This window comes from Vicia villosa, linkage group LG2 (genome assembly GCF_029867415.1).
Source record: "Vicia villosa cultivar HV-30 ecotype Madison, WI linkage group LG2, Vvil1.0, whole genome shotgun sequence".
Classification (NCBI taxonomy): domain Eukaryota; kingdom Viridiplantae; phylum Streptophyta; class Magnoliopsida; order Fabales; family Fabaceae; genus Vicia; species Vicia villosa.
Window position 1 is genome coordinate 214,640,980 of NC_081181.1, and position 72,089 is coordinate 214,713,068.

The window sequence follows — 72,089 nt, forward strand, 5'->3', positions numbered from 1 at the left end:
TTTTTTGGACTTTTATAGGGAATGCAGGAAAGTAGAAGCTTTTTATCATGTACAATTTCATAAATTCTTAACTGGTATATTAATGAATATACTGCAGGAAAGTTTAACCAATTGGTTTTCAATGATCCCATTCAAATCCTAGAAAGGTTAACCAAAACAAGATATGGATGGATGTTTTTTATTTAGAAAGCACAAAAACCTCCACTCGAGGACTGATGTCTATGACCAACTTTCATTAAACCTTGAAGAGCAAGAAAGAGAACTTAGACAAACCATTGAGAGGCATCCCAAAAATTACCCTTCTAATGTTCCTTTGTAGATATAATTATTACAAACTCAAATAATTATCTTTGTTGTGAATTTGAATATCATAATGTAAAATAAAGTTGGATGTTGCATTGCAAATTCTTTTGATATTATTTTATTTAGAAATACTAGAAAGAGAAATAAGTTCACAAATTAATAAAAAATACAGTTGGGTATAACAATGATGTTTCAAATCATATTAGACAACCAGTTGACAGAAAATACATTGAATTGATTTTACAAAAAAATTATAGTTTTTTTGTTCAATCTCTTTCTTTCTTCTCTTTTTAAATGTTAGTGATTTAACAATGGACTGGTACATATATATTTAACAGTGTAGAAATATAAGCATTTGGGCTATCAATTTTCAATGTTCATAACCATAATCTAAACACACGCATAAAAAATTCATGATGATTTTTATAATAAATCAATAATAATAGTTTTAAACAGCCATTAATCATTTAGTTCATGATCTAAATATCCCACTTAAACAACATAAAGATTAATAGTGAAATTTGTCTTCTCCTCAGAGTCATTATCAATATAATATGTTTTTTATTTTAATTATCAAATGTTTTTATTTTTGATGTAAATTTTTTAATTTTCAGATGTTAAAATTTAACTTTTTTTTTTCCTAATCCCACCAATTCTTTTACTTTTTTGTATGTTTTATTATAATTATTTATTACAATTGAGTTTATATGATCGTTGTTTATTTTTTAATTAAATGTTTTATATCAAATTTACATTTAAACTTAAATACAATTTTTATGGTAATAAATTTGTATGAGAGTGATATTTGTAAATTTTAACAACTCCTGTGAATTTTTAGACTCGAATTCACTATTTTTACGGGTCAGTATCACTACAATATCTTTTTTATTTTAATCAACAAAATGTTTATAGTTTTTAATTATATTTATAAATGTTTATATTGACTAGATTTTATATTTAAATATTTGCAATTATTAGTGATTTTAAAATAACAATTATATATCAGTAACAACCAAGTCGATTTAAGATACTGAATATCATTACTGAAATTCACTATTTTTACAGGTCACTATCACCATAATATCTTTTCTTATGTGAATTTTATCACTGAAACTCACTATTTTTACGGGTCACTATCACCATAATACATTTTTTATGTGAATTTTATCATTGAAATTCACTACTTTCACGGGTCGCTACCACCATAATACCCTTTTGTCTATTGCATTTCCAACTTCTTTTTTTAAAATAACTACTATATATAGCTCCGTTACATCTATATTCAAATTTTTAAAATTTTTTTAATGCGTTTGTAATACATTATTCATATTAAGAATTGAATTACTCGTGCGGACGCACGGATCTTCTATTAATTTTATATGAGATAAATGGACTATCACTTTCTATATCAGATCAAATCAAATACTATAATTTAAGTAGTTGGCTTATTTGATGTAAGTCATAAGTCAGCTTCTAAGATATAAAATTATTCGCTATAAATTACTATTAGATTAGTATATGCTACTTTTTGTCTAACATAATTACAATAAAAAATGATATTAATGATTGATTGATATTAAAAACTTATTTATAATTCGATATAATTTAAAAGAAGGAAGTGTATATCTTTTCAAATGCCCGACGCATATATTGGAATATAAACTACTCCCTCCGATTTTTATTATAAGTCGTTTTGGAAAAATATTTTGTATTTTAATATAAGTCGTTTTACAATTCCAATGAATAATTAATGTTATTTTTCCTATTATATCCTTAAATATTTATTATTCTCTCTCATTTCAATTATATAAATTTATTTTCCACATGTCATTAATGAAGGATAATTTTGTAAAAAACTTCATAATTTCTCATTTTCATACAACAATTATTATTTTTCTTAATCTGTGTGGAAAGTCTAAAACGACTTATAATAAAAAACGGAGGATATTTCATCTAACACGAAATTAATTTGTCCAACACACTCAATTAAACTCAGATATAAATATTTTTACAGAGGGATTTTAGGGGTTTTAAGGTACGCAATTTATAATCTCAACTTTTCCTAAAATTATCTTAAATTCAAAATTAATTTAGAATGAATGTTTGCAGATAATTATTTGAAATTAATTGAATTGCAACGACAATGTAAAAAAGTTTTATACTATTAATCAATTACAATCGTTGATAAATTAATAATAATTAATTTTTATTTTAATTCTTTTTTAAAGTAAAATTGAATGGTCATAATATAATAATAGTGTAAAACTTTTTATATTGTAAGTGCTTAACAATTAAACTCTATATGATAATAATTATAATAAAATGTTCTTGTAAAATATTTTATACGGTCAATAAATTACAATTATTTATAAGTAATAATTAAAAAAAATTACAAAAATTAACTGATTTACTATATTTTAATTAAATTCTTAATAGATATTTAAAATCAAATATATATATGTTATTCTATGAATATAAAAAAATAGAAAACTATTCATTTGCTTGTGAGACCTGATGAAGTAGTATTTGAGAGTTTGAAACAAGTGGTGGAAGTTATTGACATGTCGCAAATCAGAGTAGAAATGAATGATAGTATTATCCAGTTAGAAGCCAACTGGCAGAAAATAGAAAGCGATGTTCGCACTTGATCCGAGTGAAGGGGTCTACTTTCTTCACGTGCCGTTACGCCTTTCCTCACCTTTCTCACGAAACCTCCTCTTCACACACATGTCATCATCCTTGAACCTCTCTACATCTATACATTGGGACCACTTTTCTCAAACCCCCAATCTCCTCGTAACAAATACCCATATTCCTCCCTTTCCATATTTACCCTCCTTTATCTATATTACTAGACCTTCTCTTCCCCCACGCAATGAACAAAAGAAATGCACTTTGTTGGAGATGTAAAAATGGAGTATAGGGTTAGATCATATAATAGACTTCGACACTACATATATCGGAAGACACATACTCTTATATTTACATGAGAGAAGGAATATTACAATACATTTATCGACATCATATCGAGTTATAGTAATTTCATTTTTAAAAAATTGTATATTCGGTTTGATACCTTTTTGCAATAATTAAATTCATTGCAATTCTACTATAATGACAAATATAAACTTAGCTTTTATACATTCACGATGGATTAACGGAAATTCTATAATAATAACTACAGTGATGCCGATTTGTTGATGGAATTGAAAGCGTTTGAAGGTTAGTTTAATTTTGATTGTACTTTACTTTAATTAAATCATGTAAAATAGAAATAAAATTGATAAAATTATCATTTTTCCCAAAAAAAATCTAAAAAGTTAGTGTCCTAAAATAAACGATCGATTTGATTATCTTATACAAATATAAGGTATTGTAGGAAAATAGGAATAATAGATACTTTTTGAATTGAGAATAATGCTTTCACAAAGGTATTTTTATTATACATTATATTTGTTGTGAATTAAATATTATTTTAATAATTCCATACAAATTAAGAAATATTATTAATATTATATAATAAAAAATTATGAAATGTTATTCATATTATATAAAAATTATGAATTTTAACATATAAATATATAATTTATTAAATGAATGAAGAAAATAAATTAAAAGAATTGAAAAAGCATGTAATAATAAATAGTAAAGTGTATAATAAAATAAACATTACTACTATATTTTATTGATATTATAAAATATCATATACATTAAGATAACTATTAAATATAAGAGATAAATATAATATAATATAATATAACAAATATTAAAATTAAATTATTTTAAATAATTTTAGTTAAAATAAAATAATAATTTTGGGACACATAAAACAATATAAATATTATAAATATTGTTCATTTGTTTTACGTGAGTTAGAAACGTGGTTAGATTATTTTATTAAATTTATCGGCTAGCATAATATGACATTGTTTATAAGAATTTATTTATTTCTTTTATAATATTTTTACAAGTTTTTTAAATTTATTTATATTTTTTAAATATCTTAATATGCATAAAAAAATAATTTAATATTATTTTACTCTCTATTATAAAAATTCTATAAACTATAGATATATAAGTATTTATATTATACTAAGTTGTTTATTCAATCGGATCTAGGTATTTTATAACATAAAGAGAAAGCATACTGTTTATTTATTACTATTCAATTCAACCATAATAACTAAATTAATTGAACTTTGACTAAAAAGTTTAACCAATTCAATCCAAACTCCTTTTGATAACTTCAAATACAAGGCCATATCCGTAACTTACACCACTTTCGCTCTTATCCACTCCAAAATGCACAACTCTCCAAATCCTAAAGAATACAAAACCCAACCCTTTTATTTTTTCAAAAACCACATAAACTAAAGTAACTACTACTAGTACTACTAACCTTTATAAAAAGCACATCAAATGAAAATTTGATGCTACAAAAACCAAACCAAAACAAACCAAACACACACAAAATTATCATGGCAACAAAAACTAAGAACCACAGCAACATTAGAAGACAAAACTTCAACCACTTTCTTCAATCCACAGACACTAACTCTGTCAACGAGTCGTCACTCTTCGAGTTCGACGAGTCAGAACTCTACAACTCAGCTCGCTCCATTTCTACCTCTAACTCACCTGAATTTCGCAAATCAGTTATTGCTTCGCGTTTCCAAACCACTTCATCTTCCACCGGTGTTCTTGTCGGAGATCCGATGTCGCTGCCGGTTAACGTTCCGGACTGGTCCAAGATCCTTGGAGAAGAGAACCGACAGAATCGGAGGAGGAACTACGATGTTGACAGCGATGAAGACGGGGATGAAGATAAAGTTCCGCCGCATGAGTTTCTTGCTAGAACAAGAATCGCTTCGTTTTCGGTTCACGAAGGAGTTGGTAGAACTCTCAAAGGACGCGATCTTAGTAGGGTTCGAAACGCGATTTGGGCCAAAACCGGTTTTCAGGATTGAATTTAAACCCGGTCCGATCGGAAATTGGAACATTATATTGGAATTGGACTCCATGAAATCATCGAAACATGTTTTTTTTTTTTTTTTTGTGGAGTCCTTAATTTTGGTTTTATTTATATTTTTATTATTAATTTCATCTAATATCTGAGGCTTTTGTTATTTGTGGGAGTTATTATTAATTTCATTATGATTATGATTATTATTCTTCATTGACGTTGTTGTCAACTGCGTTTGTTTTTGGTAAGTTGGTTCAGTTTCTGCGATTGGATCGTGTATGGTGGACCCGTTGTTGTAGATGTACAAGTATAGTTCAATGATTGGTGAGGTTTTGGTTTTACTTTTACATATTCTTTGGATGAGGATAAATAATGGTGATTGTTCTTTTATTTTGGAATTTGGAAAGAGTTTTACTTTCACATTAGAGTTAAACCGAACCAGATTACATAACATACAATTTTTATTTTATTTTATTAAATGATTTACTAGTATGTATTTAGTCTATATTTAAGATCAAATACATTATTTATTTAATAATATAAAAATTTATTAATTTATTTTTTTGATAATATTGACCAAGATATAGACTTCTAAATCTTTTTTACCATGACCTTACCAAGACTATGTGGAATTGAATGATCCATGACGAGTAATTTCATCTTGATTGGGGTATGGTTGGGAAACAAGGATGAAGGAGAAATAATTGAAAGTTATGGGTTTGAGAATTTGGAGGAGAGAAAACTGAATGACTTTAGAAAGAAAAAAAATTGAACTAGAAATAAATGAAGGACTTAGATTTTAGAATTTGAAGAGATAGAAATGGATGTCTATGAAAAAGAGGGAAATGGTGAAGACGAAATAATTGGAGAGAAGATTTCATTAATTTGGGAAGTTTAAAAATTGAAACGTAGTTATAATATTTATAAAGGTCTTGCTAATAATATTTTCTATAAAATATTTATAATAATTAAAATTGAAATATTAAATTTTTTATAAAATATTTTTTTTAGAAATATGTTAATATTAAAAAAATATGTTAATATTAAAAATATGTTAATAATAAATATATATTTATTATTTTATAAAAAACACTTTTAAGAAAAATGTGTCTATTATTTATACATATATCTCTTTTCAAAGTTTTCTCTTCCTTTCCAAAATCACAAATATATCTATTATATCTGTTTTTTTTTTTATTATAATTAGTTTTGGACTTTTCATATATATTAAAAATTACCCAACTAAAAAAGTTGGGTAGTGTACCTTCAACCAATCATATGACACCAGTTAATTTTATTATCTTTAATTATTTATTAAATGATACACTTTTTTGGTTGTTTTTAATGCATTTTATACTAAAGGTAACTCTACCCAATTTTTTAAGTTGGGTAGATAAGAATTCACATAAAAAAAATTATATATGAAAATAAAAAATTATAAAAGTTTTTATAAAATTATTTTTCATTAATTAAATGTAGAAGATAAATTTACATAATTGAAATTGAAAGGAGAGAATAATAAATATTTAAGAATATAATAGAAAAATATCATCAATTATTTATTAAAATTTATTTATTAAAATTATAAAACAATTTATATTTAAAAACAATTTTTAAATACAACCTATAATAAAAAACGGAAAGAGTATTATTTTTTATCCATACATCTTTTTTCAAAGTTCTTTCTTCCTTTCCAAAATCACAAATAAAGTCTAAGACTTGTTTAAAAGATTAAGAGAAAAAAAAGAGAGAGAAGGGAAGGAGAAAGATTAAGAGATAATATATAAGTTTTTTTTTTCGGAAAAAGATTTTTTTTTGTAAAGAATGATAATTGAATAATAATTATTAATATATTTTTAAGATTTAGAATATTATAATAATATAAATTGAATTTGAAGAATTTATTTATGCTTTACAAAGTTTTTCAAAAATTCTACTCCCATGTAATTTTTAAGATTCCTCAAATTAAAAGTATTTTGTATTATTGATAAAGAAGAAGATACTAAAGATCAATTTATTTATGAGAAAGTACATGTCGTGGAAGATGAAAAGAAGATGAAAAATTTAACAAATCCAATTATATAGACATAGATAATGAAAAGGTTCATGAAAACAATGGAAATGGATAAAGAAAAAGAAAAAGAGAAAGTTGCTTCCATTGTGACAAACTGAGACATTTTAAAAGTGAATATCTTGTTGCATATAAGAGCATCTTTAGTGAAAGTAAATTAAGTGGGTAATTTAAGATATTTTTTGTGGGTTCAAAGTGATTTCTAGGATTTAAAAATCTTATAGTTTATTTGAGTAGTTCTTACTTTAATGATGATTGTTTATAAAGAATTAGAACTTGATCTCACATTTTATATTTTTAATTTTTAATTAGCTTTTATTCAAGTTAATAGTAATTAAATTATTTTAATTAAAAAGCATAAAAATATTAATTATTTTTTGACAAAAAATATATTAATATTTAAAACTGAAAAAAAGTATTTTAATAAATTTTACCTAAACAAGTTGTAAATAATAGTAAATATATATTATTTTAAAATTAAAAATGATACAAAATGCAAACCAATAATACATAAAAATAATTACATCGGGTAAAAATGATACAAAATGCAATAGTGCAGAAACTACTTTTTACATTGGGTCTGGACCCGATGTAAAGGCAGGCGATGTAATAAGTCTAAGACATTTTACATCGGGCCAAAGTCCGATGTGAAACATAAGCATACCACATCGGTTGAATTCAGATGCCTGATGTGAAAGATAATGCAATTTTTTACTAAACAAAAATATGCGCCATATTTTACATCGGGTACTCATTTTGCCCGATGTAATAGACGACATTTTACATCGGTTTTTAAACAAGCCCGATGTGAAAAATCATGCCATTTTTTATGCGCCATATTTTACATTTGGGTTTCCATTCTACCCGATGTAATAGAGTACATTTTACATCGGTTTTTAGTACGGCCCAATGTAATATCTTTTCTGATTTTTAACATAATTTGATTGTTATTCCAATTTTCCCTATTTTAACGTGTAATTTTTTTTACCTAATTTTCAATATAATACACAAATACTACACAGCCAATGTAAGGTCGCTACTTTGCACATTTTTCCCACAACACACAGACCACATTTAATTGCACCAAATAACTAAGATATATGCATATATATATTCGTCAAACTATTCAAAAGTATTAATTTAGGATACACAAGTGTACAAAATGATAAGAAAAGTTTACACACATTTTCTACTTTAAAATAAAAACACTAAACATAAAGTTATCCTTTATATAACTCAAAGAAACATTTTGCCCAACGGAGTCGCAAATCATACAAATCTTCTTGTGTTAATTCTGTAGGATCATCAAATACCTACAATACGTAAATGTATAATACAGAGTTATTCTTTGAAAATTATCATTAAGTTGCAAAACGCGAAGTAAATAACAAATTAAAGTTATTTTTTTACCTGCATCCAAGATCCAGTTATATTTGCAGAGACAATGTCCAACATATTTTTCATCACATAGTATCCACAATCATTAGAGTTATGTTGTTTCCTTGTCTACAAATGAAAAACATAATTATTGAATAATTATCATAAAATTAAATATAGAATTATAATTTACATCACACTTACATTGGGTCTATGCCATGTAGCCTTTTTTCTATTGCCATAATTTGCAAATTGATGAACCTCAAAAGCACTAATTAAAAAAAAACCATTTAAAGCCACATAAAATATGAAATTACTTATCAATATCAATATCAATATAAAAGATAAAGTTTCTTTGAAAGATAAACTTACGTCGAAACAATTTTCTTCGTGTCTTTATCAATACCATGGTGAAGTGAACAAAAGACAACCACAATATTGTCTTTTGGACACGTGACTATTAATTGCCAATGATCTCTGTACATGTGTATGGAAATACAAAAGTCACATAAAATATCTATGTTATATATCAAAATTAAAAAATAAGAAACAGAATTTCATAAAAACTTACCCATGAATAAGTGGTAGGAGGTGGCAAACTCTTTCTTCCTTCATTAACTTGTCTTGTATGTAATTTCTAACCTTTGTTGCAGAACCCGGGACATCATCATAATGTATACACATAGCAGGGTCCATAAATCCATACACTTCTGATGATGAATTATCAATACATAAACGAAGAATATACCTAAATAATTTTAAAATAAACATTAGATTCGAAGTGATTATATATATATATATATATATATATATATATATATATATATCCTATTAATAGATATTGAAAGTAATAAAAAAAGAAAATGTACTTACGTGCACCAAACTTGCAGAATAGACACGTCAAGCCAATGAAAACCCACCAAAAGCTCTCTGATACACTTAGCTGATATATAAAAATTAATGGCAGATTTACAATGACTTAATTCGATTTCCAAGTGTCTGTCAGCCATTTTCACAACCATGAGTAGCAATCTCTGAACATCGTCAACTTCCACACCTTTTGTGCTTCCTTTTGCAGCTGAACAACTTCCTTTTCCGCTTCCTTCGACAACTTCCATTTTTTCAATGCATTTATTACCAGCTGTGCTTTGCGATAAACCCATAGACTTAAGTGTCTCCATAAAATATTGTTGCATTGCCTTACGCTCTTCAGCCAACTTTTGATCAAAATCAGCTCTAAGTTATTCAAGTTGTTGAGTTACATCTATATGTTGTCCTTGACGTGAAGACGACCTTCCAAAGTAAGTGCTTTGTTTATGGTGCTTTCCAACACCACGAACACGACCGCCTTTCTCAGATGTTCCAATGGCCGCTGTTAAGATATCGTTACGTCCATGTGGAACAAAGACACCTTTTTCAGCTTCTTCAACTAGAGAGTCCTACAAAATTCCAAAACCACAACTAATTTCAATATTTTTTATCAATAACAAATATAATGATACTTGAAATAATTTCCAAAATTTACTGACAATTTTCTCTACAACAGTTTGTGTAGACTTTGATGTGTATTCTCCCCCTTTCTTTTGTCGTGCTCTCTTCCATAACTCATGGCGTGACGGTGGAGATGGACTACCATTATCATCTAATGTAGAATCATCTCTCGATGATTTCTTTTCATTTTTAATTGTCTCCTCAAGCATGCGATACCCTCCACGAGATAATACATGAGGGTATACATTCTTAGCCACATTTTCCCTACCCTTTCGAATTTTTTCCTATTAATTATAAAATCATAAAGTTATTACTAAACATAATTAAAAAAAATTAAAAAATCAAATATAACTCCTACTAACCTTAAATTCGGAGGTATCTTGAGACTTCAGAAACTCTTCCCATACTTCTTTTTTAATATATGGATACCTAACATGTGCAGGAGCGAGATCGTTTTTGGGATTATTAACATATTCGTCAGAGAGTTGTGTCTTAAAACCTCTCCATCTCTCTCCTGTATATTTAATCCATTCCTTCTTCAACGGATCCTTGATTTTACCATCCTTGTCTTTAACACACCAATCTGGAATAGTGAAATGAGCCTACACATGCAATATATGGCATATGTTGTTAGTATATACGTGGTTATAAAATATAATAAAGTGTTGAATTTAAAATACCTGAACATCAAACCATATAGCGTCTTTTATCCCATTATCTATGTCTTTCCACTCATCTTTCAAAATACAATATCTCTGTCGAGTAAGAGATGCTATATAACTCTTAAAAGTTGCATCATTTTTACCAACACCAGTACATTCATAGGTTCTTTGATCAAACTCGACCTGTAGCTTTTCACCCGATTGATGAACTTTGTCAATTTTTTTCATCAAAGTTGGACCTCTAACTCCTTTTTTATTAGGATTACCAGTTGAAGAGGACTTGTCGGTTGAATCAGCCATGTATTTGTTTAAACAAAATAAAAATAATTAGAAATCAAATTAAACACAAGATAAAAACAATTAGACATAAAATTAAGCACAAGATAAAAATGATGACACATAAAATTAGGCACAAAATAACTTATAAAACACCTTACTAGTTCTCCCATATCCCTTCTTCATGATCTATGCGAATAGCATGCACATCATCCTCTACATCTTCTTCAATGAAGGTAGGCACATTTGTTGAGAAAGGAGGAGTTTCTGAAATATCAAGATTCGCATCTTGATTTTCATCACTATCATGCACCTTTCCTTGTAGAACAACTGACCACCTTTTATTAGAAGGACCCGTGACATAAAAAACTTGTTTTGCTTGAGATGCCATGATGAAAGGTCGTCCGCATAAGCTAAATTGTTAAGATCAACCAGTGTAACTCCAAATTCATCAATTCTTACACCACTATTAATATCAACCCATTTGCATTTAAATATAGGAACTTTAAACACAACATAATCAACTTCCCAAATATCTTCAATCACCCCAAAGTAGGGCGTAGATGCCATAACCGGGTTTTTATCTTTAGCACTAGAGAAGTGCATGGACTCGGCCACAATCATAACCCCACTATTTTGCGTGGTACTACGGTCATCCTTTGCCTTTGTATAAAAGGAAGATGTATTAATATCGTATCCACTCCAAGTTAATATGTTACATTTAGGCTCATAGGACAACCACTTAATTGTTTTTGAAGCACTATCATCACCAACAATTTTTTCTTTAAACCACTCAGAGAAACTCTTATTATGCTATTTTAACAACCCTCTTTCACTCATCTTGGGGTACTTTTTCTTTATGATGCTTTTGTGAGCAGATAAGTAAGGTTGAACTTCATCCGTGTTATTCAATATATACAGATGCGCTTGAACAACCACATCAATACTTAAGCTCTTGATCTTTAAACCTTGTGTACCCACACCCTCACATCTTCCATCATGACGAGACTTGGGAACCCCTACAGCATTCACTTCCGACAAATAATTAGAACAAAACTCAATTGCTTCTTCTGCAATGTACCTCTCAATAATCGATGCTTCCGGACGACGTGGTTTCTTGGTATAACCTTTTAGGATCTTCATGTATCGCTCTATTGGATACATCCACCGTAAAAAAATTGGACCATATAATCTAATTTCCCTTACTAGATGAACAATCAAGTGAACCATAATGTCAAAAAATGAAGGAGGAAAAAACATCTCTAATTGGCACAAGATAACTGCAGCCTCATTTTCCAAATCTTCTAACTTTAATGGATCAATAGATTTGCAACAAATTGCATTGAAAAACAGGCACAACCTAGTTATAGTCTTCCTAACATTTTTAGGCAATATCCCACGAATAGCCACTGGTAGTAGTTGTTGCATTAAGACATGACAGTCATGAGATTTTAAGCCAACTAATTTGAGATCTTTAACTGATACAAGCCTCTTGACATTTGATGAGTAACCATGCGGCACTTTGATACTTTCTAAACACTCACAAAAACTTGTTTTCTCTTTTTTCGATAAAGTGTAGCAGGCAGGAGGCAGATACGTCTTGTTACCTACATAATGTTATCATCAAGAATTTCAACAAGTAAAGTTATGAACATGTTATTTTAATATCAAAAGGTAAGGATAGCTTCATTTGAAAAAAATAGTTGGTACCTATATATTGTGGAGTTAGCTCTTCTCGTATACCCATCACGCCCAAATCTAGACGAGTATTAATACCATCCATTGTCTTGCCTTGAATGTTGAGAAGTGTTCCGATTACACTATCACATACATTTTTCTCCACGTGCATCACATCAATACAATGTCTTACCTCAAGACTAGACCAATATGGAAGATCGAAGAAAACCGACCTCTTTTCCATATATTTTTCACAATGGGCCGCTTTTGGTACTTTCCAAAGACAGCAGTAATGTCCTGTTGTCGTTGATAAACTTCCTCTCCAGTTAAGGGCTTTGGAGCAACACCATGCTCTTGTTCCCCATTGAAAGTGGTCCGGTAATCTACGATATGGATGATAACGATTTAGAAATTTTCGATGCCCGAGATAAACAGTCTTCTTTCCTTTTTCAAGCTGATGGTAACATGTGTCTTTTTCACATATAGGACACGCTTTATGCCCTTTAACTTTATACCCAGACAAATTGCCATATGCCAGAAAATCGTTGATGGTGCAAAACAACATGGCACACATATTGAACTGTTCACCAGAATGCGCATCGAAAACATCCACCCCTTCCTCCCACAACACTTTTAAATCATCGATCAGTGGACTTAGATAAACATCTATGTCATTTTCTGGTTGTTTTGGGCCCGAAATCATCATGGATAACATAATATATTTACGCTTCATGGACAACCTAGGAGATAGGTTGTAAATCATTAGAAGAACAGGCCAAGAAGAATGGTTAGTATTTAGATTACCAAACGGATTCATTCCATCAGTAGCAAGTCCAAGTCTAAGGTTTCTCGACTCTTTGCCAAAATTTGGAAACAAATAATCAATTTTCTTCCATTGCAAAGAATCAGCTGCATGGCGGATTTGTCCATCACATTTTCTTTCTTCTGCATGCCATCTAAGATTCTTTGCATCGTTTGCATTAGCGAATAATCTCTTAAACCTTGAAATTATTGGTAGGTACCATACCACTTTCGCAGGAGGAACCTTTTTGACCTCCTAATCATCACTAGATTCACCATGTCTCTTTTTGTAGCGTGACGCCTTGCACTTTGGACAATGGTTATAGTTTACATACTCTTTTCTGTATAATATGCAATCATTAGGACATGCATGTATCTTTTCATACTCCAAACCCATCGGACACAATATTTTCTTAGCCTCGTAATAACGACTTGGCAGTATGTTACCTTCTGGAAGCATTTGTGTCAACAGTTGAAGTAATTCGGCAAAACTTTTGTCAGTCCACCCGTTAATTGCCTTCCGATTAAATAATTTTAACACGGCTGACAAACGTGTAAAATTTGTGCATCCCGGGTACAAAGGTGTATCCTTGTCATTGCATAAGCTATCATACGCACGTGCCCTCTTAAATGAATCTTGTTCAATCTCACACATCATGTCTTTCAGACGATCATCCATTTCTACACTAACATTATCTTTTTGGGACACATTTGAATTTGCTACCACTTCACCGTGCCATATCCATTGTGTATAACTTTGACAAATCCCTTGACAAATTAGATGATCCATGATTTCTTTCTTACTAAGCTTTGATTCTCTATTTGCACAACGAACACATGGACAGAGAAAAAGCGTAGGGTGGCTATCTTCAGCATTACTTTTAGGAGGATGGAAATCTTTTTTAGCATTACTTTCAGCAAACTCTAGAAATTCCATCACTCCATGTTCGTACTCATCACTTAATCGATTAGCTCTCATCCAACTACGATCCATATCTATGTTCCGAAATTAATGCATAAATAATTAAATCATTAAATCATTATGACGCCTACAACTGACATTAAATATTTGTCCAAAATGCGGGGGTGTAGACATTATTTCTAATAAAATTATTTCATGAATGAGATGGTGTATTGAAAGATTTGATGACTTGAAGAAATTTATTAGAATTGAGAGACTTTTAAACATGAATGAGATGGTGTATTGTTGTAATTATTTTTGAAAATTTATAACTAATTTAGTGTTGGATAATAACTTTGATTGGGAAGTTTATAACTAACTGTGTTGAGTTGTAATTTTGCTCTCAAAATTTATGTGTGTTAATTTAAAATTTAAAAAGGAAAACACCGTGTAATACGGTGAACTGACTTTATGAAATGTTGCGGATAGCATGAGTCGCCACCGACTTTTATTTTATCCAATTGGAAAGGCAAAAAGAACAGGAAAGACCTTTGAAAGATTTTGAGTTCGGGGGGTAGGTTATTGTTAGGAGTAAATTAATGGTAAATTCATGTGTTAATATAAGTGATTTCTTCTCTAAACTAATGCAAATTGTGATAAATCCATAGGTTTTTATTAAGAATTGAACTGAACAAGTTTAGTTCGTGCGTAAAGCAAATCGAATCACTTGTGGGTGTTATTGTTGCAGGTTTAGAGCTGAATTGAAGCTTGAGAAGAACATGAGAAGGAAAGAGAGCTGGAAGTCTCAAAGGCAAAAGAAAAAGATGGAAATTGCAAAGAGCGCGCCGCGAGAGTCCTAGAGCGCGCCGCGAAAATATCTCTGTTTTGAAGCGCGCCGCGCCAGTCCGATGCCGCGCCGCGGCCTCGGCGTTAAAAGCCCAAAACTTCTATTTAAAAGCCCTAGCTTCCAAGAGAAAAAGAACTTTGGGAAGAGCGAAATTAGGAGAGGAATCTGAAGGTGCAGCCACAATTATCAATTGAAGACCAATTCTCTATCAAGTGAAGACATTCCTTTGATGAAGATGAATTCTTCCATTAATCTTTGTGTGTTCTTCGTGTCTATGGAGAGCTAAACCCCTCTTGTTGAATCTAAGGTAGTAGTTAACCTATGAATATACAATACCATTAATTAATTCCTGTGAACAATTATTTGAATTCATTATCAATAAGAAATCTTGTTTTTATTCTTAAATTATCGTTGAATCTTTGATCGAAAGAAAGGATTTAACTTTTGCCCTAGGTTACTATATTGATTCAATTGCAATTTGCAGAGATGGAATTGTAAGTGGGTTTTCATAATTATCGTTCTTAATTACTATTATCGTTATTGATATTTGGAGAGATCGAATCTCATACCGGTAAAAGTTATCTAATTTGATTTGCAGACATGGAATCTTATTTGAGGATAAGTGAAGATAATGATTTAAAAGATTGTTCAATTGTGAATTAAGTAATAATTGTATAGGAATAGGTTGATGAACCCTAAGGTTCAACATATTTCTCTACTCGTTAACAAAAGTTCATTACTCGCTTTTAATTTATTGTTTACTTTTGATATTATTAGAATCATAAAACAAACCAACTCAATTTTCCTAACTCAAAATACACAACTATAGAACGGCAGTGATATTAACCAATCCCTGTGGATACGATATATTACCGAAAATATTTACCCAAAAATACTTTCAACAGTTATACAAAGGGGAGGTGTAATGCACCCTTCGCATCCATGGTTATCCATGGGCTCTTAATTGCTTAGCTCACTTGTTTGTTTGAATTTGAAAGAGTGTCGTGTGTGAATAGTAAAAAGATTTCATTAAGGACTTTAGCTTGTAAATAAGCGTAGCCTTGTTTTGAAATTGTTTTGAAAGGAGGTGTGAAAAGTATTTTGAATTTGTTTGAAGTGAGCAAGCAATTAATAGCTACCTACCCTAAATTTATCTTTCGTGTTCTTTAAGTCTTTCGTTTGAAAGGGTCTATCCATACCATAAGTGTTAGAACAAGATTTGTTCTGATCAATTATCTTAGTTTTGATGATAACAATAATATGAATTTTGCTTAAGATAATATGGTACTCTAATCCAATGCAATTTCCTTTTCAGGAAATATATAAAGAGTATGCATAATTCAGCGCTCAGAAGCTTTGTCTCAAAGGGTTCAGCATGCAACATCAGAACATGGTCTGGCAAGACATCAGAAGATAGTCGAAGCAGAATCAGAACATGGGTCTATGGAAGCATCAGAAGAACATGAGATCAGAAGCACTGAAGTTCTGATGGTATCACGCACAAAAGCACTTCAAGGTCAGAAGATCAGAAGATGCTTTGCACCAAGCTGTTTGACTCTGATGATATTCAAACGTTGTATTCACAAACATCAGATCAGAAGGAAGTACATGTGGCAGGCTACGCTGACTGACAAAAGGAACGTTAGAAGCTATTAAAGGCAACGTCAGTAGACACAGCGTGAACAAGGCTCGAGGTAGTTGACAAAAGCGTATAACATTAAATGCGATGCTGTACGGAACACGCAAAGCATTAAATGCACTCAACGGTCATCTTCTCCAACGCCTATAAATATGAAGTTCTGATGAGAAGCAAGGTTAACGATTCTGAACAAAACAACTCATATTAACTTGCTGAAACACTGTTCTATTCAAAGCTCAAAATCTTCATCTTTATCAAAGCTCACTACATTGCTGTTGTAATATATTAGTGAGAATAAGCTTAAACGATAAGAGAAATATCACAGTTTGTGATTATAGCTTTTAAGAAGCAATTGTAATACTCTTAGATTTGATTACATTAAGTTGTAAGGAACTAGAGTGATCGTGTGGATCAGAATACTCTAGGAAGTCTTAGAGGTTATCTAAGCAGGTTGTAACTAGAGTGATCGTGTGGATCAGAATACTCTAGAAAGTCTTAGAGGGTATCTAAGCAGTTGTTCCTGGAGTGATCAGTGTGTGATCAGAAGACTCTGGAAGACTTAGTTGCTGACTAAGTGGAGAACCATTGTAATCCGTGCGATTAGTGGATTAAATCCTCAGTTGAGGTAAATCATCTCTGCGGGGGTGGACTGGAGTAGTTTAGTTAACAACGAACCAGGATAAAAGTAACTGTGCAATTTATTTTTATCGGTCAAGTTTTTAAAGCTACACTTATTCAAACCCCCCCCTTTCTAAGTGTTTTTCTATCCTTCAATTGGTATCAGAGCCTGGTTCTAAGGTGCAAGCACTTAACCGTGTTTAGAAAAGATTCAGGAAGAGAAAAACGCTTCAGTAAAAGATGGCTTATGAAACTGCAAAGTCTACATCTACATCTGGCTCTGCTGAGCAACACAACGGTAACAATGGTTATACTAGACCGCCGGTATTTGATGGTGAAAACTTTGAATACTGGAAAGATAAACTGGAAAGTTACTTTCTTGGTCTAGATGGTGATCTATGGGATCTTCTGATGGATGGTTACAAACATCCGGTAAATGCCAGTGGCGTAAAGCTGACAAGGCAAGAAATGAGCGATGATCAGAAGAAGCTTTTCAGGAATCATCATAAATGCAGAACTGTTTTGCTGAATGCTATCTCTCATGCTGAGTATGAGAAGATATCTAACAGGGAAACGGCCTATGACATATATGAGTCCTTGAAAATGACTCATGAAGGAAATGCTCAAGTCAAGGAGACTAAAGCTCTCGCTTTAATCCAGAAGTATGAAGCCTTCAAGATGGAGGATGATGAAGACATTGAAAAGATGTTTTCAAGATTTCAAACTCTTACTGCTGGATTGAGAGTTCTTGACAAGGGATACACCAAGGCTGATCACGTAAAGAAGATCATCAGAAGCTTACCCAGAAGATGGGGTCCTATGGTGACTGCATTTAAGATTGCGAAGAATCTAAATGAAGTCTCTTTGGAAGAGATGATCAGTGCCCTGAGGAGTCATGAAATTGAATTGGATGCAAACGAGCCTCAAAAGAAAGGTAAGTCTATTGCATTAAAATCCAATATCAAGAAATGCACTAACGCTTTTCAGGCTAGAGAAGAAGATCCTGAAGAATCAGAATCTGAAGAAGAAGATGAACTGTCCTTGATCTTCAGAAGGCTAAATCAACTCTGGAAGAACAAGCAAAGGAAGTTCAGAGGCGTCAGAAGTTCAAAGAAATTTGAACATGGAGAATCTTCTGATGACAGAAGAATTGACAAGAAGAAGGTCATGTGCTATGAATGCAATGAGCCTGGACACTTCAAGAATGAATGTCCAAAACTTCAGAAGGAAAATCCCAAGAAGAAGTTTCATAAGAAGAAAGGTCTTATGGCAACCTGGGATGAGTCAGAAGATGATTCAGACTCTGAAGATGAGCAGGCTAACTGTGCGCTGATGGCGACAGAAGATGACGGATCAGAATCTACATCAGAATCAGATTCTGAAGAGGTATTTTCTGAACTTACTAGAGATGAGTTAGTTTCCAGTCTAACAGAACTTATGGAATTCAAGTCTCAGATTAGTCTCAAATACAAAAAGCTGAAAAAGCTATTTGAATTTGAAACGAAGAAGCTTGAGTTGGAAAATTCTGAATTAAAAGAAAAACTTTTAAAATTATCCAATAATGTTGGATCTCCTTCTGATTCAGAAAAATCCACTCCTAGTCTAAACCATATTCTGAAAGAATATGATTTAAGTTTCAGGAAGTTCTTATCTAGAAGTATTGGCAGAAGTCAGCTAGCTTCTATGATATATGCTGTGTCTGGAAACAATAGAGTCGGCATTGGTTTTGAGGGTGAAACCCCATACAAACTTGAACCTGTTGATAAAATGAAAATCACTTACAAGCCATTGTATGATCAGTTCAAGTATGGCTACTCCCATGATATTAGGCACACTTCACATGCTCAAAGTGTTCACATAACACACACCAAAAAGCATGTGACACAACCTAGGAAATATCATGAAACTCATATTAAGAATTATCATGCTGTTCCTCCTTCTGCTTACAATGTTAAACCCAAGTTCAATCAGAACTTGAGGAGAACTAACAAGAAAGGACCCAAGAAGATGTGGGTACCAAAGAAAAAGACTATTTCTTTTGCAGATTCTCTTGGCGACAAAGAAGATAAAAGTCAACATGTCATGTCACCTGGACTCAAGTTGGTCTCAACACTTGAAGGGAAGAAGGACTGTCTTCCAAGTTCTGGTACTTAAATCTGTTGAAGAAACTATGTTCGTAGGAGATCAGAAAAGAAAGTTTATTAGTCTTAGAACCATCCGTTTTGTTTGTTTCTAATGCAATGGTGTTTCGTTCTTGATTATTCTGAATGCTCTAAATGCTACAGAATATACAATATTGAAACATTGATTGTGGATGAATCAATAAATATCTGGTTTGATGATAAACTTGTTTCTGATGAAACAAAGCAGCTTAAGAATTTCTGCAGATACAGTTTTGTCTTATCAGAAGCTGCAGAACAAAGAAGTGAATCTCCAGAAGCTGTGTATATCAGAAGTAATGGATCAGAAGATCATTCAGATTTACATCAGCATACTTCAGAAGGAGTGTTTCCAGAAGAGAAATTTGATCAACTCAGAAGCAGCAATCAAAATTTGTACGCGTAAAGTATATTCTATTTACAGCGGTCTGCTACTCTCTGATGATGCACACGTGTCTGTATGATGTGTACAAAGCGTGCAGTTGAAAAGACGCCGACCTAGGTAACTGCTTTAAATCATTTCTTTTACCACGATCTCTCTCCTCACGTCACTCGTCATTTAATGAAAATGATTTCTTTTGATTCTGAAACTATTCATTTTGTTTATTTATTCTTTTTCATTCTCTATTTTATATTCGTCTCCTTATATTCTTTTCAAATCATATCATATATCTTTTTCGCTCCCTTGTCTCTCTTTCTTCTTGCATTCTCTCGTTTGAAAAGTTCTTAGCCGTTTTCTAAAACCCTAATCGAAAACCCAGTTTTCTTTTCTTGTTCGTCTTTTGTTCATTCTGCATCCATGGCTGCCTTCTCATCCCAAAATGTTGATACATCTGTTCCTCACCATCTCCAAGAAGAAATTTTGCAACTTACTCCTGTTGTTGCATGCTCTATTCCCAAGGACAAATTAGAAGTTCTATGTGAACTTATTGTTGATTTTGACAACCTTGAAGAACATGAATTTCATCTTAAAGAAGACATCATCTTTCAAGGATGGACCTCGTTGTTTGCTGAGTTCGTTGGCCCAGTTTATCCGGATCTTGTCAAGGAGTTCTGGGCACATGCTGTGGTTGCTCCAAAATCAATACTTTCTTTCGTCCATGGAAAGTTTGTTGTTATTACTGAAAACATCCTAAGAGTGATGTTTGATCTGAAAAACCCTGAAGGGGCTCTTGAGATTGATCAAAGGGCAGATTGGGAAGATGTTCTATCCACTCTCTATCCAAATGTCAAGAAAACAAAAAGCGTCAAGGATTTGAGAGATGTCTACAAAATCTGGACAAAGATCCTTCTTGGGTGTTTCTACCATAGGAAAGGAACACATGCCTCGGATTTCATCAATAATGAGCAAAGGTATATTCTTTATTGCATTGCCACTAAGAAGAAGGTTGATGCGATCTACATCATCTTCAACCATTTGTGGAAAGCAGTAAAGGATTCCAGAAACGCTTTCAGAGAAAAAGGTGGAACAATCATTCCTTTTGGAAGGATTATTTCAAATCTTTTGGTGCATTCAAAGATTGTTGAAAGCTTGGAATCTGAAGGTATTGTGAAAGACCTTGCTGTCACATCTGGGGCTTGTCTGAATGCATTCACTTTGAAGAAGATGAAAGTAATTAAGGCTATCAGTAAGACTCCCCAACCTCTTGCTGATACAAGAATCAGAAGAGCACCTGTTCTTGCTGAGTTTGAAACTTTCTTCATCTGTGAGGTACCTGTAGTCAGAACTAGGTATCTGTTATCACAAGAAGAAAATAAATATCTCAAAAATCAAGAGAAAGGTGCTCCAATGAAAATAAATAAGTAGAAGGAAGAAAGGACTAAAAGAAAGCATGATTATCCTTCTGCTGTCTCTAAGAAACAAGATGTTTCTAAAGAGGTCATTGCAAAGGTTGCTAAGTCTGTCTCTGATGAGTTTGAGAAGAAAGGGAAAGAAGCTGTTGAGAAGAAGAAAACAAGAAAAAGGAAGATGATTCTTCAAGAGTCTCATGAAGAAAATGTCTCTCAAGAGGCTGAGAATCAATCAGAAGTTCTGACATATGTCAGAAGGAAAGAAATCTCTAGCGGCAAAGCAAAGATTATTGAAGAGCCGAAGAGTAAGAAGCAAAAGAAGACTGAGGATGTGGCCAAAGCTTTTCTGAGAGGTTCCAAAGGTATATGCATTTCTGAACCTGATTCTGCTCCTGCTGTTCGTTCAGAAGTTGCACCAATAGAGGTTGTCCCTACACCTGAACCAGAAAAAGCCACATCAGAATCACCTGTTTTTGTCCATGTTCTTACACCCCCATCTTCTCCTATAACCATTCCTTCCTCTCCACCTACCATCAATCCTGTTCTGGATATACCACCCCTTCAAACTCTCTTTCCATCTCAACCTTCTCCCAATGCCACCTTTGAACATACTCCCTCCACCTCTCAAAACAACCTTTGTGATTCTCCTCTTCCAACCTCTGCATCACATGAGCAGCTGCTCCGTGATTGCAACTACACTCCCAAGCCTCGTCCTGAAGCTGAAGTGGTAGTGTTAGATTCTGATACTGAAGCAGAATCTTCTTATAGGTTGGATAGAGAACCTCATCCGTACTTCACTTCCAACCCTGCCTTTTCAAAAACCCAAATAAAATTCCGCCCTGTATACCCTATTGGTGTAGTTTTTGAAAAAATAAAGAGGAATCTCAGAAGTATCTTTGATACTCTCAGAATTGCTGAAAGTTCTGGATTGAATGATGTTGCTATGCGGAACTTCTGGAGGATCTTTCGCAGAGAATCAGATGCTCTGTTTTTAGAACTTCAGGAAGCCTGTGTAGCTGCTGCCCCACGGCCTCGTGGAATTCTGAGGAATTATGAAGACTTCTGGTTTGCTAGTCTCAAAGGAAGACATCTGTTGGAAGAGAAGCCCTTCTTGGATGAGATGGAACAATTAAGACTGGCTGCTGAAATGGAAGCAAATCCATGCAGGGATATTGTTATCTTTATTCCTGATTATCCTGTTCTGCTCGGAGACTTCAAGACTCTCTTTAACTATCTGAGGGAAAACCCTTCTGAGAAAGACCCAAGCTTGGTCATTCCAAAAGTTGTTGACCCACCAGAAGTTGAAGGTCCTTATGCTCCCAGGAATCTAGCTGCCATTCTTCAGGCACTTGAGAATGGAGACTCGGAAATTCCTGCTGCAGAATATGGAGATGCTTCTATGCAAGAAGCAGATGTTGAAGATCATGTTGCTGAATCAGATCCTGTTGAGGAAATCCCTGCAAATGATCTATCCATGGAAGCTACAGATCAAGTTGCTATTCCTGTGGTTGAAAGCGGTGAAGCTTCTTCTGATGAATCTTCTCGTCTTGCAAGGACTCTGGAAGAAATTCAGAAGAGACAGGATGAGCAAAGCTCACTCAATGCTGAGTTTAGAGCTTTCATGGTGAGGCAATATGGACACAACAATGAGGTTCAAGAGATGCTGGCCAAGATCCTGTCAAGGCTAGGGCCATCTTAGATTGAGTCTGTGTTGTTTCTTTCTTTTCGTTGCATCTGTTTTTGTGCATCTGATCTTACTTATCTTCATGTACTTCTGTACCTGATGTTTGAACTTCAATGAAATCATCTTCTTCCTTCGTGTGTTTCTTTTTGTTTGTCTCTGAATCTTTTCTGTTTTTTGATGATATGACAAAAAGGGGGAGAAATATGTGATAAATGATTTGATTTAATCAGTTGCTTTTACTAACAAGAACTGCAAGTTCTATATGGTTTAAGTGTTTTGCAGGTATAAAGAAGTGAAGAGAATCTTCAAAGCACACAAGAAGCAAAACCATAAGAAGCGTTATTCTGTAAAAAGAATAAGCTTATGGAAACTGAAGCAAGCTGAGTGCTGTCAAGCTTCAGAATCAGAAGCACTGATAATAGAATTTGATCCATATTTGTCTATTTGCTCTGACAAAATTCTATTTGCTCTGATACATTATTTTAGCCTATATGGCTCTGATACATATCATGTGTTCTAATATACATTTTATGTTCTGACTCGTTCATGCTGACTTTTGTCGTTTAGTTTTTGTTCTGTAACATTTCAGGATGTAGAGATGCTCTGATGATGCTCTGGTACATTCAACAATGTTCTGATACAAATCTAGCATGAAGTGATGTTGGTAGAAATTCAAAGCTCTGAAGCTATCCGAGGGAAGCAGAAATCAGAAGCTGTGAATGTTCTAAAGATCCAGAAAACTCAAGTTCTGAAGCTGTCCTAAATGGAAGCAGAAATCAGAAGCTGTGAATGTTCTGAAGATCAAAGAAATTCAAGTTCTGAAGCTGTCCTAGATGGAAGCAGGAATCAGAAGTTGTGAATGTTCTGATGATCAAAGAAATTCAAGTTCTGAAGCTGTCCTAAATGGAAGCAGGAATCAGAAGCTATGAGTGTTCTAGGGATCTAAAGAAATTCAAGTTCTGAAGCTGTCCAATGGAAGCAGAAGTCAGAAGCTATGAATTCTCTGAAGACAGAAGCTTATGTGATCGTCTCTACCGAAATAATCAGGGAAGTCTTTTATTAAAGTTCTTCGAGTATTTATTTCAGGGGGAGATTATTTATCTCAGGGGGAGATTGTTAATCTCAGGGGGAGACATATTCACATGCTTATGCTATAGCTGTGTAATTTGTCTTTTGCCGACTGCTCTTTCTGATCGCAAATTCATATCATTTATATATGTTTTTGTCATCATCAAAAAGGGGGAGATTGTTAGAACAAGATTTGTTCTGATCAATTATCTTAGTTTTGATGATAACAATAATATGAATTTTGCTTAAGATAATATGGTACTATAATCCAATGCAATTTCCTTTTCAGGAAATATATAAAGAGTATGCATAATTCAGCGCTCAGAAGCTTTGTCTCAAAGGGTTCAGCATGCAACATCAGAACATGGTCTGGCAAGACATCAGAAGATGGTCGAAGCAGAATCAGAACATGGGTCTATGGAAGCATCAGAAGAACATGAGATCAGAAGCACTGAAGTTCTGATGGTATCACGCACAAAAGCACTTCAAGGTCAGAAGATCAGAAGATGCTTTGCACCAAGCTGTTTGACTCTGATGATATTCAAACGTTGTATTCACAAACATCAGATCAGAAGGAAGTACATGTGGCAGGCTACGCTGACTGACAAAAGGAACGTTAGAAGCTATTAAAGGCAACGTCAGTAGACACAGCGTGAACAAGGCTCGAGGTAGTTGACAAAAGCGTATAACATTAAATGCGATGCTGTACGGAACACGCAAAGCATTAAATGCACTCAACGGTCATCTTCTCCAACGCCTATAAATATGAAGTTCTGATGAGAAGCAAGGTTAACGATTCTGAACAAAACAACTCATATTAACTTGCTGAAACACTGTTCTATTCAAAGCTCAGAATCTTCATCTTCATCAAAGCTCACTACATTGCTGTTGTAATATATTAGTGAGAATAAGCTTAAACGATAAGAGAAATATCACAGTTTGTGATTATAGCTTTTAAGAAGCAATTGTAATACTCTTAGATTTGATTACATTAAGTTGTAAGGAACTAGAGTGATCGTGTGGATCAGAATACTCTAGGAAGTCTTAGAGGTTATCTAAGCAGGTTGTAACTAGAGTGATCGTGTGGATCAGAATACTCTAGAAAGTCTTAGAGGGTATCTAAGCAGTTGTTCCTGGAGTGATCAGTGTGTGATCAGAAGACTCTGGAAGACTTAGTTGCTGACTAAGTGGAGAACCATTGTAATCCGTGCGATTAGTGGATTAAATCCTCAGTTGAGGTAAATCATCTCTGCGGGGGTGGACTGGAGTAGTTTAGTTAACAACGAACCAGGATAAAAGTAACTGTGCAATTTATTTTTATCGGTCAAGTTTTTAAAGCTACACTTATTCAAACCCCCCCTTTCTAAGTGTTTTTCTATCCTTCAATAAGAAGGGTAGGTAGTTCTTTCATTGGAAGTATCGGGTCATCGAGAATAATCTTTTGCCATAAAACTGTCCTCACCATGAAGAGGTAAGTAGTCTTTCGGGAAAGACAAAATAGTCATTAAGGCAACAGTAAGGATACCTTAGCATTCAAAGGGACTATCATCATTTATCGAGGCAACATCGAGGGACGAGATCACTTTATTCGTAGGCAACTCGAAGGGACTATGATCTTTTATTCCGAGGGACTATGATCTTTTATTCCGAGGGACTATGATGATTTGAATTTGTAGGCAGCATGTGCTAAGGTATCCCTACACCCGAGGGACTTGACTACTTGATCGAAATTGAAGGAAACAGGCAACAAGAGAGGTACCCTAAAGGTGAGTGTGTGCACCAATCACGTGAGTTCAGTTCGAATATTTATCTTTGCAGTTTGTGAGTTACGTTCAATTATTAGTTGCCACTCCCTAATTTACTAACCACGCAGTTATATATCATTTAGAAGAATAAAATGCGGAAAGTAAATATTCTACGCTATTACAAAGCTTCGGGAAGGGGGAGTACATGATAAAAACCGGGGGAGATGGAAAGTAAAAGTGCGAAAAATAAAGGCCCTAATTACTATTACATGAAAAATTTACTTGCAACCTATACATATTCTAGGATGTAAATGACGGAAAATAAATAAATGACATAGTTTAAATAATAGAGAGAAATTAAATAAAGATAGAAATTAAATAGCAGAATTTAAATAATTAAATCAATAGCAAAATTAAATAAACAACCATGCGCCAATCATAGAATATGGGATAAGGAAGAAGATCGCGAGGATTGGGAACAAATTGATGTTCAAAAATAAGTGAGATAAAAATCTAAGTTTAAAAGTTACTACCAAAATAAAACCTAATTATTAAGTTAATTGAAATTATTAAATTAAATTGAAATTATTGTAAAAATACCCTAAATTAGATATTAATCCTAAAAGCTAAATTAATTCATTTTATTAAAAAAAAGTTTGATTTAAAAAGGATTTGTAAACATAATAAAAAGGAAAAGAGTAAAAAAAAAATCATATAGATAAATATAAAAATAATCTAAAAACCTGGAATTTGGATCTGGTGCTACTGGTCCATGAGAGTCTACGGTGGGGCATCACGTTTGGGACGTTGGATCGGTGCCACTAGAGATCTACTGGCGGCAATTTGGAGGTCTACCATGGGTCCTTATATCACGCAAGCACCTAATCTGCTGGCAAGTAAATTCAGAAAAAATATTGAACGTACCTGGGATCGAACCCAGGTTCTATAGGACACATGCACGCACTGAGATCCAATTAAGCTACGCAAGGTTAGTTGTTAATCTTATCCATCAAACAAAATAAATAAAAGAAAAAAAGTTAGTGGGGAATTAAAAGAAAAGTCAGAACGGGCCCACTGCCTTGCGTTTCCACCAATGGGACGGAGAGAGATTTGTTAAAAGGGTTTGACTGACCAATGGCAAGCATCCTGCATTGGAAAGAGAAACCTGGCGGTTTGACCGGCCAATAGCGTCGTGTAGATTGTCCATGCATACAGTTAGTGGTCCCAGGAACTATTCATCATCTTCCTCAGATTGCCTGCGGATTTACCCGCGATAGTAGCTACGACTTTACCTGCGGATTTATCCGCAGGTTCTTCTCCTTCCATGGACATAACTGGAAACTTGTGAAATCATGACAAAACACAAACCAAATCCGCCCATATTACCTAAATAAGGTTCCACAAACTCAATGGAATGGTTAGTTTCATCAAATAACGCTCATAACTATGAGAACGAAGGTGCAAGTTCTAAAATCCCTAACAATGGTAAGTGGTTAGTTTTGCATTCACCTTCACGAACGATGGTCTTAACTGATTCATAACATGATTATGAACCTATAGATACTCATATAAGTCATTTAAACAACCTGTATTAAACGTGTTAATTTTAAGAAGATGAGCAAACCGGTACTGTTCATGGGAGACATTCAAGGACACTTCACACTTCCAAGAGGATTGGCACGGGTTCCTGGGAGCTTTTTGAAGGCATTGGGACGATTGGGAACGCCTAAATCTGGCCGAGAATGATTTTTGTGCATGCCCTAGTTTCTTGGATTTCTTTAGAAACTTTTTAACCCTATTCTCTTGCTCTTTTTTTCTCCAAATTTCGTCCCCTAGTGGTTGCTGAGTTCATGCATATATATATATATATATATATATATATATATATATATATATATATATATATATATATATATATATATATATATATATATATATATATATATATATATATATATATATATATATATATATAGATATTATTAGGGCAAACTATATTGGAAAGAAATCCTTTGATTGATGATTGAAAAATATTGGAAAATTTGACTTTATTTTGTATGAAAATTTTCTATATTCAATCAATCTCTTCCCAATCAAATATTTAATTGAATCCTAAGAATAATATTTGAATGAAAAGATTGGATCACATACCAATTTGATTTTTATTTTATTTTTCTTGATTTAAATTGAGTAAAAATAAAAAATAAATAAAATAAAAATTCAAAACCATGCTTGAACGAAATTCCCTGGCCCTCAAGGTATTTCTTGGGCCCTTATGTGATCCAAAACAATGCCCTATAATTTAATCTGCTATTTTTGATATTTTACCCAATTTATTTTGCATTTAAATGAATAAAATTCAAATAAATATAAGTAAAAATGCCAAAAATATGGGAATTGTTTTATAGGTCCTTATTTGGGTCATATATGTGTTTGAAGTCCAAAACCTGAGCCCATTAGTTCAAAACACAAAATTATTCAATTATGGTTTCATACACTTCTTGAAACTTGACCAACTTTTGAGCCTCATATCTCCTTCAATTTTTGTGGCATGAACATGTTATAGGACTTCTTAGAAAGCTTAAGTACTCCTCTAAAATCTCCTTTTGGTTTCATCTTAATTGAGTCTACCATGTTCAAGTTATGAGCTTTGAGAAAAAATGCCTTTTGGCGATCTTTTAGAAGGACCTATAATGTATTAGCTCATATCTCTCAAATGAAGCATCTTTGGAATTGGCTTGTGAGAGACAAAGTTGTAGAGAATTCAATTTCCTTCAAATTAAGCTTTGGATGGAAAATTTTTGATGTTCCATATGGAAGTTATGGCCGGTCAAAGTTCAGTTGACTTTCTCCTATGAAACCCTAATTTAGAAACTTGGGTTTTTTGACGATTTCTGAGCTTTCCTTGATGAATCATGATCAAACATTGATCAAATGATGAATCTAATATTAAAATGTTGATGTTGACCAAAAATCAGGAATTTTGACTGATTTGACTATAGTTTGACTTTTAGGTCAACCAGTCGATTATTGACTATCTGAGCTTCTGTCCGAGCAATCTTTTGAATCAGAACTTGAAGCTTGACATGAGGATTCTTTGAAGCATATGAGAGGTTACGCGGTCCACTTTAATTGTCAGAATTTGATTTTACTTTGAAAAGATCAAAACCCTAATTTGAGGGTTGTTATTTAGGAGAGTGTACACTCAGTCAAATTTTGAGCTCATGTTATTCAAATGAGCTTGAGTGTAAAGTGTGATGGGAAAATTTTGGGGTATGACACACCGCATTCAGAAAACCCAGAAATACATATGTCTGAAAGCTTAAACATATCAATATCCAACTCAAGTTAGGCCACAACAAGAAACTAACCTTATTATAAATCAGATGAACTCCAATCAGCTATGTATCTTCAAGTACCTAAAAAATACATAAACATATAATTTAAGCTTGTTTTGCTATATATAATTTATTTTTGATTGGTGAACAATCACATTCATAAGAAAAGGTCATATAGTTGAAAAACTTAAACAAATATAATAAAGTGTCGACACTGGAGACCGTTCCTTTGGGAGTTCAAGGTACTATTATACTTTTAGAATAAATTGGGCAGGATATAATCATATCCCCCATTTGAAATCTAATTTAAAATTAGAAATACATGTGCATGTTGTGTTACTAAATGGTGGATATACTACACTAGTATATATTTTTTTAGTCATGTAAAAACCAAGAAATTTTACTAAATGTACTTCTCATATTTCATGTTTTGACTTTCACCCCAACTAATTAACATAAGAGAATATAGATTCAATACTGTTCTTTTATAATTTTTGAAAATAGATCTAGCAATTACAGAAATGTTGAAAATGGTAAAACACGGTTTTCATTATTTCAAAAAATGCATTCTTCCTAGCTCTCTTCCATCTTATCTCTCTATCACAATTATTCACTATGTGAATCTTCAATATTCTTCTTAATAATTTAAAATGAACATATATTTTAAAAAATGAATCAACTAATATTCACTCTCACTTTCTACCATGTTTCACACACATGATTACTAGGTTCTGTATCAACTAATATTCACTCTCACTTTTGCAGGATGAGGATGTAAGATCTCTTTCTGGATTCTGGAGTTTTTTAATTAGGGAAGTGACTAAGTGTTGTGATCATGTTAAATTTGCATGCTTAATGCAAAAATGTAAAAATTATATATATTTGAAAGATAAATTTTATAAAATTGTGTGTTTGTATTATGATTGATGTAATGTTTCAAATATGAGTTGAGTCATGATTTGGAGAAAGACTAAAAAGTGACCCAACTGTAATTTTATGCCTCCACGGGTTTTCTATGATTTCAGTTGATTTTGTTTTCCCTAAAATTTCTTAACTTTCCAATGAGGAATAGTTGAAATTTGAAACAAGCCACAGGTTTGGTTCATATTTGTTAACTATGAGGTATAACCATACACTTAAATTAGTCCAGGGTATAACTTAAGAAGCTTCATCCCAGGCTTCAGTAATCATGCGTGTGAAACATGTGAGTAATAAAGAAGAGAAAAATGAATCAACTATGAATAGAAATTGTTTTCAGAATGTATCAAGAAACAAGTAGATGAATCATGAAACAAGTTTCAGAAAAGCGAACTTACCGAAGAGGGGAATCGGGTTGTCGGACTCGAAGACGGGTTGTCGGCGAGGGGGCCGCGTGGAGGCGGAGGACGCACGAGTTTCGCGTGGAGGCGGAGGTCGACGGTGAGGGGGTCGCGTGGAGGCGAAGGTTTCACGGTGAGGGGAGTCATGTGGAGGCGGAGGTCGCACGGTGAGGCGGAGTTTTGTCACAGTCGCGTGGAGGCGCAAGAAGGGAAGAAAAAAAGAAATATGTTTTGTGAGTTAGTGAGGCTAGGGTTTAGTTGGAAATAGTGGGAGACTTTTCCCATCGGGTATTATATGGACCGATGTAACAACCCTTTCTGATAGACTTTTCCCATCGGGTATTATACTGGGCGATGAGAAATCTCTTTCTGGTAGACTTTTCCCATCGGGTATTATATGGCCCGATGTAACAGCCTTTATAAAAAATTTAGTTTTATTTACAGTAATGCCACCGTGTATTATACTTTTTCCATCGGGTATTAAATGGGGCGATGGCAAATCCATTTTGGTAGACTTTTTCCATCGGGTATTATATGGCCCCGATGTAAAAGCCTTTTTAAAAAATTTGGTTTTATTTACATTAATGCCACCGTGTAATGGATTTTTAATTTTTGGGTTATATTTCCCATCAGTTCCATTAAATGTCTGATATAAAATCCTTTGACATATATTTTTCACATCATTTATATTTATACCTGATGTAAAATCTTGTAACCAAATGTAATATTTTTAGTAGTGTTTACAAAGCTTTTCAAAAATTCTACTCCCATGTAATTTTTAAGATTTCTCAAATTAAAAGTATTTTGTATTATTGATAAAGAAGAAGGTACTAAAGATCAATTTATTCATGAGAAAGTACATGTCGTGGAAGATGAAAAATTTAACAAATCCATTTATATAGACATAGATAATGAAAAGGTTCATGAAAACAATGGAAATGGATAAAGAAAAAGAAAAAGAGAAAGTTGCTTCCATATCCATTGTGACAAACTAAGACATTTTAAAAGTGAATATAGGTTCTTGAGAAGGATGAATAAAGAAAAGAACTCAAGTGCACAAAAGAATTATCTTGTTGCATATAAGAGCATCTTTAGTGAAAATAAATTAAGTGGGTAATTTAAGATATTTTTTGTGGGTTCAAAGTGATTTCTAGGATTTAAAAAACTTATAGTTGATCTGAGTAGTTCTTACTTTAATGATGATTGTTTATAAAGAATTAGAACTTGATCTCACATTTTATATTTTTAATTTTTAATTAGCTTTTATTCAAGTTAATAGTAATTAAATTATTTTAATTAAAAAGCATAAAAATATTAATTATTTTTTGACAAAAAATATATTAATATTTAAAACTGAAAAAAAAGTATTTTAATAAATTTTACCTAAACAAGTTGTAAATAATAGTAAATATATATTATTTTAAAATTAAAAATGATACAAAATGCACAACAATAATACATAAAAATAATTACATTTTGGTTAAATTACAATTTTGGTTCCCCTATTTTTCTGTTTTCACGATTTTAGTCCCCCTATTTTGTTTTTAAATACTTTTGGTCCCCCATCTCCACTTTCGCTACAAAAAACGCTTTCGCTTATGTGTCACTTTTAAAATAGGTTTTTTGGTTCTCCATCCTCACTTTTGGTCCTCATCCCCACTTGAGGATGAGTTATGTATTTTAAAAAGTGATACATAAATATTTTTTGTAGCCAAAATGAAGAGGAGAGACAAAAAATGTTTAAAAATATAATAGGGGGACTAAAATCGTGAAAACATCAAAGTAGGGAGACCAAAATTGTAATTTAGTCTTACATTTTTATAGGAATATAAAATAATACATAACAGTGAGCAAGAAATTACATTTTAATCGAAATACAAAATAAGAGAAAAACTAACTTTCATTCTTCTCATGTCAAATATCTCCCAAATATGCTCGACCAAGTCTGTTTGATGAACATATGTTATCCTTCCAAACGATGCGATGATTTTGCCTTTGATGAACATATGTTATCCTTCCAAACGATGTCATTAAATTGGGATCAGGATCATGTTGTTGTAACTTTTGAATAAATGTTTGTTTTACTATCAGGGAATAAAACTTAAATTCAAAATGATACAACACTAAGGTTTAAACACAGAACCTTTCAATCATGGATCAACTCCTTCACCAACCGAAACAATGAATCCCTTGTGTTTAGATTTGAGTGTTGAAACATTATAATCATTCGCTTTGCAAATGCAAAATTTAATTCAAAAGTTGTTTCTCTTCATCAAGTGTGCAAACTTCTCTATAAATAGAGACACTTGGAAATCAGAAAACATACACGAAATACAACTTGTTCTAATCCATTTTTCTTACATTGCAATTGTTCTAAATCATCCTTCATTTTATTAATAGATGGGTGAAGTGTAGGAAACATTTTTTTAACCTATTATCAAAAGATAAGCTTAGCGTGTTTGTGCAATTCATATTAAGATATTCAAAGTAGGGCGAATTGCATATGATATATAATAATAAGTAGGGAAAATTGAACCTATAAGTTAGTGTGCATTCACACACTTTAAATTTTGAAGTGCGATCTTCATCAACACCTTTTTTATTTTAGTGCTGCTACATATTCCCAACAACCACAATATCCAACAATCTTTAGGTTCAAGTATTACTTAATCTATGGTTGCGTCACTCAAATAAATAACATTTAATTTTGTGATATTGGATAAATTTGATGGAGACAACTTTATCCGTTGGCAAAAAAAGATGAAATTCTTGCTTACAACTTTGAAAGTGGTATATCTTCTGAATACAACAAGACCAATAGAAAGAGAAGGAGAAACAACCGGTGAAACAAGAGAGAGTAAAAAATGGGACAAAAATGATTACGTTTTCATGAGCCATATTCTCAACGGTATGTCAGACTCCTTGTTCGATATCTATCAAAGCAGTCAATATGTAAAAGATCTATAGAATAAACTAGAGTCAAGGAACATGCAAGAAGATGCTATAAGTAAGAAATTTGTTGTTTTCCATTTCAATAATTACAAAATGGTAGATAATAGACATATTATGGAACAATTAAATGAAATTGAACATATTATTAATAATTACAAACAACATAATATGCACATGGACAAAACCATCATTGTGTTTTTGAAAATAGACAAACTCCCACCTTCGTGGAAGGATATAAAAAGGACCCTGAAAGATAAAAAGGAGGATATGTCTATTGAGCAATTGGGTAATTATCTTCGATTAGAAAAAGATAAGATACTAAAGATCAATTTACTCATGAGATAATACATGTTGTGGAAGCTGGAAAATCTAACAAGTCCACCGATAATATGGACATAGATGATGAGAAAGTTTATGACAACAATGAAAATGTACAAAGAAAAAGAGGAAGTTGCTTCCTCTATGGCAAAGTGGAACATTTTAAAAGTGAATTTAGGTTCTTAAAAAATATGAACAAAGAGAAGGACTCGAGTGCACAAAAGAATTATCTTGTTGCATAGAAGTAACTTCTAGAAATTACTCACTTTTAAGAATGTGTATTCGATGTCAGAAAATGTTATAATTAAGTTTGTGTTGTCTGTAATAAAGTGTGAATTTATTTGGTTTGTATAATCGATTGTGTGGTATATTTATGTAAGAATGAGTTTTGTATTTATTTATAAAAAATTGAATATGAAATTTGGTTGTTAATATTTTTATAAATATTTATCATAAAATATTGAATTTGCCTTTGATAAAAGTTGTGACATAAATAAATATAGTTATAATGAGTTAATTATGTTTGGGACTAATATCATTTGATTTATCTTTAAAACAAAACATGTTTTCTTCTTTATTAAATCCATTTAAGTGTTATGACTTAAAATGCAAATTTATTTAAAGTATAATGATTGATAATTGTATAATAAATTTCAATTGTGTGCATGTATGTTTTGTATGTCATGTAAATGATAAGAGTCTATTTAACATAATTAAAGTAATCTACACTTACATCATTCGAAGTGATAAGAGCTTTAACTTCTCCTGCTTTGAATACTCTAGAGATGGAGGTCGCTAATTAAAATAGAAAAGAAGCCTGAAATTTCATCAAGACTTACCGTGCTACTTACGCCTGGGATACGAGTTATGCTGAGGTTAAGGATCATCTGTCGTGTGGAGTCCAGTCGGAGGGTGTCAGCTAACTCAAACCCTTCAAGATCTTTCTGGCTGATGAGATACATTTAATAGGAGTTACATTAGTGGAGTCGGACGATGCGAGCAAATATAGTTGGGAGGATTCCAAGATATTGGGAACTCCTTCAATTTTAAATGATCCAGTGGCTCTGAATGCGACTATATAGTAGCTGACCACCCCTCTAACTAGTCAGTTCTCCCTATAGAATCACACAAAAGGATATGTAGCAGCTTCGAAGAGTGCTATATTTCTTTTTTTGAATGTTTGTTCACCCGTGTAAATCTGTGGTTGCCTTTATCCAAGTTTGAATTGCAATTGTTAAAGTATTTGAAGGATGTTCCCTTGCAGCTTTATCATAGTGCTCAGACTTTTATAAAGGCATTCTAATTATAAGTCGAGTATCAATCTTGAAAATCCTACTCTCGGCTGTTCTTCCATATTTTCGCTGTAATACACACCTCTAGGTATAATATCTAAGATCAATGGGTTATCGTGTTATGCCAAAAGTTCCCCATATTTTGTCCTTTTTTTTAAAGTTGGAGCAATTTTTGAGGGGAGCTTCATGATGGCGAAGCCCTATACTCTAGAAGCCCATTCCACATTCTGTCGTGTTTCTGCTGAGTCTTCTCGTTCTTGCTCAGACGAGTTTCAAATACTTTGAGCTTGAGACCATTTCCACCGTGAACCTCATTCATATGTTGTTCATCTGGACTCTCTCACTCCTAACGAGGTTGTGATGAAGAAAGATTTGAAGACTTTTTACTAGAGTCTTGGCAATGAGGAGGGGCGTGGCCATACGAAGGTGAAGTCTTCTCTGTAGAGGAAATGGTTCACTGATACCCGCCCTATCGCGATCACGACCAGTAGTTTGAAGAGGAATTATATTTTTGGTGAGGGTAACAACACCATCCCCTTATAATTTTTTAAACATGGATAATTGATATTTGTAGATAAAATTAGGAGTGTTCATGGGTACAGGTAGGGGTGGCAAAACGGGTCGTGGTCCACCGGGCCGACCCGCGCACCCGCCAAAAAATGGCTGGTTGGGTTGGAATTTTACGCCCGCCGCTCGCCAAAGCCCGCCCTGCCAAAATCCGCCGCCCGCCAAAGCCCGCCCCTCCTTCAAAATTCACTTTTTTTAGTTAATTCTAGTAATTGCAATTCTTGATGGTTTATTTTATACATTTATCTATAAATATATGTAATATTTTTTTAAGTAAATTTGTTAAAATGTTGCTTTTATAAAAAATTGTTTTAAAAAATAAGTGAAAAGTTTAATTAAAAAGTAAAAAAAGCCAATTAATCTATTAAAAAAATATAAATAAAAATAGGCGGGTAAGCCCGCCGCCCGCCAACCCGCCATCTTGGCGGGGCGGACATGACTTTTATGCCCATTTTACTTGACAGGCATGCCCGCCACGCTCGTTTTTTTACGGACATAAGGCGGGGCGGACGGCGGGCGGGGCGGGCGGCCCGTTTTTCCATCCCTAGGTACAGGCCAACCCACAAACCTACTAACCCAACCTTCATTTTTATCCAACCTAATCATGTACGAGTCCAACCTAATCATGTACGGGTCAAACCCAAACCAATCCATATAAATCTATTGCTATTTGGTCCAGGTAGCAGGTTTAATATTTTAAATCCACAAATTTGCAAACCTAACTCATTGAGATGTCATACTATTTTTATTCTATTTTTTATTATATGAGAATGTCATATTTATATGAGAATGTGAGAATGAATCTGAACCATTTGATTTTAAAATAAATGATGGAGATCAGGTGTGAATCTCTTTTTTCTCTCTCCTACATCATTTATTTTAATAATGGAGGAGAGAGAAAAAAAGATTCACACATAATCTCCACCATTTATTTTAATGTAGTTTTAATTAATTCTAATTTTATTATCATATCAATAATATAGCATATACATCACTATCCAACTAATTATTAATTATACTTTATTCATTCATCTCAATGATTAACATTCAATAACTAAAAAAAATCAATAAAAAAACTAATAAAAACATTTAATAAATAAATCTATATATAATTTTTCAATTTCCAATTCATATGATAAAAAAAATCTAAAATCATGAGATGGAAAGAGCAATATAATAGCATTATTACGAAACGTGGGATAGGCAGTGTTTGTGTGGCAATACCGGAGTATATCGTTTGTACTTTAGCGTTATTCCGATTTAACAACTTAATTTAATAATTTACTTGCTTTTTCATTTTCGTTTTCAGTTTCTCTCTCTGAATCGATCTTCACGGCCTCGCTTCTTTTCGATCTCTCCCTCCACGAAATTAGGGTTTACAGCAGCACCTCCTTCAGCTTGACCTAGATTTCCCAGATCCACCTACCTTCGTCTTCTTCTACCTCCCACATGTTTTGGAAACTCGCATCTCTTTCTGCTTCCTCTCCCGTGCGTTTTTCCTTCCTCTTTGCGCTTTTTTCACTTTAATTCCGCTACTTCAGTTACTTTCCCGTTTTGAATCTATCTCATTTATTTTTCCATTGCTTTCTATGTTTTGTTCCTAATTACCAATTTATGCGGTGTTGTTTTTGATTAATTATGCTAATTATGCCTATTGCGTTATGTGATTATCTGATTATCGCAATTTCTGTTGTTTGGATCGATTTTACGTGTTTTAGGTTTTTTAAACTGTGTTATACAACTGATAGGCGAAAATGGCCTTAGAGCTAAAGAAATGGTGCTTATCAGAAGGATTGAAGTCCTTAAAGCATGTAAAACTCGCTCACTGCCGCCTCCTCCGCCTCAACCTCCACCACGACAACTACCTCCTCAACATCATCCTCGGCTCTTCCTTAAACTTCTCCAACACCCACTACCCAATCTTAGTTTTCCATAAAACAACCTTAAACCCAAACACCTTCCTTTACAACACCATGATTCGCGGCATGGTTTCAAACGACCGTTTCCTTGATGCTGTTCAGTTGTATTCCTCAATGCATAAAGCTTCCCTCGTCCCTGATAACTTTACTTTCCCTTTTGTCCTCAAAGCTTGTGCAAGACTCAACCTTTTTCAATTGGGTCTGAGTGTTCATTCTCTTGTGATTAAAACTGGTTTTGATTATGATGTTTTTGTGAAAACAAATGTTGTTTGTTTTTACTCTAAATGTGGATTTTTAAGTGATGCACGGAAGGTGTTTGATGATATTGCTGATAAAAATGTTGTGTCTTGGACTGCTATTATTTGTGGGTGTATTGAGTTTGGTCAGTTTAGGGAGGCTGTTGATTTGTTTAGAGGGTTGTTGGAGACGGGGTTGAGACCGGATGGTTTTGTTATTGTTCGGGTTTTGCGGGCTTGTGCGCGGTTAGGGGATTTGGAGAGTGGGAGGTGGATAGATAGGTGTATGAGTGAGTGTGGTTTGTGTAAGAATGTTTTTGTGGCTACCTCTTTGGTGGATATGTATGCTAAGTGTGGGAGTATGGAGGAAGCGCGTTTTGTGTTTGATGGAATGGTTGAGAAGGATGTTGTTTGTTGGAGTGCTATGATTCAGGGTTATGCATACAATGGGATGCCAAGAGAGGCACTTGAGTTGTTCTTTGAAATGAGGAAGGTTAATGTGAGACCTGATTGTTATGCCATGGTGGGAGTTCTCTCTGCATGTGCGAGGTTGGGAGCGTTGGAGTTAGGAAATTGGGCTAAGTGTTTGATGGATGAGGAGGAGTTTTTGTCTAACCCTGTGTTAGGTACTTCCTTGATTGACTTGTATGCAAAATGTGGAAGTGTGGAGGAGGCATTGAGGGTTTACAAAATGATGAAAGAGAAAGACCGTGTTGTCTTCAATGCTGTTATTTCTGGACTGTCTATGTATGGACATTTTGGGGCTGCATTTGGAGTTTTTGGGCAAATGGGAAAGTATGGAATTCGACCGGACGAGAATACTTTTGTTGGTTTGCTCTGTGCGTGTACCCATGCTGGTCTGGTTGATGATGGTCGTCGTTATTTTAACAGCATGAGTCGTGTATTTAATGTGACTTCTACCATTGAGCACTATGGATGCATGGTGGATCTCCTAGCCCGTGCTGGTTTGATGGTTGAAGCACATAATTTGATCAAGGGTATGCCAATGAAGCCTAATGCTATTGTTTGGGGGGCATTGTTGGGTGGATGTAGGTTACATCGGGAAACCGAATTGGCTGAACATGTGCTGAAACAGCTCATTGAGTTAGAACCATGGAATTCAGGACATTATGTTCTGTTGTCAAATATATATTCAGCAAGTCATAGATGGGACGAGGCAGAAAAAATTAGGTCAACATTGAATGATAAAGGGATGCAAAAGTTACCAGGGTATAGTTGGGTTGAAGTTGACGGGGCTGTTCATGAATTCCTTGTTGGAGACACTTCCCATCCATTATCACAAAAGATATATGAAAAGCTTGAAAGCTTATTGAAGGACTTAAAAGAAGCTGGTTATAATCCAACCACCGAGTTTGTACTCTTCGATGTAGAGGAAGAGGAGAAAGAGTACTTCCTTGGCTGTCATAGTGAAAAATTAGCTGTTGCATTTGCACTGATCAGTACCGGTGCCAAAGATGTGATTCGTGTTGTTAAAAATCTTCGTGTTTGTGGCGATTGTCACGAGGCAATAAAACTCATTTCAAAGGTTACAGGGAGAGAGATAGTCATTAGGGATAATAATAGATTCCATTGTTTCAGTAACGGTGCATGTTCTTGTCGGGATTATTGGTAAAACTTTGGTGTATTTTGTATTCTAAAGTTAAAATTCATAGTTCGCTTCACTTCAAAAGTTGTCAACCTTTATGTATAATCGGGAGGGGATGAATTAAATCTGTGACATCTTGCACCTGCCTTGAATATAGTGGAGATTGAAAATAGTTTTGCTGCATTTGGATGGAGAAATGGCCACTTATTTAATGCATCTGCATACCTAACTTCATAATTCATCCCATCCCTCAATTTGAAGCATCAGAATGTGCCTAAAATTGAACTGGGAGAGGTTTTGTTGTCTTTCAGAATGCAAATTTTCTCCAGGTCTGTAATTGTAAGTGAGCACGTGAATTACATATTTGCTCACTATTTTTTCATTCAGTATGAACCTAATTAGTTTGATGATGTGGAAAAACTTTGCAATTGCATGACAGACATATTAATCGGGTGGAGAATATAAGCATAGTTTTTGAGATCCACTGTATATGCAACTTAGATCAGTCAGCTATTGGAGTTCTAGCAAGAACGGCACACATTTTGTAGCAAGGTGTGTTTGTTATCAAAACAACAATGTTATCATCGGCGACAAGTAGTATAACCAGGTATCTTTCTTTCTACAACAAACACCTTTACATTCAACTTTGAAAACCGACATGGACAGCAGATAAGTAACGGAGGAGTATTCGTTAGTAGTAATTACTCTTCTCATTGTATATTTAGATATACAATGGAGAATGAAATAAAATTGAATAAAGGAAATAGTTGAATAAAACCTATTACTGAATTGGCTGGGAAAAGAAAGTGGAGTATTATATGTAATTTTCCATCTTATACATTCTACGCTGTTTTAAACATTTTGATTAATAGAAACGGTTGACATTCTATTTATACATTCTGCCAAGTATCTCCTAATCAAAGGATAGGATTTGGCGCCTCAGACGAGTGCAACGGTTGTGGTTATGTTGTTTCTGAGCAAGATAAGTCAGATTTGACGAAGAAGATGAAGATAGCAATTAAAATCATAAAATATTTTTAGTGACCGATTCTTTAAAAGTTTTAGGATGTCTCTCATTCTTTAAAAGTTTACTCTCTTTTTTTCAGGATTTTAATGTACAAAACATAACTTTGTGTCTAGTGGGGTTTAAAACCACACTCTCAAGGCTAAATAGTGGTCATTTTACCAACTGAGATGCACTTAGTCTTGGTTATTTTTCCCAGAATGTTTATTTACCAACATTGTATCTTATTTGTCTTGATGTTGCAAGAGATGAAAAAGATACAATTTTTCCATCTTTCAGTTCTCCAGAGAACATTACCATGACTAAATTTTTTCCAAGGTGCACCCTCTAATTTTTTGGTTAAATTTGTTCTTATGCTATCTTCACACCCTTGTATTCTATGGCTAAAACTTCTTGTAGGAGGATGTTATCATCTCTAAAACTTCACTTTAGAAGTAAAAAAAAAAAAGACCAAAAATGGAGATGCAGGGGATCGAACCCTGTACCTCCCGCATGCAAAGCGGGCGCTCTACCATTTGAGCTACATCCCCATTTTGATTTTTTGAATAAAAATGGTACATTAATCGATTAGTTGGAGCATGGTGCATGTGCTTATGGTAATACTATATTTGAATTAGGATGCTGATGTTGGTTATAAAATTGTATTTAGCTGCACAATTTTGTAGCCAGCAATTTGATTGATTTTTTCCTTGCATAATTTACAGCTCCTCGTCTTTACTGATTAATAGTAACCATAAGGAACAATATCATATCATTATTTACTTTATTGTGTGAAATTTAGGGAAGTTAGAATTGAAAGAAGAAACAACTATAAGAATGGCAAAGACAGATCGAACAAGGATCGAAGAATCAATAAAGTGGTTGTTCACGGTGTGCACAAAGAGGTATATGGAATTTGGAGAATCTTTTGCGAGCAAAAGGTATATGGAATTTGGTGGCTGATGGCTATACAGAGAAAGCAGAAGGAGCTGTTGCATCTGACGCCCAACGCAAAATCCTTGAGAATCTCAAGATGAAGCATCATCGGGTGAAACATTGCCTATTCTAGGCGATTGATGGAACTGTGTTGGAACGGATCTTGGATAGTCGAACATTACCTAATACAGGAGTTTCCGTTCACCTCTTGTATTGTCTCTGATGCACAGCCAGTACTTCTAGCAGTAAGCTGCTCAGAAGTTCTTAATGGATAATTCCTGAGCTGGGTATATTTTTGAATAAATCATTTCCCAAGTTTTTTGTATAGCTTTTTTAATACTATAGTTGCATTAAACTACTAGACAGACTGTATTTCTTGATCATCTTTGATTGCTTTTTTGTTCCTGTTATGTTTAGATTTATTAAATTAAAAAAGTCACAGCTTGTCTGGGTTGTTCTGCAATTTAGAGCCATTTATAAATTTCATGTCATGCATTATTGACATAGGATCAAAATTGTTTTTTTTTACTTAGATAAAAAAATGTTAAAATCATGGCTCTTTGTGTTTATATTTTTTGTATTTCTCCATGTAAAGCCACCACTCACTGGATTTATTTGGAAAGGTTGAGTTTATCTTTAACATATGCTGGCAAAGGTTGAGTTTATTCACTGCATGCTACAGCAGGACGTGAAATGCGACATCATACCCTTATAATATATAAATATATGTGATGCCATTGCCATATATCATCATACAGCATTGCAACTGCTTACACATTAAGAATCAAAACAAAATGGCAACCATTAGAGCTTCTTACACTATGATACCAAACTATTTACATTTACAAACCAAAACAGAATCTTGAAAATGCCATTGAAACCATGAAAAGCTCTCTCTCCAAAATTGTGTTTCACTAAAACCATCATATATTTCAGCTTTTTGCTCTTGAGGAGTCTCACCATTATCTCCGTTTCTTCCATTTCTGAAAAGTATAAGATCTGTACTGATTTAAACAAAATTGAAAAATGAAGCAAAGCGAAATGTCAATTCCGCAAAGCTTTTGGTTGTTGTGGTGCAGCACTGAGGAAAACAAAGATATTACTATTTTGGTTGTTGTGGTGCAGCACTGAGGAAAACAAAGATATTACTATGTAGTCACTTCGCTTTATCGATTTGGATTTTATCATTGTTGTTTAGGTACTTAGAAGGTATTTTATCATTGTTGTTTTCTAAATCACTACTGCATGGATTTGTGATGTATGCATGTTAATATAACTATTTTTCTAGAAGGGATACATGCATGTTAATATCCGACCATTTTGGTAGCAGTGGGTCTTCCATCTGCTTCCTTTTTCACATTCAAATACCATGCATTGTGGCTTATAAAGTTCCACATTAAAATTGCATAAACAAATTAAAGGGTTTATAACCATTTCTTTACACAACTGTTTGTAAAGCATCAAGTATTGGACTGCTCTTGATTAATTTATAAATAAATTTACATAATAGATTAAATATAATTATTAAAAACATTTATTTATTAAAAAAATTTAAACAAATTATTAAATAAAAATAAACAAATAAAATTTAACAAATTCATATAGATTAAAAAGATTTTTAAAATAAAATAAATATTACGTGGACTGTCACGTCTAAAAAATGAGAGAATCTTTGAAAACATGTGGCATTTGAGGGGTTTATTAACGAAAAAAACTTTATCAAAGAAGTGCACTATATTTTATTGCTCATTATCTCGACCGACACCTTTATGAATAATTTTACTTTTTCTAAGTTCCCACTTGACACGCTTTATGAATTATTGCAATGTGATAATTGTTTTTATGCTATAGATGTGTTGAAGTATACGGTCTTAAACCCATTTTAGAATAATCCTACGAACATCTCTTTGTTCTAGTTGTTAACTACTCGTATAGTGACTTTGTTGAAGCAGGCAAAATAGTCTTTAAGTGTGTTTGAATTGTGGTGGAAAGAATTGATTCTAACATAATCGAGTTTGGTAGAATTGATTTATGTTTTGATACATTTATGTAAAGATGAGTTGAACAATAAATTACACTATAAAAATCATCCATAATCTATTCTGGATGCATAAGCTACAAATTCTAGATTCAAATAAAATAAATTTTGGAAACAAAATCAATTCTACTTTTGCCTAACCAAACATCTTAAAATTATCCAGAATCAATTATACACCTTTAAAAACGCCTAACCAAACATGCATTTTGAACATTTTGAAGTGATCTTTACGGATGTTCAACAAATTCGACACTTAAAGAGTTTTTTTGAGAAAGGTCATTGTATTTGTATCTCACAATAAAACATCGGGGCAAATGCATATATTACTTAAGAATGAAAATAACTCGAGCTAAGTTGAACTTGATACAACGCGAATCAATAAGAATTGATTCAACTCAAAATATGTCTTGAGTTTTTTATTAAAAAAGAAAAATTTCCAACTTAAAAAAAAATTAGTTGTTTCGGACAAATCTTCTTACAGTACTTCTCTCACTTAATAATTGTCATATACAAACAAACAAAAAAAATTGTCTAAAAGAATATCAATCATAATTTCCAATACATCACTAATTTAATTTTTAATTGTATTTTTTAATTAAAACTACGAACATTCTTATTCTCCACTATGTATTTTTGACGATAAGATATATTAATAGCTAATATAAATAATTAGATAAATATATAATTCTATTTTATTCATTGTTTGGTTAGTAGGAAAAAAAATAAGTTTCAAGTAATGGCCATATAATTTACTCTAGGCACGAAGATGAATTTTCTTAGAAAACATCGTGGAAGCAAAGCATCTCAACAACACACACAACGACCCAACTCTCTCTATCCCTCATCTCCGCTTCCTCATAGTTGAATTGCACCACCAATGAACCGCTCTATCTCTCCCCCTTCCGATCCTCCTCCCATTCAATTCAACTTACCACCGCTCTCTCTAAGCCTCTTCGACGCCGAACCATCCACACTCCAACAACCAAACGGCGTCGTTCATGGATCCGCTCCTCCACGCCACTCCGAACCCTCAACTCCTACCAGCAGCCATTACGCTGCCGAAAGAGGTAGCAGCAGCACCGCCACAAGCGTCTCTCATGAAATTGAGAAATTGAATATTCACGATCCTCCACCCGCTCCTAACAATTCCAACGCTGCTTCGTTTCCTGGTAAACGATATCTTGATGAGGTACTATATGTGTTAATTATTCGCAAAATCGCTTTTGAAAATTGTGCCCTAGGACTATGATGCATTGCGCTGAATTTACCTGTAATAAAGTGCAGGATGATGGTTCTACTTCATGGAGGAAAAGGAAGAAGCATTTTTTTGTTCTGAGTCATTCTGGCAAACCAATATACTCTAGGTTAGTGTTTACCAACTCCTCATGTGAGCTCCCCTCAGTTTCTGTTCTTGTATATCTATGATTTCTGCCTTAAACTTGTGTATGGTTTCTCTATTTCTTGTTTCACACTTTTGTTTGTACCAGGTATGGAGATGAACACAGGCTTGCTGGTTTCTCAGCAACTTTGCAAGCAATCATTTCCTTCGTTGAGAATGGGTATTGTAGCTTGCTTTGTTCTGGTTATAATTATAGCCTGATAGATTTTAATCACAAAAATATTCTTCAATAAACTTTATTACATATTTGAATGTAATTTGAGAAGGATTGTTCAAATATTTATTTCTATGTTTTCAGGGATGACCGTGTCAAATTGGTGAGGGCTGGAAAACATCAGGTCTGATCACACATTTTTCTCTTGTAAAAGTTTTTGCTCATAGATATATAGTTTTATTTGCGTATTAATTCCTAATAAGCAGCACTTCAAGCCCACAAAACTAGTATCGTGTTATATGTAGCACCGACACCTATGAAAAAAAGTGTCTGTGTACTTGTCAGTATCAGACAGTTGCACCGGCACTTGTGATAACATTTAATTTATTAGTTTTGTCAAACTATTACTGGTTTCGTCGTGTCAGTGTCGGGGTCAAATTCGGGGTGTCCGTGCTTTATATTGCACAAAGATATTCTGATCCTTGCTCTACTTTTAAGTATAAGGTAGAAATACTGGATGTATATTTTGCTTTTGGTCGCTGAATTTCTCATACTATGTTCATTAGTGATTTTACAGAAAGAGGATTTTATTTATTAGGCACTTCTGAGCAACAATAGAATGATTTGGTATTGTGAAATCTTAATTAGTTTAAGTTATGGCACAGGTGGTTTTTCTCGTGAAAGGACCAATCTACTTAGTATGTATCAGCTGCACAGAAGAGCCTTATGAGTCCTTAAGAGCGCAATTGGATCTCATTTACGGCCAGGTATAATTAAGCTGGATGGTTGAGTACACAAAAAATTATGGGTTCATTTACTTTCTCATGATTCCTTCATCTTCATCTTCTGTGTTTCTCGATTAACTATTATATCTCTTTGTTAATCATTCAAATAGACTAGTAATGGTGTGACAGTTTTATGATACATCCATAGTTTTTATACATATGCAGATGATTGTTATATTGACAAAGTCAGTAAACAGATATTTTGAGAAGAATCCAAAGTTTGATATGACGCCCTTGCTTGGTGGAACAGACACTGTCTTCTCTTCACTAATCCACTCTTTTAATTGGTTTGTTTCTTTAATCTGGGAAGTGTGTATTAGATGCTTTTTTGGTTGTTTGTATGTTTTTCCTTGGTCATGTGAGTTGCAGAGGTTGTTCATTTGTTTAATGTTTCTGGTTTCCTATAACCCTATGCTATACCTCAGGAGTTAACATTGTTATTTGTTTGATCATATCAGGAATCCAGCTACATTTCTTCATGCCTATACATGTCTACCTCTTGCATATGCAACAAGACAAGCTGCTGGTGCCATTTTGCAAGATGTCGCTGATTACAGTGTTTTGTTTGCAATACTGATGTGCAGACACAAGGTTTAACACTATACTTAATTTGTTAAATCATATGCAGACATAAAATGATAAAATAACTCGTTAAAGGTTGAAGGCAGGTGATCAGTCTATTTGGTGCTCAGAAAGCCTCTCTCCATCCAGATGATATGCTGCTACTGACCAACTTTGTTATGTCAACAGAGTCCTTTAGGCAAGTAGGACTGGCATTATTTTATCTTTCTGATTAGCATCTCAGAGATGGTTTGATGGCATAGTTTTCTGTTAGTACAATCTATAAGACTCTATGACTTGTTTTGTTGATCCTATGAGCAGCAAAACTACTTTTTTTTTGCTCCGTTGCAAGTAGACTTACTGGCTTTCTCATACCATTTTACACTTTCTCATTCTCTTCTTGAACTATAATCATGCAGGACCTCGGAGGCATTTTCCCCTGTTTGCTTGCCAAGATACAATCCTTTGGCATTTTTGTATGCTTATATCCATTATTTCGATGTGAGTGACAAGTGCATAAACAATTTGTATATGCTATAACATTAAGTTCCTAAATGACAGTCTTTTGTATAACTGGCAGGATGACACATACTTGATGTTGCTGACAAATAATTCTGATGCATTTTACCATCTTAAGGACTGCAGGTAAAGGATAGTTTGATAGTATGACCACTGCTGTTGTTCTGTTCATTATTTCTCATTAAAAAAAATAGAAGAGGAAAAGCATAATGGTTCGCTAAGATTTGGGTCTCTTATGTACCATATTTTTCATGCATGGTTCAAAAATTTGCCCGGCAATTCATAGGATTCGTATTGAATCGGTCCTTTTGAAGTCAAATGTCCTTGGTGAAGTTCAGAGATCCTTGCTTGATGGTGGAATGCATGTTGATGATCTGCCACCCTTATTCCATTCTGGATCATCTCCTCATTTGGGTCAGCATAAGCCTCAACCAGATTCTCCTGAAAGATTGAGAGAATCGAATTCTGGTGTTGGTGGTGCTGCTGGTTTGTGGCATTTCATATATCGCAGTATATATCTGGATCAATATGTATCTTCCGAGTTCTCAGCACCTATTAACACTCCTCGGCAGCAGAAAAGGTAGTAATTTTATAGAAACTTGTTTTTTATGCTGGTATGGTACTTTTCTTTTCTTTTTCGTGCATTTTTGTTCTTTGTCTAAGTATATAACTTGCTTTAATTTTTTCAGATTGCTTAGAGCTTACCAGAAACTTTTTGCATCCATGCATGATAAAGGAATTGGGCCACACAGAACTCAGTTCAGAAGGGATGAAAACTATGGTAATTCTTATTTTAATTCATAGTTTGCAGTATTATATAAATGGATGTATGATATTAGGAGTGTATTTTTACGAGTTGACGCAATTCTTTCTGTTCTTTTTGTTCTTATGAGGAATGAGTGTGGATCAAATGTTTCTCTTGGTATTTGTTCTCTACTTTAATTCTTGATGTTTCATAATGAGTGATTCCTTTGAAAAGTTGGCCCCTTGTTTTTCACAAGGTGCATGCAATAAAAGACAGGGAAATATGTATATTTTTGTGATGTAAAAAATCAACTCAGATCCTGAAAACTAAACTCTTGGATGATCTACATCTTACCCCTCAACATAATTTACCTTCTTTTGACTTAGAGCATCTTTATTGTAAGATTGTAAAAATTTATACAAACAAAAAATAGCCATTCTTAATATTACTGTTGAATTCTTTCATATATTAATTATTCTGTCATTACATTTCATTGATTAAACTTTTAATGCTGTGAAATAATTAGTTGCCTTTGTTTATATAGTGAACAGTGAACTATAGTTACAGCCATGTAAGCTTTGTACAAAGCTGGTGAACTATATAAAGAATCTCTTTCTTAGATCACTTGTGCTAAAGTTGCTCTTAGTTTCTTTGAGATATAAAGTGTCATTGCATTTGCATGCTTCATTGAACAGTGATCAGACTAGTAATATCATTTTCAATTGCAGTTCTGCTCTGTTGGGTAACACAGGACTTTGAACTTTATGCTGCATTTGATCCCCTTGCAGACAAGGTATCTTTTTTACTGCCTACAAGATTTCTCAGTAATTATATTTCTGTACTAAATTGTAAATTTTATACTATCAGTTAATATCCAATAAGTAGCACATTTAGTGCTTGGATTTGTTTTTACTTTTTCTGCACAATGATCTTATGCAGGCCATGGCAATAAAGACATGCAACAGGGTATGTCAATGGGTAAAAGATGTTGAAAATGAAATATTTTTGCTAGGAGGTAACCCCTTTTCATGGTGATTTGATTTCCTATCACATACTGTAAAACATGTAAGAGAAAGTTTATTTAATGATTTTTTTAGAGTTTACTCTTTCTTTATCATTTTCATGAATTTTCTATGAAAATAGTTTGGATGTAAAATTAAATTAGTGTATTTATGAATTTGTTAAGTGTCAATGTTATAATGGCATAATCAGGTGTGAGAATAGAGGAATTAAAGATGATAACATGATTTCTGCAGCTACATTAATATGATGACTTTTATTTGAAGGAGCCCATTGGAAATGGAATAGATGGTTATTTATAACATGTTTGAAAAAGTAGTTGTTTCGGACAAATCTTCTTATAGTACTTCTCTCACTTAATAATTGTCGTATACCAACAAAAAAAATGTCAAAAAAAATAGACACTTTTAATTTCCAATACATCTTTAATTTAATTTTTTTTAATTGTATATTCTAATTAAAACTATAAACATTGTTATTCTTCACTTTGTATTTTTTACAATAAAATATATTTATAGTTAATATGAATAACTAGGTAGATTTATGACCCTAAACCCATATATTAATAAACTTGTAATGGAATATGATGCTCCAATTTATTTAATGTTCATAGGGATAAGGTGCGTTCAACTTTTATTTTCTTCATTCATTGATGTACACATTTAATGGATTCGGTGGTTCCAATTTGTCAAAGATGCAATTAAACTTCTTTATGGCAATCTAGCTATATTTTGGTGTCACCAATTCCGGTAATTAAAAAGGATTATGCTCACCAACTCAAATCCTCCATAAATAAATCACATAATGTGCTTTCAATTTGAGAATGAGAATGACCATAATAGCCTTCCATTACCTCGTTTCATACTTTCATAATCCATTCCATTACCAAAAAGCTACACTTACACCTTTTTTGCTCCACTAAAACGAAATGCACTTTAGAATAAACTATTTTTATATGCTTTTCTTTTTAAATTATGTTGTCATTGTTTGTGTATTTTCTTTCTATCTTTTGGTATGTCCTTTTACATTTGGCATGACATGGAGCTTGTTATTTTTGTATTCATAGAGTAAATGACAAATGAAAGACAACAAATAGCTTCATTCAACTTTTGAAAAAAAAAAAGAAAAGTGATTTTACTTTTTTAAAAATGAGTTTTATTAAAACTTATTCAAAAATAGTAAAAGTTATTCTTGAATTGATTTATTATAAATTAAAAATATTTTTTATATTTAATAACCGTGCATATTCATTAGAAATTTTAATATGATACAAATTATATATTTTTTACCAATCGTTACTTGGTTCAGTGGTGATTTGCGCTGAACTTGGTAGGGAGAATCACAGTTCGATCGCCTACAACTGCGATCGGAAGGAGGCTGAAATTACTTGATGTCAGAATTGACCCCTGAACCGGATTAAACCGGTGATAGTAAATCAAAAAAGATTTTCATATTTTTTCAAAAAATACATAAATAATAAATTATGATTTTGTTTATTACGATTTTAAAAAAGATTTTAAAGCTTTAAATATTTTTGATAAAAAACTTTAAATAAGAATTATTTTTGTTAATTTGTTCACCTACTTAGGTTGTTCCTTTTTCTTCACTTGGTTAGATCAATCTTTTTATACTTTTTTTAATTTAATTTACTTAGGGTATTGCACATTCTTCTACACCCAATTTACATAAAAAATATTTTTGAATATTATCTAAGAGAAGTTTTGTATATAGATATAATATTTAATTTCTTTTTAAAAATTATTTAAACTAAAATTTTGATTTGAAGTTGTTTTTAGAAATATACCTTTTAAAAAATTTTAAACAAATTAATTTACAAAAAGGTCAAACAAACCATTGCTTTACCACCAATTGATCCCAGTCACCACATCAGTGACATCACAATCCATTAACTTTGTGATCATATCAAACAAAAACTATGCTTATAAGACTATTTTCTTTGATTTGTTTACAGACAGATCTAATATAGTTTTAGGCCTACTTTTAGAATATAGATCCATTTTATTGTTAATAAAAGACGTCTTCTTTTGACGTCTCTCTAAGGACATGTGTGCACTCAATATAATATATAATGTTGGAAATCAGGTGTCCAAATAATACAATTTATATAAGGTGAATGGCGAGGTAGTGTTAAGATAGACTTGAATTTTTTATATCATGGACAAGTGGCCGACCTATAAGATTAACACTCTAAAGTCTAAGTCAGTGAAAGAATTAAAGTTATATAAGAGTGAGAATAAATTTGAATAGTTCAAAAATAATGTATCTTTCCTGAAATTATGATATATCAGGCTCAAAATGTCCTATGACTTGTTGGGACATCTGATCTGACACAACACATATGTAAGGTATAAACATGTATCAACTATACTGAAAAATAAATAACACACATAATTGTTTACCAATTTCGGTGTACAACAACACCTACTCTGGGGGCTACTAAACCAGAGATAAAGTTCACTTTGATAGTATCAATTCGAAGTACTATGCAAACAACATCCGGTTCACACATAAACAACCTCTGATTTATTGTCTTCTCACTTAATCACTACCCGAGTTAACTTTCTACCTAAGACTCACCTAGGTATGAGATCCTCCTCAACTCCCTCAGTCACAGACCGTGATTGGATACTTCTAATTCTAAACACTTAGAATAAAACAGGAAGACTCACTACTATGACAATACATAGCCAAGACTCTTGACTAAGAATAATACTTATAGTTGCTTAAAAGCTTCCTCCAAGAACAAGAAACATTATATGCTTAAAAGCTTAAGAATGAACAATAGAGAATTACACCTCTAAACATCAGACCTACTCTCATATCAACATGATATTCGATAGGCTCACACATACAAACTCTCCTAGAGAGTGGCTTACAGATTCAACGCTAATAATAGAAACCCTTACATCTTCGACTGATTACTTTTCTAGGTTACAATGCTTTTATTTATAACAATTTTTCCAATTGGATTTGGGCTTTAGATCACAGCATATTAGCTGCTACAAATCAGCATAAACTTCTGCATAAAAATAGGTTTTCAATCATATCCTTCCTAATTTATCTCCATAATTAGAAAGTACATATTCTTCATGATTCTGACTTGAATATTTCAGACCTTTAACATCGGTGCCGCATAGGACTGCATAATATTCACAGAATATTCTGCACCTTTTAAATCTTGAACTGATCCAACAGCCCAGCCCAACCAGTCACGATGTTGAATGACTCTGCATAGAACATCTTGTCTGACATGTTACTACAGATGATGAAACATTTCATCTCATCATGTTTATACATAAAATAGGACTTCTTGCTCAATCTATTCTTCTCAGCATGTTAACACATCCTATTTAACACGATATTTGTTTTACTGAAATTAATGTCAATCCTAAAACATAGAGAACCAACATTTTCTCTTAAATATTAAGGATAATTTTCAAAACATAAAGTGTGGAGTGAGATGTGGATCATGGTCAATCTTCTTCTTATTGATTTAGATGGTTAGCAACGCTCTTTGAGACAAAAGTATATTCTTTAGGGATAATAAATGTCTGATGAATATTCACGCATGCAACATTTGTTTTACCATTGAGCCTTTTTTCTTGGGCCTTGTGGATGATCAAAAACATGAGGCAATTCCTTCCTGCAATTGAAATAACCTTAATTAACGTATGTGCCAGTTAAAGTTGAAATTTAAAATTATTTATCGTATAATTTATGTTTTTTTCCTTGCAATTTAGAATGTTTTTTTCATTTTGATCTGTATAATTATATTTAATTTTTTTTATCGTCCACGTGGATGTCACACACTAGATGTTGATGTGACAATTTAATGTCATATGACAATGTCCAATAAACTTAATTATGTCCATTGTCTAGTCTAACATATTTTAAATATTTAGAGATAAAAAGATACTTCCTCAAATCTTATTTATTAGAGAGATGTCATATATTATGATAAGTTTTTCTATGAATTATCACAAATTCTATTTATTATATATTTTATTTGTTTAAAAAAACTGTAACATTTTTGGTCACTTGTCACTGTTGGGTTTGGGCTCCCTTCCTATGTGGATAAAGATTCAAATATGAATAGTTCATTTGTCTCACTTATTTAAGTGGAGGGTGTCAATTTATGGGTAATAGAGATAGAGAGAAAATAAGGTTTCCTATGAGAGAAAAGATGAGAGAAACCTATTTCCATTTTTGTAAAACCAATTTCACTAAATCGACGATCCCAACTCGTTAACCGTTAGATCAAGCTCATATTTGGAGGGCATGTTCGCAACTCATGTATCTAACTTTTGACCGTTAAGAATTTGAAAACAAAATCTGAGCTGAGAGATATGTGATTTGCACTGAAGCTGCAGATTTGGGTTATTTTTCAGCTTTTTTATGCTTATTTTATTTGTAATCTAGTTCTGCTTTGTGATTTGCGGTTGTTAGCGCTTGTTTGTGAATCACTTTAAGACTCTCATGTACCCTTAATTGACTGTAGTGGATCTATTTCTTTGGTCTGAACGACTCGTGGTTTTTACTCTCATATTGAGGGGTTTTCCACGTTAAAATATCAGTGTTCTTTTGTGCCTTTATTTGTTCGATTTGTCGTCTTATATTTGTTGTTGCTCCCCAAGGTTCCTACAAGTGTGGGGAATTTTATATCTGTTGTGTATTAGTCTTTAATGGTATCTTAGTTTCCCATAAGAGTGGCATCATAGCTCTTAGTTAAGGGTTGTTTTACTTGTTTGAATGATGGAGTCAAGTACAAAGATGAAGATGGTATTGTTGAATGGTTCTAATAACCATTTACGAAAGGGTAATATGAAAGACTTACTATTTGTGAAGAAATTGCATTTACCTTTTTTTAGTTCCGCAAAGTCGGATTTTTTGTCTGATGAAGAATGAGAGTTTGAACATCAACACATATGTGGTTTTATTCGACAATATGTAGAAGATAATGTTTATAATCATATTGCTAATGAGACACATGCAAAAACTTTATGGGAGAATATAACGACCTTCTATGCCTCTAAATTAAGGAATAATAAATTGTTCTTGTTGAATGGTTCATATGTTTAAAGTATAAGGAAAGGACTTTTATTTCAGATCTCTTGAGTAAATTTTAAGGGCTCTTGATCATATGTCGAGAATGGATATTAAATTTGATGATCTTCCGGGACTATTTCTATTTCTATCTTTACTAGAGTCTTGGGAGACGTTTCAGGTTCCTATCACAAACTCCGCTCCTAGAGGTGTTATTTTCTTTGGAAACGACTAAGGGGGGTATTCTTAATAAAGAGATGGGAAGGAACACATAGGGTTATTCATCTTAATCTGAGGTACTTTTCATTTAGAATAGGGGGAGAAGTCAGAAAAAGGAACCAAAGGGTGATAGAGAGAATAACAAAAGTAAGTCCAAGCCACGATGCAAGAATTTGGAGTGTCATTATTGTCACAAAACATGACACATACAAAGGTATTGTTATAAGTGGAAAAAGGATAACAGGGGCAAAAAAGGTAAGTCTAAACAAAGAAAGCATGAAGATCATGATGATGATCGTGTTACTACTGCTACAAGTGATGATCTTGTTATTCTCCGTGATCATAAGTTTGTTAATCTTGTATAAGATGATAGTATGTGGATAGTTGACAGTGGTGCTACATTGCATGTTACACCAAGGAAGGATTTCTTCACATCTTATACTTTTGGTGACCTTGAAGTGTTGAAGATGGGTAATGAGGATGCATCTAAGATAATTGGTGTTGGTGATGTTTATTTTCAAACCAACATGAGAGTGAATTTGTTGCTTAGAGGTGTCAAACATGTTCTAGATGTTCGTTTTAATTTGATCTTTATGCATATGCTTGATGATTATGATTGTGACAATCACTTTGGTTTTGGAAAGTGGAAACTCAACATAGGTAACTTGGTTGTGGTTAGAGGGAAAAAACTTTCTAAATTGTATTGGACAAAAGCTTTGGTTGCTAGGGATAGTATGAATGCTATTGAAATTAAAGCTTCTTTGTGTCGCCGAAGATTTAGTCATATTAGTGAAAAAAGGGCTGGATGTTTTGGCCAAAAAGCATGTTCTTCCAAGATTAAAGAAAGCAGATTTGGATAAGTGTTCTCATTGCATGGCTGTTAAAAAGACTATAGTATTTTTCAAGAAACATCTTCCCTCAAGGAAGTCAAATTTTCTTCAATTGGTACATTATGATGTCTGCGGTCTATTAAAGGTAAAATCCCTTAGGCGTACACTTTATTTTGTTACTTTTATTGATGATTGTTCCAGGAAACTATGAATTTATGCCTTGGAGACAAAAAACCAAGTGTTGTAGAAGTTCAAAGAGTTCCATGCTTTTGTAGTGAGGCAGACAAGTGAGAAGCTGAAATGTGTTCATTCTGATAATGGTGGTGAGTATTATAGACCATTTGATGCCTATTGCAAACAACATGGTATCAGACTCTTCCTAAAACTCCTCAATTGAATGGTTTAGAAGAGAGGATGAATGAAACACTTATTGAGAGAGTAAGGTGTATGTTCTTTGAAACTAAGTTGCTTAATCATTATTGGGGAGAGGCACTTTATACGGCGGTGCAAGTTCTTAGTCCCACTCCTACTGCTGCTTTGAATAGTGAAATTCTAGACAAATTTTGATTTGGAAAGAATGACAAGTATGATCATGTGACTGTAACGCCCCGAATTTAATTAATTATTTAATTAAATTGATCGAGGATTTATTCATTGGAATTAGTTGAAGTTGAGGTTTATCGGTATTATTCTACAAACGTAATGGATTAATATGTTGATTTGAGCAGTTAAGTTATGGTCAGATTAATTAGTCGGATTAGTCAGAGAAGTACAATTGGGAGTTAGTATTGTTAAAGTTATGGATCGATGGTAAATGTGGAATATTATTGGAAATAATATTCGGTTATGTTGTGTGGTTAATTATTTATGTGTGTTATTTGGCTTAATTGAGTAATTAAAGAGATATTATGAATTGGGCCTAAGTGAAACAAATATGACATAAGAGATTGGATTGTGGGTTAAGCCCATTAGTGAGAATGGATAGTAAGAGTTAGGGTTTTAGAGATTAAACCTCATAACTCATTTTGTGGAAAAGAAGAGAAAGAAGAGAAAGAAGAGAAAGAAGAGAGGAAGAGAAGAAAGTTATGGCATGAAGAGAGGGATGACTCCATTGAAGAGGAGGTTTTTGCTAAGGTAAGGGTGGGGTTCTTACTCTCTAAGGGTTGGCATGATGATGTATATGGTGGGTTAGATTGTATGTTATTCTCCATGGAAGTTGGGTGTAGAGATGTTAGGGTTTATGAACAAATGTGTAAATTCATGATTTGAAATGTGTTTTTAATTGATGTATGATGATTGTTATGATGTTAGAAGATCCATAATATGTGTTGTATTTGTGTTTATAACATGTATTCCATTGTTGTTCATGATGGTTGGTGTTTTCAGCTTGATTGGGTTGAGTTTGGGGGTTTTTGGATGGGTTTCGTATGCTGTTTTCTGTGTTTGGGGTTTTCTGAAAATCGCCAGTTCGCGCCGCGAACCTCTGTTCGCGCCGCGAACCTCTGCTCGCGCCGCGAACTGTCTGGCAGAAAGTTAGGAATTTTTGAATTCGCTCAGTTCGCGCCGCGAACCCTGTTGGCGCCGCGAACCCTGTTTTGCAGAATTTTTTCTAAACTTTGAAATGATGTAAATTTTGATCCGTAACTCCGTTTTAGGCGCCGTTTGAAGCGTCGGAAAGCTAATGCAATAAACTATACCATGATGCAATAAAATGATCCATATGATATAGTTTTCTATTATGTTTATTAGGATTAAGTGATGAACTATGTTGTGTTAACATGTGAAGTATGTTCTTTGCTATGAATCAATGTAACCATGTTGCGGTATAACTTGATGTATGTTTTCCTTATGACGATACCATGTTATTGAAATGATAATATGTTCCTTCCTTATAATGAGATAATGAGGTATGTGATGATATGCATAATTGATAAAGATGTTGTATGCTATATGTGATTAATTGTGCGTATTTGATATGTATGAGTCGACGACGATGCCATGTGATGAATTAAGAATATATATGTCTTTATTAGGAAGTTAAATGTAACGTGTTACGATGATTACTTGAATTAGGGAATATGACGAATTTGTTGATGTTGTTGGTGAAATGATGAATTGTTGTTGTTGTAACATGTTGATGTTTGTTGTTGTTGTGCAATATAATGAATTGTTATTGTTGTAACATGATGAATTGTTGTTGTGGTTGTAACATGTTGATGTTTGTTGTTGTTGTGCAATATGTTGAATTGTTATTGTTGCTATAACATGATGAATTTGCCGTTGTTGTTGTAGACCCTATGGTCACTATTGATAAGTTGTATTATGTTGATAAGAATTAAGTTGAATAGATGTTGTATGTCGATATGATGTGATGATGTGATTGAGACGTGGTAAATTACTATGATACGGTTATTGCCATAGAACCTTGGCATTGAGTTGATGTTGTTTAGTTGATGTGGTTATGTTGTTTAAGTTGATTATGTCGTTTAAGTTGATTGTGTCGTTCAAGTTGATTATGTCGTTTAAGTTGATTAAGTGGTTTAAGTTGTGTTTGTGGATGTGCATCATTTGAGTCGCATCCATTGCATTGTTTGAGACGGCCCTTGTGGCAAATGTTTGAGACGGCCCAATGGCAAACTGTTTGAGACGGGAGTTTTACTCCAATGGTACCACATGCATATGCATAAGTTTGAGTCACATTCGAGTCGCATTTGAATAGAATTTGAATTGTGTTTGGATTGTTGAGATGACGAGGTGTTTGTTGTGACGTGATAATGATATGTTTGTTGTGACGTATTTGATATCATACTTGTATATTTGAATATGTGATTAATGACATCGTTGCCGTTTTGAAAGTTATATTATATTGATTAGTTGTTTTGCGGTGAAACTTGTTGTAAGATGTATGTGATGCGAAGTGGTGAAATTATGTATGATCTATATCTCCTATGTTATTTATCATGCATTCCTTTATATTGTAAGATATCTCACCCCTTTGCTGATATTTCCCCTACCATGGGAAATGGGCAGGTACTCAAGATTAGTCGTGGATGTTCGAGGTTATTGATGTGAAGTCTTGATGTTGCTTTATGGAAAATCGAGTCGGTGTCCATTGCTCTGATACGTAGCACTCGGGGGGGGGGGGGGGATTAGTCGATTATTACTTGATTATTGTATTCCATGATGACATTTGTGTTAAGTTGAATTGAAAGGTGTTTATAAGTTTAAGTTGTAAGTGGTGAATGAAGTTTTGTTCCGAATGCTATGTATCTTTATTAAATGCAATATAAGTATGTTTGTTTGGTTAAGTCGAATTGTGACATCCCATCGTTTGATGAATAATTTTAAATGCACTCTGATTTTTGCTTATAATTGCGGGGTAGATTTGGGGTGTTACAGTGACAATCTTTGGTTGTAAGGTTTCTGTGCCTGTTCCAAAGGATAAAAGATTTAAGTTTGATGCATAGTCAAAACAATGTATCTTTATCGGCTATGCGCAAGAAGAGTTTGGTTGTAGGTAGTATGATTTTGTAGGGAAGAAGCTTATCTGAAGCCACAATGTAGTATTCGTAAAAGACTAAACTATTAAAGACATTAATAAGGTAGAGAAGACCTCGCCCAAGAAAGATATCAATTTGTCTCATATTGATCCAATATGTTTACCTAGTCATAATTTAGATGCTATTGGTGGTGATGATCAGAATGGTGAGCCATATGATTATGCTGATGATCAAAAACTTAGAGATGAGGTAGATATTCCAACTAATGATGATGAAGTTGAGAGCGATATGTCATCATATGAGAATCTTGGTGAAGCTCCATAATCATCTCAAGTTCTACTTAGGAGGTTTAACAGGCAGAGACAACCTTCCACAAGGTATAATTTTGACGAGTATATAACCTTAACTAATGAGGGTGAACCTAAGTGTTTTCAAAAGGCCATGAAAAGTGATGAAAATCAAAAGTGGTTGGATGCAATGCATGATGAGATGAAATCATTGTAGGATAATAACACTTATTATTTAGTAAAGATGTTTAAAGGCAAAAGGGGTTTGGAAAACATATGGATTTATAGAGTTAAACATGAGAGCAACTCCAAGTCTCTAAGAAATAAAGCCAGATTATTGGTGAAAGATTTTCATCAAAAAAGGTGTTGATTTTAATGAGTTTTTCTCACTTGTTGTAAAGATGTCATCAATTAGAACCGTGTTGAGTTTGGTTGTTACTCTTGATTTATAGGTTGAACAAATGGATGTGAAAACAAATTTCCTTTATGGTGATTTAGAGAAAGAGATCTATATGAAACAACCTGATGGTTTTCAAGTTAAAGGCAAAGAAGATCATACGTGTAGATTGAGAAATATTTTATATGGATTGAAGCAAGCTCCAAGCAAATGGTATAATAAGTTTGAGTCTGTTATGTATGATCAAGGATATCTTAAGACTACTTCAGATCATTGTGTCTTTGGTAAAAAAAATTCTAATGATGAATTTATTATCCTGTTGTTATATAATGATGATATGCTTATTGTAGGGAAAAATATTTCTAACATTGACATGTTAAAGAAGCGCTAGGGCGAGTCATTTGCCATGAAAGACATGGAAACAGCTAAACAGATTTTCGACATTAGAATAATGCGTGACAGAAAAGGAGAAGAAACTTTGAATGTCATAAGAATATTATATTGAAAGAGTTCTCCAACGATTCCAAATGGAAAGTTCTAAGGCGGTAAGCACTCCTCTTGCTACTCATTTCAAGTTGAGTTCTAATAAAACTCCTTTAAGTGAAGATGAAGTCTTTGATATGAAACATGTTCTTTATGCGTATGGTGTGGGAGTTTGATGTATGCAATGGTGTGTACAAGATCATATATAGCACATGTTGTTGGTACAGTCAGTAGATTTTTGTCAAATCCAGATAGAGAGCATTAGAATGCTATAAAATAGATTTTAAGGTATATTCGCGATACTAGTTGTATGAGACTTTGTTTTGGAGGAGATATGCCTACTCTTGTGGGGTACTATGACTCTGATATGGTTGGAGACGTTAATTCCTGAAAGTCCAATTTAGACTACATGAATAAATTTTAAGGGGGAGACGTAGCTTGGCAGTCCAGATTGCAAAAGTGTGTAGCATTATCTACTATAAAGGCTGAGTTCATTGCCATTACTAAAGCATGCAAAGAGTTATTATGGTTGAAGAAATTTTTGTAGGAGCTTGATTTTATTAAAGAAAAATATGTGTTATTTGTTGATAGTCAAAGCACTATTCATCCTGGTAAGAATCCGACTTTTTCACAATAGGTCCAAACACATTTATGTGATATATCATTAGATACGTGATGCCTTGGATACTAATTTGTTGGAGTTAGGTAAAGTTTATACAAATGATAATGGTTCATATATGATGACTAAAACATTACCAAAAGGGAAATTTGAAACTTATTTTGATGTCATCAGTTTGGCAATTTTCTCCACATAGTTGTGAGGGAGAGATTTGTTGGGTTTGGGCTTCATTCCTATGTGGATAAAGACCCAAATATTTATAGTTCATTTGTCTCACTTATTTAAGTGGATAATGTCAATTTAGGGTTACGAGATTGGAAATTAACTTTAAAGTTGTAAGAAAATGAAATCTGACCTAGTTCAATCCTTGAATAAAGGGTTTTAGAAAAAATACGTTTTAACGTGTATATAACGCGTAGATAAAAAGGAAAACGCATTTAAATAGTTTATATGGAAAGAGAATAGGGTGATAAGAATGTGACTAACGCACATAATTGGAGATACAATGTATTAGTGGACGATTTTAAATACAGAGAACAATTGACGATAGCTGGCAAAACATCTGCATCAATATCACGAATTAACTGTCGTGATATAAACATATTTCTATTTATAAACAAAAAATCTTCATCATTTTCTACCTTAATAAACAAATATCATTTAATTTACGCGCATTTGACAACTTTGTTTCTAAATTATCATTACATTAATTATTTATTACATACGCGCATTTAACAACTTTGTTTTTAAATTACATTACATTAATTATTTATTACATAAAGATAATAATTTAATTTGGAATAAGTTAATAACTATCTTATTCTTTCATACAAAATCAAGAAAATTAAACCTTTTTAAACTTTTTTTTTTAGTAAATGGGAAAAATAATTCTTTTGCTTATAATGTTAAAATGTATGAAAATAATTTAAAGATATCACTTTCAAAATAATAGTAAAACTTAAAATCACTCAAATAGTTAAAAGCATAAGTACCCAATAATTTATAAATGAAAAATAAAAAAAGGGTAAGAATCTTTGAGATCCATGCAGTGCTACACCTGCAGCCTAACGTTAAGTTGACTCCCAACAACAACGCAATAAATAAATAATCTTATAATAGTAATATTTTTTTTTATATTATTAATTACTCTTCTTCTCTACTTCTTCTCCTTCTTCTTTCTCGCTCCTCCACTTTCTCTCTCTAACTCCCTCTCATTCAACCCTAAAACCAAACCTTATCGCCGGTAACCGTTTCCGGCACCACTCGCCGGAGATTCTCCCAACCCGATCTATTTCACAGCATTCATTTGTTTATCTACTACTTCACCGAACTGAGAGAGAGATCGGAAAATGTACAAGAACCAGCTTCAAGAGCTGGCGCAGAGGAGCTGCTTCAATCTTCCTTCGTACACTTGTATCCGAGAAGGTCCCGATCACGCGCCGAGGTTTAAAGCTACCGTTAACTTTAACGGCGAGATCTTCGAGAGTCCTCAGTACTGTTCGACTCTCCGTCAAGCTGAACATTCCGCTGCCGAAGTAGCGCTCAATTCGCTCTCGCACCGTGGTCCTTCGCACTCACTCGCCGCTAAGATCCTCGTGAGTTTGATTTCTATCGTTATCAATGTCGCTTTTTGTTTTAGGGTTTTTGCTTTTTTCGTTCTTTGTTATAACGGTGGAAATTTTGTGTATGAAACTAAAAATAGGAACGAAAACAAAATAGCTAAAGTATGATTACTGTGAGAGGAAGCGCGTGTTTTCCTGAGTTGGTCGTGGAATGACCAAAGTGTCCCTGTATTTGTATGATTCAAGGTGGGATTAGGTAGGAACTGTGTCAATTAGAAAAGAATCATGGCGCCGAATCTATGTGCACCTGTAACAGTTTTGTTTAGCTTTGTTTTGGAGATTAGGTTTTTGATTTTATTCTTATTGTTTTTTATTTATGGATGTTACTGTGAATGAAATTAAGAAACGCAGGAATTAAAAATTGAGAAGACACCCGAGGTTTTAAATAACGGGCGGTCGCGTAAAGGCTTTTGTGATTTTGGTTGGTATGGGTGCTGCGTTATTGATTGCGGTTGTCGCGGTGTGAATTAATCACAACATTTATACATATTATTTTCTGAAAAATTCTGTGTCTGGAAAGGTGTCGTAACGGCGTTTCGCGCATTTCATGTGTTGTTTTTTTCTCAATATAAAAACGGAGAATAATGGTATGGGCTCCTTCAAATACCATTTTGTCACAATAACAGATTTTTTTTTTTAAACCTTGAATAAAATTAAAAAATGCTGGAATTACAAATTGAGAATACACTCAAGGTTTTAAACAACGGTTGCGGTCGCATAAAGACTTTTGTGATTTTGGTCGGTACATGTGTTGCTTTATTGATTGTGGTCGTCGCGGTGTGAATTAGTCACAACATTTATAAATATTATTTTCTGAAAAATTCTGAGGCTGGAAAGGTGTCGTAACGGCGTCTCACGCGTTCCATCTGTGGCTTTTTTCTCAGCATAACAACAGTAAATATTGGTATGGGCTCTTTCCAATACCGTTTTGTCACAATAAAAGACCGTTTTTTAAACCTTGAATACACACATGTGCCGTGCCTGTTCTGTTCGCTTAGTGACTAGTCATTGGTAGTATGATACAGGGAAGGAATGTCGCGGATTTGCTGTTTTTATATTGCTTCTAGTGCTTCTTGAATATCTGAATTTTATGTTACCAAAGAAATGCCAGTAAATTAGAGTAGTATTAGGAAAGTTTCCCAGATTCTCAATCTGGTATTTAAGTAAATGAACAATGCTATAAGTTACACTTGAATTCTTATTTCGATTGGTTTTACATCTTGTATAAAACCAACTGTTGTATTGGTTCAACAAGAAGCAAAGAAAAACCTAGAGTTTGGACTTTGGATGATAAATGTTGACTTTTAACTGGGGGTTTGCGTTGGGTATGGTGTTTGACTGTTTGTATAGCAAAATTGTCAACAGTAGTATCTAAAATATACAAAAGTTTTTTTTTAAGAGCCCCATTACATTAATCGTCATATCCAATCTGTTAATCTCTTTTGCTTGTCGACTGACACATATGTCGTCCTTTTTATTTTATTTTTAACACAATTTTGGCGATACTCACACTAGACATGAGTGCACGATATTTACACAAACAATGTCTAGAATATGTGACATTGGGGTAAGGCATACATAGACACATATATATGGAGCTGTTAGTTAAGAGTGTGAATGGATGGTGTCAATTTCAAACATTCATATGTAGTTGTTGGCTTGAATGTGTATAGTTGACATTTCCAAAAGTTATTTAATAAACATAGTGAAAGTTCTTTTATAAGAGTTGTGTGCTAGATTTGTCAACCCATAGTTGAGTGTTGGCGAATGTTCAAAAGGTATCTCCATGTCAATTAAAAAATGTTTTTAATCAGTCACCTGGTGAGGAGTATTATGCATTTGTTATACAGTTGTTATTGTCAGCTGGAAGTTTGTTTGACTCCCAACACTCAAAGATGGGGAAATGTTTGTACTTCATAGATTGTAGATAGTTATAGAACCAATAATCTTACCAATAGTTGTTGTTTCTGAAGAAAAGTTGTATTATTAGTGAAACTTCGGAGATAGTTTATGTAGCCATTCTAAAACACATGATAAACCAAAGGTAACCTGCTGTAAATTTTATACCATGGCGGGGGATACAGGGAAGGGTTAGTTAGAGACCCATTACATAAAGTCTTTGTTAGAATCATACATGAAAGAGAACATAAATCTGGGTCTAAAATGTGTTGTATAATTTGCATAAAATGCATATTGTGTTGTAGATATGTTTTTTTTTTCCCTTCTTTCATTTTGATGTCAATACTCCCAGTGTGTAGGAAAAGGAAAAAAAAATTGTAAACATAATGTATTTGGTTCACTATGTACTCATGAATACAATCTCTGCAATTTATTCCTCTTTTTTTTTTTTTGGGGGGGGGGGGGGGGGGGAGAAGGGGGCGTACTTAGCCTTTTATCTTTCCCCTTATCATGTTGGAATCCCGCACTTGGTACATGGCATTATTTTTTTCTATATGTATTATATTCCTGCAAATCTTATATGTACTATATCCAAATCAAAAAAGAAATTCTTAGAAAAGGAGAATTGGTCCACTGATGGTAGTGGGTCTTCTGACCCATCAGTCTCCTGACCCATTGTTGGAATTATTTTAGGTAGCCTTATTCTAAATATGTTTTTTATATTAGCCTGATATCATTGCTAATATGATTATTCATCCATACAGCAGCCTTTCCATGTCATCTTCCTACCCTTGGTAGCTTTTTGTTCATATACTCATCATGTTCATCTTTTTTTAGGATGAGACTGGAGTTTACAAGAATCTCTTACAGGAAATTGCACAGCGAGTAGGGGCTCCATTGCCTCAGTACACAACATTCAGATCAGGCCTAGGACATTTACCTGTTTTTACTGGAATAGTAGAATTAGCTGGAATCACATTTACCGGTGAACCTGCCAAGAATAAGAAACAAGCCGAGAAAAATGCAGCCATGGCAGCTTGGTCATCTTTAAAGCAATGTAAGTGGGTGGCTAACCTTTTGTTTGAAAAATTGATTGCTTTCATGAAAATATATGAATGTTCACACTTCACATAAATTTTTCATTCGAAGATACATAGGCCACAAAGGCAATACCTAACTCGTTGAGCCTGTTTTCTTGATTTTTCATATTTTCTTTTAAACATGTGGGCATGTGGCCGATGATTTAGGCTAAAAATTCCATCTAATGGTATTGTGGTGGGTGATGCACGAAATCTATTTGAAAAATTAATTTAATTCTTCTAAAGACATGATATTAGTGCCATAAAGTTTGTTACTTTTGTGTTATTCTAAACCACTTTATCATTTTGTGTATTTGAGTCAGATTTTTTATTTCCCTTGTAAAGGGCTGAATATGAATTAACAATAATTTCCTTTCTCATCAGTGGCAAAAGAGAGTGCTAGCTCTTCAACTGAACCTGAGAACAATGACGAATTAGAACAGATCACTATAGCTCGGGCTTTGCTGAACTACCGTCTGAAGGAAAAGATGTCGATGTCTAACCGAAATGCGCCTATTCCATTTCAGAAGAAGTTTCAGATTCAAAATCTCAGGCCAGCTAGTTCTCAACCTCCTGCCACCACATCAAAGATCCTTCCCCTAATTTGCCCAAAGACAGGACCTCGAAACAAACCTTCATCGGCAACATCAAATGAAAATCCTCGAAGCAGGCATCCGCTAACAACAGCAACCAGTGACAAGTCGATTGTGCAGCCGCCACAATCTTATGCACAAGAAAACTGGATGACCCGTCCTCTGAGGTTCCCTGCAGCAGGGGCAGCACCTTATGTTCCCATCCGACAAATGAGATCACCTTGCCATGGGATTGCACCTCCAGTGGCTATGAGGACGGTAGTACCCGTATTCTCTGCACCACCTCTTCCACCACCTGCCTCAGTTCATCAGGTTATACGGGCTCCCCCTGTACGAGTTGCTCCTCCAGTAAGTATTCGGCAAGCTATTCCTGTATTTGCTGCCCCTCCACCAAGAAAAGATGAATCTCCCCCCATTCAAAATAATCTACCTGCTCCTGCTGAACAAGATAAGCTTCCAGCTAAAATTCTAGAGACGGAGAAGACTGAGAAGTGCCCACCACAACCAGAGACTTTGCAGAGTTTGGAGCAGCTAAAAATTTGAAATTGATTTGAGCAGGTCTGAATTCATTGGAACACCATCATGTTTTTGTTGTGATAGCTTGGTTCGCATCCTATAATGAGTGATGTCAAATATCTCTCCCTATTTCCTTCCTTGCCCCCATTTTGTCCTGTTAAATTCGAGGGTTGGCACAGGTTAATTAGCATCCGTAGCTCAATTTCTGTAAAATTCAGAGTAGTTTGGCATAAAATTTACCAGCTTTTACTATATGCAATGTATGTATGTCCTATTTTATCATACCTTTTCAGCAAGTATGCGAGTTTGATTAATGATTATTACTTGCTTTGTCCTGTGATCAGTAATGCTCCACTTACTCTGCATTTATATTCCTCACATCAATGTGAATTCAGTCTGAGTCTCTCTTAGAAACCCTGGTCATGAAACGTACCAGACAGCTTATATATCAAGTTCCTAGGTTCAGTCTTTGGTCTTTTACTAGCTTTACCTGTTATTGGTTGATGTGATGCTTGAGCTGTTGAGATATATAATTGTATTTTATTTAGTATGTGTCCAATATATACTTGTAATTAGTTTAATAAATGATGCAATAGTATTATAGAAAACATAATTTGAGAGAAACTACTACAAATAAAACACTCACTATGAGATGGAGGGAGAGTGTGTTTGGATTGACGATAGAATTGATTCTAGTAGAATTGATTTTATTAGAATTGAGTTTAGTAGAATTGATTTATGTTTGAATATATTTATGTAAAAGTGATTTGAACAATAAATTTCAGTGTAAAAAGTATCCAAAAGTCAAACCAAACATGTTCGGAGTAATTTGTACTTCTAAATCAATACTAAAACACTTATCAAATGTTAGCATTTGTCTATTCCGAATTAAAAATGGATTCTTTTGAATTATGTTATTATTTGGAGACACTTGTTAGCAATATGTCTTATGATATCATGCTGATATTGATAAATTAATTTATTGTGAAGAGGGATACCGACAAACAATAGTTGAATAGTAATAAAATAGACCTTTATCTTTGTATGTAACCACTTAGTTTGTTGAGGAACTTGCATTGTCATCCTTTTTCTCAATCATCAATGTCATGTTCCATTCAACGAATTGAAGCAGGCACTCAAGTTGTTCGAATGTGAAGTCACATTAAATCAGAAAAAGAAAAAACCTCGTCTACATGTAAAGTCATTTTCATCCTATAGTATTGTATTACAACCTCCTCCCTGTATGAAAACACTATTCAAAGATAAAGACATTTTTACTATATATAAATGACTCAAGACACAATCTTGAGATTCTAAAATTAAACAAACAGAGGTACATAGTGATAATATGGAACCTCAACAGTGTGGGATACTTAAATGGAAGTTCAGAATGAGTTATGGAGAGGTGGTTGGTGTTTGTTTAATGCTTGTTTGAATTTGGCAGAATTGAAAGTTCAGCACGTTTCATCTTGAGTCAATAATTACTATGAAGTTAGAAGGTCCTCTTTTCCATAAACATAGCCATCACAAAGTGGAAGTAATTGTCATAATTGAGGGCAGAGGACCCAGAAACATACAATTGGTTATTCTTATTCATTTATTGCAATTCAACCTTGTTTTGTCCGGCTCTTTTTGTATTATTCAACAATACCTCTAATTACACATCAAAATATATCCTCTAGAGCTGGTTTTAGATTGCATTTCACCGTATAATATTAGATTAAGAGGGGGAAATCATCTCTTATAATTCAATGTTTACAAGTTGGTTGTATTATGAATAAATGGTAATTCAAATTGGTGTAATCGATTACATTCAGGTGATTGGCTTAGCATTGAAAAACATGTAAGAAGTCCAAACAATATTTGAAGTTGTTATTGGTGACTGGTTTGGTCAACATATCAGTTGTATTCTCTAAATTGTGAACCTTCTGAAGTAATATTTGTGTGGATGCCGACAACTCCATGATATTGTGGAACCTCACATCAATATGTTTCGTCCTAGAACTATACACCTGATTGTTCGCCAAATAGATAGCATTATGACTATCAAAATGTAACTGAACTCCACCTTGCTTAACACCCAACTCTTTCACGAATCCTGTAAGCCACAATCCTTCCTTGCCAGCTTTAACTACGTCATGTATTCTGCCTCAGTTGTAGACATAGCTACTATGGATTGAATTGATAGTTTCTAACATATTGGTCCCTCCGCAAGAGTAAAGACATACTTTATTATCTCGTATCATTCAGATTACATGCATAGTCAGAATTCACATATCCCACAATTGATGGAACACCCTGTTCCATGCTAAACATGATACCACGATCCGTTGTACCATTTAAGTACCTTAGAAATCACTTAAATGCTTTCTAATGTTGCTTCCCTGACTTGGACAAGAACTTGCACACTTGACTAATTGCTTGTGCCAAATTCAGTATAGTGTAAACTATAACATACATCAAATAACCAACTACACTGACATAAGGAATCTTAGACATACCTTCAATCTCGGAGTCTGTCTTCGAACGGTGTTCTAAAGAGAGCTTAAAATATTTCGCCAATGGAGTACTCATAAGCTTTGCTTTGCTCGTGTCAATTCTGCTCAAAACAACTTCAACATAGCAAGAATGTTGTTGAAAGCGTTGACATGATCCTGTAAATTTCCTCCTTCCTACATCTTTAGGCTATATAGATGTTGCTTCGCGAACAATTTGTTCTTGAGCGTCATGGACATCTACTGATTTTCCAATTTCACAAAGTCTTATCAAACCCGCAGCTTTCTCCTTTTATCTCGTTCTAATCAATGGTTGTGATGTATGTCGGTTTCTCATCACGAAGCGCCTTTCTTAAATCTTATTGAGTCAACATATCCTTAACCCTATTTTGCCATAAATCAAAATTGTTCGTTTCGTCAAACCAAATCACTTCAAATTTTGCACGTCCTGGATTAATCATCATCATACCAATTGTTGGACCTGGAACGCGAATACAAATCAAAGTAGAGAAATACACAAAAGCTTTGTGCTTGCAGTTCTGCCAAATTACCAATGTTTGTGACTATTGATGTTGAGTAAAATCAAATATAAGTATTGTGTATTATCGTATCCACAGGGATTGGAGCGATATCAAAACCATTCAACAATTTCTATAGTTCTAAGCATAAAGTTTCAAGATTGTTTGACTTAAAGTTAAGGAAAGTAAAAATTGCGTAAATAGCGAAAGATAAGTTCAGAGAAATAGACTTGTTGGAAATTTAGTTTTCATCCACCGATTCAATTTGCAAATCTCGGATCAGTTATACAGAATTCATGCTAGTTTCATTATCATCACGTATTGCTCACAACAAAGTTCATGTCTAAACATTTGTTGAAATTTCTTACCTTATGGTTTAATCAACGATTTCTCAGCCTATTAAACGATACGATAGCATTAAGATTCAATACTTGAAGTGAATATTAAACCTAAATCTATGTCTAGCATTTAGAGTTTAATAGTTGTTATCTTGGATCGAGATTAGAATCGTATTTGTCAATATCAATTCAATCCATGAAATAGACGGTAAAATGAAGATAACAACGATAATGATTCAAACATAAATTATATAACGCCATGATCAAAGAAAATACATACTGTTTCGGTGAAATACGACCAATCCCAACAAGAGAGGGATTTAGCTACTCATGGTAGCTTGATGAACAATGGAAGAATGGAGTTGCATCGACATCAATGACGATTTTCCGACTCTTGATGTGTATCCAGCTCTTTCTACCTAAAAACCTCTTCTATTTCTATTCTACTGCTATTACAGAGTGTATTACAAAGATAGAAAATGAATGATGCTTTCTGAACTGTGCTCTGTAGGGATGGCAACGGTTCGGGTCGGGTGCGGATTTCACACTTCCCAAACCCGCACCCAAACCCGCACCCAAACCCAAATAATGTTCAGGTGGAAAAACAACACCGACGCCCACACCCGCTGGGTTTCGGGTTTTTTCACCCAAACCCGAACCTGAAACAAAATACACAAAATACATTTTTCCTACAACTTTCCACAATATATTATATATATATATATATATAAGCGGGTGTGATTTCGAGTTTCGGGTGCGGGTTTCACACTACCCAAACCGAACGCGAAATATCGGGTGGCACCCGAACCCAAACCCAATCAACTCGGGTTTTCACCCGTTGACTCGGGTTCGGGTGCGGGTGGGCCCCGTGGGTTTGGGTCAGCTTGCCATCCCTAGTGCTCTGCTCCTTTTATAGCAGTTCTGGCCGCCTGAGTTCGCTATGCGAAAGAAAGTTCGCTACAAGCCTACAACGAACGTTTGCTTCAGGGTTAAGTCTTTGAGTTTGAACCGCCTTCAGCAGACCGTCAAAGTTCGCTACAGCGAAATATGGTTCGCTGCAGCGAATCTCCTGTGTTGTTGCTCGCTGCTAGCGAAACTGGATGTTTTGCTTCTGACTTGGTTCGCTACAGCGAAAAATGGTTCGTTGCAGCGAATCAGGCTTTCGCTACACATTCGCTGCAACGAAGTATCTATTTTTTTGGAATTTTCCTTTGACTTCCAGGAGTTCGCTACAACGAAATATAGTTCGCTGCAGCGAATGCTCTATTTTCTATTTTTTTGCTTTAAGGCGAAATCCTGCACAAATGCAAATCAAGCCAAGTAATCTTGCACAATAATAGTTTATTCAATAAGTGAGGGTTTTTATGTGAGAAATGTGTCAAATAAGTGAGATAAGTGCTATATGATAATATGATATTTTAATATGAATTAAACACTTATCAACTATAGAGCAAATTATAGTTCAGTCTTATTTATTTCTTATGAATTGTATATAGATTACAACATTACAAGTTATATAATACCAGATTTTAGTTTATCTTAAACAATAATCCATAGTTTTCCTCGACAAATAATTATCTCTATCCATAATTATCTCAACAATATAAACAATAATAGATTATTTCAATAATCTATAATTATCTCAATAATTCATAATTATCTCAACAATATGAATTATACTCTCAAAAATCCATAATTATCTCAACAATCTAAATCATATTCAACACGTAAATAATTCAAAAACAACCTATAGACATTGTACAATATGAAAGTAACTCAGAACATTTTTCTGTTGGTGTTTTTCAAAATACTTGACAAAAATAAAATAAGTGTAACTCAAATTAAATGACTTGCTGAAATTAATTAAGACAACGATACTAAAAACTTTGAATCCGTACTAATTAGGGGTCTTCAAAATCAAACCGGCTCAATAGAAAACCGCAAAACCGAACCAAACCAAACCGAAATCGCAAAAAATCGCATTTGGTTTGGATGTGTTTGGACCATTTTTAAACAAACCGCACGGTTCGATTTGGTTTGCGGTTTGTATTTTATAAACCGAACCAAACCGTATTATGTTACAATCCCCCAAACTTCAATTAACTTATATCCAACCCAAACTCAAACCTATTATGCCTTAGCCTTATGATTACGAATGATTTTCTCTTCCTCACACTTAAGATTTCAATTTAAGTCTTCTCAAATCTCTCTTAACGGTATTGCACCTTCTTCTCATCTTCTTTTTCAAATAAATATCACATATTCTTTTTTAGTCTTTTATCTCTTAAATTCTTTCTTTTTCATCTTATTATTTCTATTCTACTGTTCTCTCTTCCAGTTACGTTTTTAATGTTCCTCTTCTTATCTAATCGCATCTCTTTTGCTCTTTTTTTCATCTTCTCTAATATTTCATCTTCTCTTTTTTTCTATTTTATTATAATATTTTTGATATTATTTTATGCTACTATTTTATGTTTTTTATTCCACTTTTATCTAATATTGTTTTTGTATCTTAAATGAAAAGTTGTTATCTAAATATGATGAATTTTGTTGTTATTTGATAACGTATAAATGACCAAATACAAAGTTATGTTGTAATCAATATGTGTATGTGTGACTTAATAAACTTTTGTTAAAAAAAACCGAACCAACCCAATCGAACCAAATCAAAACTAGTTTTATATTGAACCAAATCGAACCGCACACTTTTTCCTCTTGCGGTTCGGATGATTTTTTACATCAAAACCGCCTAAACCGCATCATGAATACCCCTAATACTAATAACCATAAACAAATGAATACACAAATGAATATGCAATGTTAGTCTTCAACGATTATATATGTAATATG

General features: G+C 33.5%; 5 protein-coding genes and 1 non-coding gene across 9 annotated transcripts; 4 read left to right on the top strand and 2 right to left on the bottom strand.

Annotated features, from left to right (window-relative positions):
- Positions 1-4,655: 4,655 nt before the first annotated feature.
- LOC131648211 (protein S40-4-like) lies at positions 4,656-5,607 on the top strand. The gene has a single exon (XM_058917992.1). The coding sequence runs from the start codon at positions 4,734-4,736 to the stop codon at positions 5,268-5,270; it is 537 nt and encodes a 178-aa protein (XP_058773975.1). The 5' UTR covers positions 4,656-4,733; the 3' UTR covers positions 5,271-5,607.
- A 5,696-nt stretch (positions 5,608-11,303) lies between these two features.
- Positions 11,304-14,615, bottom strand: LOC131651292 (uncharacterized). Its single transcript, XM_058920961.1, has 5 exons — positions 13,957-14,615; positions 12,854-13,821; positions 11,994-12,750; positions 11,532-11,903; positions 11,304-11,481 (listed from the first exon to the last, which is right to left on the bottom strand). Exons 1-5 carry the CDS (start codon positions 14,613-14,615, stop codon positions 11,304-11,306), a joined length of 2,934 nt encoding a protein of 977 aa, XP_058776944.1.
- Positions 14,616-37,057: 22,442 nt separating this feature from the next.
- Positions 37,058-42,022, top strand: LOC131653837 (putative pentatricopeptide repeat-containing protein At3g08820). 4 transcript variants are annotated; one of them, XM_058924133.1, is made up of 4 exons: positions 37,058-37,347; positions 37,608-39,959; positions 40,060-40,227; positions 41,426-42,022. In XM_058924133.1, exons 1-2 carry the CDS (start codon positions 37,309-37,311, stop codon positions 39,645-39,647), a joined length of 2,079 nt encoding a protein of 692 aa, XP_058780116.1. In that variant the 5' UTR covers positions 37,058-37,308; the 3' UTR covers positions 39,648-39,959; positions 40,060-40,227; positions 41,426-42,022. The 4 variants fall into 4 exon arrangements, with proteins under 4 accessions (XP_058780116.1, XP_058780118.1, XP_058780119.1 ...); XM_058924135.1 differs by having other exon boundaries at positions 37,608-39,949; XM_058924136.1 differs by having other exon boundaries at positions 37,578-40,227.
- On the bottom strand, positions 41,102-41,174 carry TRNAA-UGC (transfer RNA alanine (anticodon UGC)). Its single transcript has one exon. It is a non-coding gene; the product is annotated as a tRNA-Ala (tRNA).
- A 2,311-nt stretch (positions 42,023-44,333) lies between the features above and the next one.
- Positions 44,334-49,002, top strand: LOC131653838 (vacuolar fusion protein MON1 homolog). The gene is made up of 14 exons (XM_058924138.1): positions 44,334-44,786; positions 44,882-44,961; positions 45,085-45,156; positions 45,295-45,334; positions 45,816-45,917; positions 46,101-46,222; positions 46,394-46,526; positions 46,604-46,695; positions 46,916-46,997; positions 47,077-47,141; positions 47,302-47,595; positions 47,705-47,796; positions 48,489-48,553; positions 48,700-49,002. The coding sequence occupies exons 1-14, from the start codon at positions 44,475-44,477 to the stop codon at positions 48,793-48,795; spliced, it is 1,647 nt and encodes a 548-aa protein (XP_058780121.1). The 5' UTR covers positions 44,334-44,474; the 3' UTR covers positions 48,796-49,002.
- A 12,314-nt stretch (positions 49,003-61,316) lies between these two features.
- Positions 61,317-66,208, top strand: LOC131653839 (double-stranded RNA-binding protein 2-like). The gene is made up of 3 exons (XM_058924139.1): positions 61,317-61,774; positions 64,538-64,757; positions 65,164-66,208. The coding sequence occupies exons 1-3, from the start codon at positions 61,529-61,531 to the stop codon at positions 65,913-65,915; spliced, it is 1,218 nt and encodes a 405-aa protein (XP_058780122.1). The 5' UTR covers positions 61,317-61,528; the 3' UTR covers positions 65,916-66,208.
- Positions 66,209-72,089: the final 5,881 nt, after the last annotated feature.

Excerpts from the sequence above, each read along its gene's own strand:
- LOC131648211 (XM_058917992.1), top strand. The coding sequence starts at position 4,734 with ATGCTACAAAAACCAAACCAAAACAAACCAAACACACACAAAATTATC.
- LOC131651292 (XM_058920961.1), bottom strand. The coding sequence starts at position 14,615 with ATGGATCGTAGTTGGATGAGAGCTAATCGATTAAGTGATGAGTACGAA. Across the intron at positions 13,822-13,956 it reads TGCATATTATACAGAAAAGA|GTTTAAGAGATTATTCGCTA; the intron begins GTATGTAAACTA and ends AATAATTTCAAG. Across the intron at positions 11,904-11,993 it reads AAAAGCATCATAAAGAAAAA|TGCTTCAAAAACAATTAAGT; the intron begins GTACCCCAAGAT and ends TGGTGATGATAG.
- LOC131653837 (XM_058924134.1), top strand. The coding sequence starts at position 37,309 with ATGTTTTGGAAACTCGCATCTCTTTCTGCTTCCTCTCCC. Across the intron at positions 37,348-37,607 it reads CTCTTTCTGCTTCCTCTCCC|GCGAAAATGGCCTTAGAGCT; the intron begins GTGCGTTTTTCC and ends TACAACTGATAG.
- LOC131653838 (XM_058924138.1), top strand. The coding sequence starts at position 44,475 with ATGAACCGCTCTATCTCTCCCCCTTCCGATCCTCCTCCCATTCAATTC. Across the intron at positions 47,596-47,704 it reads ACTCCTCGGCAGCAGAAAAG|ATTGCTTAGAGCTTACCAGA; the intron begins GTAGTAATTTTA and ends TAATTTTTTCAG. Across the intron at positions 47,797-48,488 it reads CAGAAGGGATGAAAACTATG|TTCTGCTCTGTTGGGTAACA; the intron begins GTAATTCTTATT and ends TTTCAATTGCAG.
- LOC131653839 (XM_058924139.1), top strand. The coding sequence starts at position 61,529 with ATGTACAAGAACCAGCTTCAAGAGCTGGCGCAGAGGAGCTGCTTCAAT. Across the intron at positions 61,775-64,537 it reads CACTCGCCGCTAAGATCCTC|GATGAGACTGGAGTTTACAA; the intron begins GTGAGTTTGATT and ends ATCTTTTTTTAG. Across the intron at positions 64,758-65,163 it reads TTGGTCATCTTTAAAGCAAT|TGGCAAAAGAGAGTGCTAGC; the intron begins GTAAGTGGGTGG and ends CTTTCTCATCAG.